The 62,776-nt window shown below is 44.9% G+C and overlaps 4 protein-coding genes and 1 pseudogene across 5 annotated transcripts; 4 read left to right on the top strand and 1 right to left on the bottom strand.

The window, feature by feature from the left end:
- Positions 1 to 2,615: 2,615 nt before the first annotated feature.
- LOC123113013 (uncharacterized) lies at positions 2,616 to 7,487 on the top strand. 2 transcript variants are annotated; one of them, XM_044534115.1, is made up of 14 exons: positions 2,616 to 2,708; positions 2,871 to 2,968; positions 3,075 to 3,272; positions 3,362 to 3,492; positions 3,584 to 3,871; positions 4,035 to 4,171; positions 4,693 to 4,772; positions 5,436 to 5,609; positions 5,692 to 5,819; positions 5,904 to 6,179; positions 6,278 to 6,408; positions 6,769 to 6,816; positions 6,898 to 6,960; positions 7,049 to 7,487. In XM_044534115.1, exons 2-14 carry the CDS (start codon positions 2,893 to 2,895, stop codon positions 7,143 to 7,145), a joined length of 1,827 nt encoding a protein of 608 aa, XP_044390050.1. In that variant the 5' UTR covers positions 2,616 to 2,708; positions 2,871 to 2,892; the 3' UTR covers positions 7,146 to 7,487. The 2 variants fall into 2 exon arrangements, with proteins under 2 accessions (XP_044390050.1, XP_044390049.1); XM_044534114.1 differs by having other exon boundaries at positions 6,892 to 6,960.
- Positions 7,488 to 12,391: 4,904 nt separating this feature from the next.
- On the top strand, positions 12,392 to 20,353 carry LOC123113012 (uncharacterized; annotated as a pseudogene).
- Positions 20,354 to 25,388: 5,035 nt separating this feature from the next.
- On the top strand, positions 25,389 to 27,963 carry LOC123116789 (uncharacterized). Its single transcript, XM_044537697.1, has 4 exons — positions 25,389 to 25,446; positions 26,017 to 26,877; positions 26,982 to 27,137; positions 27,361 to 27,963. The coding sequence occupies exons 1-4, from the start codon at positions 25,441 to 25,443 to the stop codon at positions 27,772 to 27,774; spliced, it is 1,437 nt and encodes a 478-aa protein (XP_044393632.1). The 5' UTR covers positions 25,389 to 25,440; the 3' UTR covers positions 27,775 to 27,963.
- Positions 27,964 to 38,477: 10,514 nt separating this feature from the next.
- Positions 38,478 to 39,516, top strand: LOC123113011 (50S ribosomal protein L18). The gene has a single exon (XM_044534112.1). It carries the CDS (start codon positions 38,844 to 38,846, stop codon positions 39,210 to 39,212), a length of 369 nt encoding a protein of 122 aa, XP_044390047.1. The 5' UTR covers positions 38,478 to 38,843; the 3' UTR covers positions 39,213 to 39,516.
- A 291-nt stretch (positions 39,517 to 39,807) lies between these two features.
- LOC123113010 (uncharacterized) lies at positions 39,808 to 41,442 on the bottom strand. Its single transcript, XM_044534111.1, has 4 exons — positions 41,330 to 41,442; positions 41,015 to 41,129; positions 40,798 to 40,952; positions 39,808 to 40,305 (listed from the first exon to the last, which is right to left on the bottom strand). Exons 1-4 carry the CDS (start codon positions 41,336 to 41,338, stop codon positions 39,997 to 39,999), a joined length of 588 nt encoding a protein of 195 aa, XP_044390046.1. The 5' UTR covers positions 41,339 to 41,442; the 3' UTR covers positions 39,808 to 39,996.
- Positions 41,443 to 62,776: the final 21,334 nt, after the last annotated feature.

Below are 62,776 nucleotides of genomic sequence, written 5' to 3'. Positions count from 1 at the left end.
TTATAATACATGTTTAACACATTTTTTATATTTATTGTACACAATTAACCTCTTTAAAATCCCAAATCCTAAAAAGTGGGCGGATGCTAATTTGTCTTACAGAGCAGCCGGGCTTGCGCGCCGTCCGATCCGCATCTCGCGGTCACGCGCGTTTCTAGTGGAAACAGGGGAAACCGTCGATGCGCGCGCCAAGTGTCCCCTGGTCGTGGTGTCGTGGTCGAGACCCGTTGGGTGCTCAGTGCGGTTGCGTCTCGCCTCCCCTCTCCTGTTCCTCTCGACTCCCCATTCCTCCCATTCGAAACTTCTCCCGAGCGCAGCGGATCGGATCTCGCCTTCCAATCCCCCCAACCCATCCCCCAAATCCACCAGTCGAGACTTGTAGGACGTGAGGTTTCGATGCATATGCCTGTGTATTCCCCTAACTTGGTATCACCTACGTACAGAGAAAATAAAACGACAAACTAAATAGCTGATGATTAAGAAAACATGGTAATAATATGACGAAGCATGAACAGTATAATCACCAACCATGGAATGAGGCGACCAACACAAGACTCCTACACAATCTTGAAACTACTTGCTCACTGAGTTGACCCAAGGCGCCTGGGCTGGATTGGCTCGCGCGATGCAAAGCTAGTTGATTGAAAATAAAATCATGTGAGGAACAGTTAACAGAAGCGTCAGTTTTATTATCATGAATTTGTGCTTGCAGAAAAAAAGGGGAAACAGACATGGACTCACTTGACATAGTTGCTCTTTTGTGAGGGCGTTGTTGCCCTTCATCGCCTTCGCCTCTCATCAGCGGGCGCTTGTTTTTCGTCATCGATCTTTAATTTCAAGCCAGCCTGAACCCTGAACACAAGGAATAAATTCAACAAACACTGATTGATATGGTTGACAAAAAAATGGAGACATTGGATCTGTCCATATAGGAGTACAATAGATCGGAGGAAGAAGCTACGACAAGAAAAATAAAAAACCCTAGGTACGGCGCTGGATTAATGTGGCGGAGTCGCTCTACGAAACTGCTGGGTTGGTTGAAGAACCCATACACAACCAAGATATAATGATTTTGAATACGATCTCGGACAAACCAAGCAGCCAAAATTTCCCCGTCGGTGGAGAAGGATATACCTCTGAAACAAGCTCAATGGCCGCCGCTGGGTTCGTCGACGGGTGGACCTCTGCTCCAACTAGTCCAGCCGCCTTCTAAAAAAAAAAATTGTCCTGCCCAGCCGCGAGAGGGATGGCTTTCGCCCAAAGGGGCGTTTTACGTGGACCAGCCCACTAGTTCCTGCTTCAGTTTTGGGCTTGCCTCAAAAATAAATTTCTATTCAGCGAAATCACTAATTGAGGATCACTCCCACCTCCCTAGGTTCTGACAAGTGGCGCGCTGCATTTGCGCCACTTGTCGCAACCTGTGAGTTTTCCTTTTTTCATAGATCCGTTTATTCAAAAGGTTTTATCTCTTAAACCATGCGTTCAAATCTCGAACCCTTTTCACTGTTCGATTTCTCGCGTCGAGATTTTCAAAACTAGATCACATGTTGATAAATTTTCACGAACTTTTTTCACGAAAAAACCGGTCAAAAAAACCGTATGAAAAAATTGAACCGGGAGCATGGTTTTTTCCCTTTCCGAAAGAGGTACAGCTCGTGCCTCTCACGAAAACACAACCATGCCTTTTGTGGAAGCAAAACCGTGCCTCTCGCATAAGGAAAAAGACAGAAAATGTGTTTTTTTTCCTGAGAGGCACGACCGTGCCTCTCGCGGAAGTAAAATCGTGCCTCTCGCGGAAGGAAAAAAGACAAAAAAAACATGTTTTTTTTTTCGTTTAAGAGAGCACGGCCGTGCCTCTCGTGAAAGCACAACCGTCCCTCTCGCGGAAGCAAAGTCGTGCTTCTCGCGGAAGAAAAAAAACAAAAAACGTGTTTTTTTGGTTTCCGGCCGTGCCTCTCGCGAAAGCAAAGAAGTCTATCAATTTGAAAAAAATAATTATCAAACTAGAAAAATCAAAAGCTTGAAAAAGGTTCGCCATTTCCAAAAATGGTCTCCCATTCGAAAAAGTCCACTAATTGGAAAAAAGTGCACAGAGTCCAAAACAGTCCGCAAATTAAAAAATGTTCACGAATTCAGAAAAAAGTTCCAGAATTCAAAGCAACTAATGAATTTGAGTAAAGATCATGAATTGGGAAAAATTCACAAATTAAAAAGCACACAAATTCAAAAAATTGCAAAACTTAAATTTTTTGCATTTTATGAAATTCATTAAGACAAAAATTGCGGACGAATAAAAAAATATTAACAAAATTGAAAAAGATTATGAGAATTTAAAAGTTGTTCTTGATTCTAAAAAAATGATTTTGAAAATAAGTTAATGAAATGTAAAATGAAAAAGAAAAAAACAAGGAAAAAGACAGGATGCCGGAAGAAAAACAAAAAAAAAAGAATTTTCGGCCGTTTTTTTAAGGGATAAGAATTTTCTGTCGTGTGTTTAGGTGGATGACGTTACTTGGGCCGTGAGCCCGTTGTGAACACCATCCGCTGCCACTCAAAAAAATAACCGAAGCGGCTCGGTCAAGCACTCTGGCGGACAACCCTAAAAAAAAAAGAACCATAGCGGACGCACGCACCGATCGACGAACGCACGGAGCCACGGAACCCTAACGACTTGGGCACCAGCGCGGTGTCGCCAGGAGCAAAGCAAGGTAATTTCTCCCCCAATCCCTGCTCTCCTCCCGTGCTTGCTGCTGCTGTGCGCTTCCGCTTCGCTTGCTGGCTTTGCGATCAATCAGTGTTTGTCGAAATTTTGTTCCTTCCCGCAAAAGAAATAAAATTAAAAAAAAATTGATCCTTGTTATCCTATTCAGGCTGGCTTGCAATTAAAGGTCGATGATGAAAAACAAGCGCCGTCTGATGAGAGGCGATCAAGAGCAAAAACGCCGTTACAAAAGAGCAACTAGGCCAAGTGAGTCCATGCCTGTTTCCCGTTCCCTGCAACGTGCACATTCATAATGATAAAATCGACGATTCTGTTAACTGCATGACACGTGATTCTATTTTGAATTAACTAGCTTTGGATGGTACCTCCGTAGCGACATGGGGCGGCTCGAGTGAATCCAATCCAGGCGCCTCGACTGAACTCACTGAAGCAAGCTCCTTACCGATATCCGGCAGCTCGAGTGAATCCAGTCCAGGGACCCTGAGTGAACTCAGCGAGCAAGTAGTTTCAAGATTGAGGAGGAGTGTTGTGTCGCTTGCTTCATTCGATGGTTGGTGATTATACTGTTAATAATTTCTCATATTACCTTGTTTTAAGTTCAGGTATTCAGTTCGCACGTATGACTCTCTCCCTCTCCAGGTGATACCAAATTACGCGAATGCACAGGCACATGCATCGAAAGCTCATGTCCTGATGCCACGTGTTTCCTGACATCGATAATTTTGATTCCGTATACTTGCCCTAGAAGGAAGATCACTGAAAGTTTGACGGTAACCTTTTCTTGATTATTAATTATGCTGATTTATACGCTGCACCTGTAATGATTAATTCAGTATAGCCATTGCCCTGTGCTCATTTCAGATTAAAGTGCGCCTTCCCGATGATCAGATTGTCACTGGGTGGATAGATAATCCTGAGTTATATGTTCATTTTTTCATCATCAAAATCAAGAACGTTGATGTTATTGATCCCACCCATCTATATCATCTAAGTCTTGATCGTGCCACGCAGTTTGAGCCTTATAGGAAGGTAGCAGCTGTATGGCGCTATTATGATTCAGGAGAATTAAATACCAGAAGCGGAGTAGATCTCGCCTCTGTATTTGCTCGTACCGATGAGAGGATGTTAAGCACATGCCGAATCCATGAGGTGAGCTAGCTGCTTTAGTTTGTATAGTTCAAATAAATAACTGTTTGACGGTATGAATGGCTTAATCTATATTCTATCATTGTATGCGCTGATGCATATCCTTAGTTTCACGCGTTATGAATTGCATTTTTCATGCATAACTTTATCCCCATGTTTGTGGTAGGTGGGGATTGGAGGTCCCCTTGTTGATTTTGATGGCAACTTTGTTGGGATGAACTACTCTGGTACCAAAGAACGAAAGACCCCCTATGTACGAAGGCCTTCAATTCGTGAATTCATGTGGTTTCGCGGGATGGTCAGGTATGCGCACATTCAGTATTGATGAACCACACTCTGTTTCTTCTCTCTGACTGCATCCTACAGTACATCTCCCTGCCCTATTTCTATTTGAGTTTGTGTAAGGTGTATCATTCTGTACGCCAAAGAGCAGCTTTCGAGGTTTACAAATTTATCCCCAAAACTGCTCATTAGCAATTTTGTACTTGTGTTTTTTTTTTTGACATCTCCTGTTGCTCTGCATCTTTGACCATCTCTTTTCCTGTACCCAACAAGCTGCATTTGCAATGTACTAGATTACGGTTGTTATATTAATCTGGCGCTAATAAATATTTCTGCTACACTCTAAACTTGCATTTAAACAGACCCATGGAGAATTTTTTTAAAATTTTATTAAATTTTTGATGTAAAATATATGCAACTATTTGGTGCTCCCTTTTTCTATATTTCCCTTGTTTAATACTCTAATTTTGTGCATGGTGTGTGTCTCTTGATATATTATCCTTTTGGATTTATCACAGTGAGTTTTCTACATTGTGCTGCAGTGTTAACGAAGAGGTTGACGAAGCTGCAAGTGCAAGAATTAAAATTCGTTTTGGAGACCCAGGTCTCCTCGTGGCAGCAGGTGAGCAAATTTATTGATATTGGCTGTAAGCCAGAATGAGAGCCCTGGACCCAAGAGGTGTGGCTGTCCCGTTGAACCACAGGGAGGAATTAAGTGGAGACGGGAAGTTAGATTGTGTTCCTCATACTGGGTCCATGGTCATTTGTGAGGCTGAATGGGAGATTATGGGATCCTATCCATTAATTTGGTGTGTGGTCATATACTGTTAGTACATAGAAAAAACATACTGACTAAACAGTACTGGCATTATGTCTTCACAATTTTATTTATTTGATAAACCAGGTGAATGCCTGCGTGTTGCTATGGAAATCATAAAAATATATTGAATCATGCATGTGGCACATCAGTCTGCAAATCCGCGGTCACAGAAACTGACCTGTAGATAGGAAAACAAGATGATATAGAAACATCAAAACTCTGAGGAATACTCATATGACATAATTGGCAAACCCTTAAACAAGATGTCGAAATGGTGCGGTGGAAGAAGGAAGATGGATCATCACCATCACACTCCAATTTTCTTGGATTACATATTGAAACTACAATGGCCAGGGTGACCCCTTGGCAGCCAGTCCATTTTTACTTACTTTGTTGAGTACCTTATGTTGCATGCGCACACTCTGAAAACTTTATGAAACACTTTTAACTTGTGTATCATGCTAGGCGGGCAATACATAAATCTTCTCGATGATATGTTCAAGAAGGATATCTTGAGGAAACCATTGGGAGGTTTTGGTTTAGAAATGGATCGGAGTGCCTACTCACTTGCTTCAGAATCAAGCAAACGTCTTGCTTCAGAAATGGATCGTAGTGTTGTCTCACTTGCCTCATTCAATGGTGATGACTCTGTAATACAGTCCTTACTTTTCCATTTTTTTAATTGTTCAATGATTGATAACTGACATGACTATCTCTGTAGGATTTGCAAAGAAGTTTTCTTGCACAGGTGTATTTGTAAAGGGCAAAAAATGCTCTGCAACAATTCTGACTTCAGCAAGTTTGGTTAGAGTTCCTGGCAGTGCACACATGATTGATGATAACTTATGGGTTGTTACTGCTAATTGCTAGTATCATTCTTTTTTTGCATTTTCATTTCAGATACTGGTTATTAACATAACCTTATTATTGCAGATTGAAGTTTGCCTTCCAGGCGGATTTCGAGTTGTAGGGATATTGAACTGTTATAATTTACACTACAATGTTGCTCTTGTTGACATCATGGGATTCTGGCGTCCTCGCACAATAAAAATCCATGGGCATCCAGTTACCTCATCTATGGACGTAATAGCTATGGGTAGTCTTTTTGCGCGTCGCAAACTAATGGCTGTTGAGGGGAAGGTGTTGATTGGCAAACAAAGCAAACTTGATTGCAAAGAACTTTGTGTTTCCACCTGTGTAATCACCAAGGTATTTCTTGTGGACCTCCCCAGTTCCTCTAACATGCCAAAAAGTTATTAGCGTTCCTTTTGTTGAACTCTTGTATGTTGTTCCTTTTATCTTGCTAGGCTGGGATTGGGGGGCCTCTTATTGACAATGACGGGAATTTTGTTGGAATGAACTTTTATGATGAGGAAGAAACTCCGTTCCTGCCGAGGGATGTTATTCACCGCCTCTTATTGAACTTCAATAAAACACGGTATGTCTTAAAAAAGAAGCTTGTAGGTTTTAGGGTTGTTGTCCTATCTGTATATTCATCTCTAGTTTTCACATCATTCAATCATTTTCACTTAAACATAATTTTGGCTCAATTATTTTGGGCTGATATGACAACTTGTGTGTGCCCCGAAGCATAATACTGTGCACTGATGTAGTGATGTAATGGTACATGATTCCAATAACTTAATTCATCAGTGTGTTCTGTTGTTATCTACCATTATCATACTCTGCACCCTCTCATCGTGCTCTTATCCTTTTCTATTTTTTAATGCATTAAGATGGTATGTCATTGGTTTAAACTTAACTTGTTTCCTCGTGGTAAAATTGATTTTGGGTGTAGTTTCACGGCTAGTGCAGATGATACTACTGTCGAGGGTGTTGAAACCAGGTATTCTTTCTTAAGTACGGAATTGTTTGAAATAATTTATTCAGTAACTCTTATGCCTTTTGAAATGACTTTCAGCAACAGATGGATGTTTCCTGGTGGGACACACGGAAACACTGAATCTATTGCAGCAACTGATGGAAACAAGTATTCTTTCTTAGACATGTTAATATCTATCTATAACATCGTTTAGAATAGATCTCTTCATTGACTTGTACTTTCTTGCTCATGACAGATGGCCGTTGCCTGAGCCACGCTACGTCGGTCGTAGGGACATCCATTTGCCACTTCAGAAATGGCCTCTGGGTCGCCGAAGGCCTCTGCCTGTGTGATGTCACGTTGGTTGTAGAGCTGACGATCGCTGCAAGTATTGACGATGTTTTCTTGTCCATTGGTGCTGGGACCTCCATCCTCAGCTGCTCGAGTACTAGTAGTATTAATATTGCTTCCTCTATAACGTGCTCCTAATACTAGTAGTAGTATGATCTATAGTGTTTTGTTGGTGGTTGGCTATCAGTCCTGCATTCTGAACCGTTCGCTTTGTGTCGCTAGAGTTCTGTTATCATCGGAACCAATTAATGTTATGGTGTTCTGTATGTGTAGATGGGTAAACCCTGTCACAAGACCATGTGGTCTAAACATAGTGGTATCCATTGATTTATGTTTTTGACTCGTCTCCTGGGTAGGAATAGCAGTAGCAAGAGGCATCTTCAGGAGCCATCGGTAACGCTAGAATCTAATGAGCTTGCCATCGCTTATACGTATGAATGATTGCGTGCAGAGGCGTTGAAAATGCTTTCAGTTGCCGCATCGGCAACAAGGAGGTGAAGGCCGTGCCATGGCCTTTCTGCCTCCATCCAGTGCTGCCACCGCAAGCGAAGCTTTAGTGTGTCGATCTCTGCTTTGATGCAACAGATTGCAAGCCCACACAATTCTTCGGATATCCATTAATTGCACAAGGCACTTAGAGCAACTCCAATGCGCCTACCCAAACTGTCCGTGTGTGCCTATTTGGGTTAAAACGGACACAAAATTCGGCCCAATGCGCCGATGCAAATGGACCAGCGTCCGTCTTTGTTCGTGTGTGACCCATTTCAGGCCCAAATTTGGGACACGTTTGCGTCGGTATGGACACGCAATGGACGAGCTCCACACCCGCCCTTGTCCTCCCCTTGGCCCGCTAGTCGGTGATACATTGGACATCCCCTCTTCCTCCCATCGACACATAGCACACTCGGCAGCCCCACCCGGGTGCCCAGGCCGGCCGCCCGCACCCACTTACCCCCCCCCCCACCCCACCCAGCAGCATGTCACCTCCCGACGGCCACATACTCTGGCGTTTGGTAGACCGTTTTCAACGCCGACGCTACCACCTCCTCGCCTCCCTCTGCCGGCAGCACACAAGCGTGGCTACCTCGCTCGCCGGACGCCGCCACGTACGCCTCCACGCCGACATACCTTCTACCTGGTCTTGGAGCGGCCCGAGGCTCTTCAACGGCAGGCTTCCTCCACGATACCCGCAAGGTGTTCGACGGTTTGTCCACAAGGTACAAGTGGACTCTAACTACGAGTATTGTTTCCACAATTTCATTTGCGATTCAAATGATTCTTCATCCGATGATGAGGAGATTGTGGTTGCTGCTTTGGTCGTCCATGACCACATAAGTAGGTAGCGGCCGATGTTCAGGGGCTTGATCCCGGAGATTACTTTGGTGTTGAATCGGAACCAAGAGAGCCGCCATTGCCGACTCTGGTAAGACTACTTCAAGTCCCCTAACCTGCTCTTCAAACACCATCTATTCCGACGTCGTTTCCGGATGGCTAGACATGTGTTCAACCTTATCCGGGAGAGGGGGTGGCGTACTATAACTATTTCGAGTGCAAGGAGGATGCCCTGGGAAAGATTGGCTTCTCCTCTTATCAGAAATACACTGCAGCTATTCAGATACTTGCTTACGGAGTACCCGGTGATCTCATTGATGAGTATGTCCGAATGAGCGAGTCCACATGCCTAGACTCCATGTATAAGTTTTGCAAGGCTGTGGTATCAGTGTTTGGGCCGGAGTACTTGAGAGAGCCAACCGATGCAGATATAGCCCGACTGGCGATCAATGCAAGTAGGAGCTTTTCGGGGATGCTTGGTAGTATAGATTGTATGCACTGGCAGTGGAAGAACCACCCTTCTGCTTGGCAGTGGCAGTATATGGGCCATATCAAAATTTGCAATGTCATACTTGAGGCCATGGCTTCACCAGATCTCTGGGTTTGGCACTCTTTCTTCAGCATGGCTGGATCTTACAACGACATCAACGTGCTTTAGATCTCTCCGTCGTTTGCAATGCTTGTAGAAGGCAACTGCCCGGAGGTCAATGTTGAGATCAATGGTCACCACTACGACAAAGGATACTATCTAGCTGACGGTATCTATCCTCAATGGACTACTCTTTTAAAGACAATCCCCAACCCTGTACAAGAGAAGAGGAAGAGATTTGACCAAGAACAAGAGAGTGCTAGGAAGGATGTGGGGCGTGCCTTTGGTGTTCTTCAATCACGACGGGGCATCGTTTGGTATCCTGTTAGAACTTGGAGAACCAAGAAATTGTGGGAGGTGATTACTGCTTGTGTGATCATGCACAACATGATCATAGAACATGAGCTTCCGGATGATATCTACGACCAAGGGTTTGTATTTCAGGGTGATAATGTTGTGTCTGAGCATGAAGGAGTGGCAACGTTTGCACGCTTCACCGAATTTCATCATCAAATGCGTGATTGGAAAACTCACATTCAACTGCAAATTGATTTGGTTGAGCATATGTGGGCTCACATTGACAATCAATAGATGTGTCAGCTATTTTTTCTTTCAAATGTATTTGAGGAAATTTAAATTTTATTTGGCTTGTAAACTATGAGATATTTATATTTTGTTTGAATTATGTGAATTTTGACCAATTTTGTGCAACAAAAAACCACCAGAAATTATGGTATATACTGAAAAAACTGGAGAACTGACAGAAAATGAGATCCGAACTACCACAATAAAAACATCAGATATTATCTACTGCATACCCAGCCAAACATCAGATATCATCTAGTGCATACCCAACCAAACATCATACTCACACAGTGATCCAGATGACACATACAGGTCCACAAAAAGGAGTTTCATAATAGTCATTGCGGGCAGGAGTTGGGCCTGTTGCTTTATTATTGACGGGAGGAAATAAACGGAATAAGTCAGACGAAGGCTCCTGAAAGCAATCATTGATAGTACCAAAACAGAGCGAAGACTGATTTCTTTGTCATGTAAAAGGCGAACACAAATCACAACAAGCATTAAAAGGGAAACCAACCAAGGTATTCTATGAACAATCACAGGGATTTGGATCATTTGGCCCACTTTACATGGGGTTTGATGATTTAACCCAGGGTTATGTCAATGCCTAGTGGTCCCGGCCCCACCCGATTGGGGGGGCAAATTATCAAAGTTAGAAAGTAAACTGGGGCAAAAGATCCAATTTCTCGAACAATCAATTATCACTGTATCAGAAAGCCTGTCATCCACTGCCCCATTACGAGCTCTACATAAAAAAGTGTAATAGGGCTGTTAGTACATTAAACGTAAAATATTTCTTGTTTAACCCTACAGTATGATTGCTGTATATAAAATATTGGGATCCTACAATATCGATTCCCCGTTCTCCGAGATCCCCAATTCATCCACCAAACCCTACTTCGACTATTGGGACGTGACAACATCCTCCTCAACTATATAGCTTAATGTTTCAGTCTGACCAGAAGTGTTGATACACAACAGCTATTGACCAGTAAGCAGTGATGGTGGCATCCCAATCCGATGTGGACAACTTATATGTCAAGTCTCAACTACTAGAATTCAAAGAATGTTTGCATTATCCAATCATCTGCTGCCGCGATCGAACATTCGTGGATGCTGCTTAGTCAAGTCAAATTAAGCACCTCTTGCTTGTAGACCAAGGACTGGTATAATCATGTACTTACTCCTAGCTTTTTGTTTTACGGGAAGTACGTAATTACTCCCAATTAGCCTAACTAGTTAGCTACTCATAGTGTTTGCTAGTCCCGAGTGCATGATACCGGCTAACAGTGGCGGAGCTAGACAAAATTATCTGGGGGGGCGAAAGGTAAATATGAGTGCTTGGGGGGGCCAAAAGCAAAAAAATTCTCATCTAAGTCCTCATAATAATTTTTTCTTCACAAGTTGCTTCAATATTGAGGGGCCACAGCCCCCCAGGAAGCTACATAGCTCCGCCACTGCCGGCTAAGATACCATCACTATGGGCAGCCTTTGTTCGACCTTAGTTAGTACTCGGATCTAACCCTGGTCGACTCATGGATTGGCCGGCTCTCACCAGCTACACCACGGTCATGATCATCTTCTCCCTGCCACTAAGTGCTTCCCAAGACCGGCTTGTCCCCGGCACCATCGTCTCCAATGATGGTGGATTCGCCCTGGGCTTCTTCAACCCCTCCAACTCCACTCCGGCCAGCCTGTACCTAGGCATATGGTATAATGACATTCCTGAGCTCACTGTTGTGTGGGTCGCCAATCGAGATGCCCCGGCCACCAACACAACTTCCTCAACACCGAAGCTCTCCCTCACCAAGAACTCTAATCTGGTTCTCTCCGACGATGGTCGCGGGAGCCGTGTCATTTGGGCAACAACCAACGTGTGACCACTGGTCTGGTCTCGTCTACCCCAACGGCGGTGCTTCTGAACACCGGTAATCTTGTAGTTCGATCGTCAAACGGCACCATGTTGTGGCAGAGCTTCGACCACCGCACAGACATATGTTCCTTCCTAGCATGAAGCTCGGCATAAACTACAAGCCGCATACCACCACCATGCCTTCTCCCTTCACTGACTTGATGCCGGCTTATAACTTGTCCCTAACCTTCATGTCTTTATTTGAGTAGTTGTACTATTTCTTGAGGATATGGTTGAACCCTACATGATTTTTGAGTTCGAGGAAACAGGAAAAATGAAAGCAAAAAAAACTGACCGGAAGCTTCCACGAACCGCCCAAAACCGAATGGAAGGTTCTAAAACAGGAGCTAGTGGGCCGGCCCAGATAAAACGCTCCTTCGGCCAGAGATCAATCCCTCTCGCGGCTGGACTAAGTTGGACAAGAGGTCGCCTAAAAAAAAGGTCGGCTCAAAAAACAAAAGTTGGAGCAGAGGTCCTTCCGTCGACGAATCCAGCGGCGGCCGGTGAGCTTGTTTCGAAGGTATCCCTTCTCCACCTCCGGTCGAATTTTGGTTGCTTGGATTGTCCGAGATCTAATTCAAAATCTCTCTTTCTTTCTTGGTTGTATACAGATACTTCAACTAACCCACCCAGTTTCTTAGAGCGATTCCACCACAGTAATCTGGCGCAGTTTCTATGATATTTTTGACCTAGTTTCCAACTCCGATCTATTTGTGTACGGATAGCCAATTTGTCTGGCAACCATACCCAATTCTAGTTGTGTAATCAGATCAACCTGTGTTAGTTGAATTTCATTCGTTGCTGCTCAGGCTGGATTTGAGAAGATCGATGATGAAAAACAAGCGGCGGCTGGTGAGAGGCGATGAAGAGCAACGCCCTTACAAAAGGGTAGCTAGGCCAAGTGAGTCCATGCTGTTTCCCTTCTCCTGCAAGTACATATTCACAATAAGTAGTAAAATTGACGCTTCTGTTAACTGTATCACACATGATTTTATTTTCAGTTAACTAGCTTTGTGTGGTAGGTACCTTCGTAGTGAGATTGGACAGCTCGAGTGAATCCAGTCCAGGCGCCCTGAGTGAACTCAGTGAGCAAGTAGTTTCAAGATTGCGTAGGAGTGTCGTGTCGCTTGCTTCGTTCGATGGTTAGTGATTATACTTGCTGTTAATACTTTCTCATATTGCCTGTTTTTAGTGACCAGTTATTTTGTCTGCACGCTTGACTTTCTCTCTGTGCGTAGGTGATACCAAGTTACGTGAATGCACAGGCATATGCATTGAAACCTCATGTTCTGATTCTGAAGCTACAATCCTGACATCGAGACGGTTGATTCCACCTACTCACCCAGCTGCAAGTTTGAATGTAACTTTTTTCTCTATTCTTTTCCTTGGTTATTAGTTATGCTTATATATATGTTGCACCTGTAATCATTAATTCACCTTGCGCTCATTTCAGATTAAAGTACGCCTTCCGAATGATCGGATTGTCACTGGGCGGATAGAGGATCCTAAGATATATGTTGATTTTTTCATTGTCAACATCAAGAACGTGTCTGGTGTTGATGCCGCAAGTCTGCCGTGACATGCAGTTTGAGCCTCATACGAAGGTAGCAGCTGTATGCCGCTGTTTCAGTTCAGGATTTTTAACTGCCACAAGTGGACTAAATCTCGCCTCTCCAACCAATGAGACAATCGTAAGCACGTGCCGGATCCACAAGGTGAGCTGCTTTTATACAGTTTCAGCCATTATGAATTGCATGCATTTTCTCTGTGTAACTTCATGGTCACTTCTGTGCTAGGCGGGGATTGGAGGCCCCCTTGTCGATTTTGATGGCAACTTTGTCGGGATGAACTCCTCTCGTACCAAAATGGAGAAGACTGCCTACGTGCGAAGGGAGGGAATTTTCCGATTCTTGGTGCTTCACGGGAAGGTCAGGTATGTACACTGTCAGTATTGATGAACTGCCCTTCCTTCTTTGGCTTACTCATGCTTCTCTCTTACTGCATCCTATTGTACATATCCCTTCTATTTTTATTTGAGTTTGTGTGCAAGGTGTGTCATTCAAAGCCAAACAGCAGGTTCGAAGGTTTACGAGTTAATATCCCAAAAACTGTACCATTAGCTATTTTTCTACTCATGTGTTTCTTTTCTTAAATTGTTTAGATCTGCACTGCACTAGATTAAGGTTGTTATTTCAATGCCGGCGCTAATACATATTTCTGTTGCACTTGAACTTACATTTAACAAGAAGACCCATGGGGAAATTGTTTAAGATTTTCTTACATTTCTCTGCTGTGAAATATCTGTAACTATTTGGCTCCCTTGTTCTAAATTTCCCTTGTTTAATACTTGCTCATTTTTTGTATGTGGTTGCGATACATTGCCTTCGTGGATTTATCACTTTGAGTTTTCTGCGTTACGCTGCAGTGTTAGAGTTAAGGAAGGGTTTGATGATGCTTCAAGGGCAAGAATGAACAGTGAGATGAAAGCAATTAGGCCAAGTGAGTCCATTTCTGCTTCCTTTTCCTGACTATTCATGGTAGATTGTTCTGTTAACTGTATCACACATGATTTTATTTCAATTAACTAGGTTTGAGTGCTAAGTCCGTAGAGAAATTGAGTAAATCCAGAAAAGGTGCCTTGAGTAAGCAAGTACTTTCCAGATTAAGCATGAGCATTGTGGCGCTGGCCTCATTCGATGGTTGGTGATTATACTGTTAATAATTTCTCATGTTACCTTGTTTTTTTATGATCAGCTATTGAGTTTGCATGTATGACTCTCCCTCTCCAGGTGATACCCAATTACACGAATGCACGGGCACATGCATCGAAAGCTCATGTCCTGATGCTACGTGTTTCCTGACATCGATAAATTTGATTCCTTATACTTGGTGGTTAGGGAAGATCACTGAAAGTTTGACGGTAACCTTTTCTGGATTATTAGTTATGCTAATATATTTGCTGCACCTGTAATGATTAATACAGTACATCCATTGCCATGTGCTCATTTCAGATTAAAGTACGCCTTCCTGATGATCAGATTGTCACTGGGTGGATAGAGAATCCTGAGATATATGTTGATTTTTTTATCGTCAAAATCAAGAACGACGATGTTATTGATCCCCTCCATCTATGTCATCTAAGTCTTGATCGTGCCACGCAGTTTGAGCCTTATAGGAAGGTAGCAGCTGTATGGCGGCATTATGATTCAGGAGAATTAAAGGCCACAAGTGGAGTAGATCTTGCCTCTGTATGCGCTCTTACAGATGAGGAGATGTTAAGCACATGCCGTATCCATGAGGTGAGCTAGCTGCTTTAGTTTGTACAGTTCAAACATATAACTGCTGCATGATGGTATGAATGGCTTATATCATTGTATGTGCTGATGCATATCCTTAGTTTCAGGAATTATTAATTGCATTTTTCATGCATAACTTCATCCTCATGTTTGTGCTAGGTGGGGATTGGAGGTCCCCTTGTTGATTTTGATGGCAACTTTGTTGGGATGAACTGCTCTGGTACCAAACAAAGAAAGACCCCCTACGTACAAAGGCCTTCAATTCGTGAATTCATGTAGTTTCGCGGGATGGTCAGGTATGCACACTTTCAGTATTGATGAACAAACACTCTGTTTGGCTTACCCATACTTCTCTCTCACTGCATCCTACACTACTCCTCCCTGCCCTATTTCTATTTGAGTTTGTGTAAGAGCAGCTTCCGAGATTTACAAATTTATCCCCAAAACTACCTCATTAGCTATTTTGTACTTGTGTTTTTTTACTTTTTTTACATCTCCTGTTGCTCTGCATCTGTGACCATCTCTTCCTGTAGCCCAACAAGCTGCATTCTGTCCCAACATAAGTGTCGCTGATTTAGTGCAACATTAGTACAAAGTTGTACTAAGTCTGCGGCACTTATTTTGGGACGGAGGGAGTACATTACGATTGTTAAATTGATCTGGCGGTAATGCATATTTCTGCTACACTCTAAACTTGCATTTAAACAGACCCATGGAGAAATTGTTTTATATTTTTTTAAAATTATCTGCTGTAAAGTATATGCAACTATTTGGTATATTTCCCTTGTTTAATACTCTCATTTTGTGCATGGTATGTGTCTCTTGATATCTTCTTTTTTTGGATTTATCACGGTGAGTTTCCTACATTGTGCTGCAGTGTTAAGGAAGAGGTTGATGAAGCTGTAACTGCAAGATTTAAAAGTCGTTATGGAGATTCAGCTTTCCTCAGGGCAGGAGGTGAGCAAATTTATTTCATAGGATATTGGCTGTTTAGGCCAGAATGAGACAGCCCTGGACCCAAGAGGCGCGGCTGTCCTTTGACAGCCGTTGAACCACAGGGAGGAAGATGAGACGGGAAGTTAGATTGTGTTCCCCATAATGGGTCCATGGTCAAGCTGAATGGTAGCCTCCCCATTTTTATGTGATAAATGACCTAACTGGAGATTATGGGGATCCTATCCACTCACTTGGTGTGTGGTCATATACTATTAGTACATAGCAAAAACATACAGACTGATTAGTACTAGCATTATGTCTTCACAATTTTATTTATTTGATAATCTAGGTGAATGCCTGCTTGTTGCTATGGAAATCATAAAAATAAATTTAGTCATGCATGTGGCACATCAGTCTGCAAATCCATGGGCACAGAAACTGACTTGGAGTTAGGAAAACAAGATAACATAGAAATATCAAAACTGTGAGGCATACTCATATGACATACTCCTCCCGTCCCATAATACAAGAGCGTTTTTGACACCACTAGTTTAAAAAATGCTCTTATATTATGGGACGGAGGGAGTATTTGGCAAACCCTTAAACAAGATGTGGAAATGGTGCGATGGAAGAAGGAAGATGGCACAACCCCACCTTTTTTCTTGGAATACATATTTTTTTTCGAGAAAACGCAAAAAGGCTTTTGCGTTTCATTATATTGAAAAGAGAGGGATAGTTTGTTACATCCTCCTAGGAGGCACCATTACAGGTGAGAAACACAAAATAACTTTAGTGGACATCCCAGGTCTGTGGGAGGATGACACGCAGGCCTCGAGCACCCGCGGTCGCCCAGAGCGCAGCTTCTTCTTTTATCTTTGCAACTAGGACGCTAGTCGAAGGGGTGGCTGCATTGAAGACACAATCGTTGCGATGCTTCCAGGTCATCCAAGGGATCAGCAGCGCCGCGGATGTAAGTCCTTTGCGCATCAGCTTGGGTGTGGTCTGCCGCGCCGTGTGCCACCAGGTCGACAGGGAGGTTTCACCGTTAGGCGCGTTGCAAGGGAGGCGCAGCCAAGACAGGATGTCGTGCCAAATCTGCTTGGTAAAGGGGCAGTCCATGATCAGGTGGTTCATCGATTCCGGCATCTGATCACATAGCGGGCAGCGAGGAGGGTGCGGCAGTCCACGGCGAGCGAGACGATCAGTTGTCCAGCAGCGTCCCAAGCTAGCGAGCCAGTGGAAGAACTTCACTCGCGGGGGGGGGGGGGGGGGGGGGGGGGGGGCAGCCTTTCCAGTTATGTTTCCATGCCGGGCAGGAAGTAGAGCCATGGAAGGTGGCGAGGTACGCAGACTGGGCGGTGTATGTGCCAGCAGCATTCCACTTCCAATGGAGCTGGTCTGGATCACCAGAGAGAGTGATATTCTCAATGGCCCTCCATGTTAGCAAGTATTGGCCAATCTCTTGAATGCCAAGGGTGCCATGGATGTCTGATGCCCATGTGTGCGCCTGAAGGCCATCTGCCACTGTTCTTAATTTGCGGCGGCGCTTGGGGATGAGGGCATATAGCTGGGGGGCGATCTCAGAGATGGATTGCCCGTTGATCCATCGGTCTTCCCAGAACAATGCTCGCCGACGATCGCCGAGGACCATGGAGGTGGACGCAAAGAAGAATGCACGTTCCTCACTGGAGAACTGCAGATCGAGGCCAGCCCAGGCCCTATTTCCGTCTGTGCGTGCGAACCAGAGCCATCTGGTGCGCAAGGCGAGGCCCATGCGCTCCAGGTCATGAATGCCGAGGCCGCCAAGGCGTGTGGGGCGGCAGACGCGGCGCCAGTTCACGTGGCAGTTGCCGTTTTGAGCCTCGGTGCGGCCAGCCCAGAGGAAGCCTCTCTGGATCTTCTCAAGGAGTTTGAGGACTTTCTTCGGCGGCGCGAGCACAAGGAGTTGATGCAGGGGAATTGCACATAGCACGGATTTGACAAAGGCGAGGCGTCCAGCCTTGTTCATGAGGTGGGCCTTCCAAGTGGGCAGCTTCCCGGCAGTCTTGTCGACGACGGGCTGCAGTTGGGCAGCAGTCGGGCGTCACAAGGTGAGGGGGATGCCCAGGTAGGTGATGGGGAACTGCGCGATGGGGCATCCCAGCGTCGCGATGGCCGGAGCGACCTCCTCGGCCGCGCAACGAATCATCGTGGCCGTGCTCTTCTGGAAGTTTACCCGCAGGCCTGAAGCTCTGCCAAAAAGCTGCAGGATCTCTCTGACCGCCAACGTGTCGCTAGGTGAGGGGTGGCAGAAGAGGATGACGTCGTCGGCATAAAGCGAGATGCTCTTCTTGGAATACATATTGAAACTACAATGGCCTATGTTGAACCCTTGGCAGCCAATACATTTTAACTTATTTTGCTGAGTACATTATGTTGCACACGCACACTTTAAAAACTTTATGAAACACTTTTAACTGGTGTATCATGCTAGGTGGGCAATACATAAATCTTCTCGATGATACGTTCAAGAAGGATATCTTGAGGAAACCATTGGGAGGTTTTGGATTAGAAATGGATCGAAGTGCCTACTCACTTGCTTCAGAATCAAGCAAACTTCTTGCTTCAAAAATGAATCGAAGTGTTGTCTCACTTGCTTCATTCAATGGTGATGACTCTGTTATACAGTACTTACTTGTCCATGTTTTAATTGATCAATGATTGATAACTGAATGATTATCTCTGTAGGATTTGCAAAAAAGTTTTCTTGCTCAGGTGTATTTATAAAGGGCGAAGCATGCTCTGCAACAATTCTGACTTCAGCAAGTTTGTTCAGAGTTCCTGGCAGTTCACACATGATCGATGATAACTTGAGGGTTGTTACTGCTAACTGCTATCAATTTTTTTTCTTTTCATTTCAGATACTGGTTAACATAACGTTATCATTGCAGATTGAAGTTTGCCTTCCAAACCAATATCGAGTTGTAGGGATATTGAACTGTTATAATTTACAGTACAATGTTGCTCTTGTTGACATCATGGGATTCTGGCGTCCTCGTACAATAAAAATCCATGGGCATCCAGTTACCTCATCTATGGACGTAATAGCTGTGGGTAGTCTTTTTGCGTGTCGCAAACTAATAGCTGTTGAGGGGAAGGTGTTGATTGGCAAACAAAGCAAACTTGATTGCAAAGAACTTTGTGTCTCCACCTGTAAAATCACCAAGGTATTTCTTGTGGACTTCCCCAGTACCTCTAACATGCCAAAAAGTTATTAGCGTTGGAATACTAACAGAAGCTATCACTACATCTATCAAACGGTATCTGTGTGTAACTCTTGTATGTTGTTCCTTTTGTTTTGCTAGGCTGGGATTGGGGGGCCTCTTATTGACAATGATGGGAATTTTGTTGGAATGAACTTTTATGATGAGGAAGAAACTCCGTTCCTGCCGAGGGATGTTATTCACCACCTCTTGTTGAACTTCAATAAAAAAGGGTATGTCTTAAAAAAAAAAGAAGCTTTGTAGGTTTTAGGGATGTTGTCCTATCTGTATATTCATCTCTAGTTTTCACATCGTTCAATCATTTTCACTTAAATATAATTTTGGCCCAATTGGTTTGGGCTGATATGACAACTTGTGTGTGCCCCAAAGTGTAGTACGTAGTGATGTAATGGTACATGATTCCGACAACTTAATTCATTGGTGTGTTCTGTTGTTATCTACCACTATCATACTTGATACCGTACTTACCTGTACCCTCGCATTGTGCTCTTATCCTTTTCTATTTTTTTAATGCATTAAGCTGGTATGTCATTGATTTAAACTAACTCGTTTCCTTGTGGTAAAATTGATTTTGGATGTACTTGCAGGACTAGTGCAGATGGTACTATTGTCGAGGATGTTGAAAACAGGTATTCTTTCTTAAGTACGGTATATCTACATATTGTTTGAAATAATTTGTTCAGTAACTCTTATGCTTTTTGAAATATGGCTGATCAACCACACAGATGGTTGTTGCCTGGCGGGACACACAGAAACACTGAAACTGTTGCACCGATTGATGGAAACAAGTATTCTTTCTTACACATGTTAATACTATCTATCTGTGACATTGTTTAGAATAGATCTCTTCATTGACTTGTACTTTCTTGCTCATGACAGATGGCCGTTGCCTGAGCCACGCTTCGTTGGTCGTAGAGCCAACCCTTTGCCACGTCAAAAATGGCCTCTGCCTCGTGGCCGAAAGCCTCTGCCTGTGTGAGGTCACGTTTGTTGTAGAGCCGACGATCGCTGCTAGTATTGATAATGGTTTCTTGTCCGTTGGTGCTGGGACCTCCATTCTGAGCTGCTCGAGTACTAGTACTAATATTGCTTTCTCCATGACAGACTCCTGCGTATCTATAATTTCTGTTGGTAGTTGGCTGTCAGTCCTCCATTCTGAACTGTTTGCTCTGTGTTGCTAGAGTTCTGTTACCATCAAAACCAATTAATGTCATGGTATTCTGTATGTGTAAGTGGGTAAACCATGTCACAAGCCCATGTGCTCTAAGCATAGTGGTGTCCAGTGATTTATGTTCTTGACTCGTCTCCCCGGTATCAACCAGCACCTGTTTGTTGATCTTCTTGTGGTTATATTACGACTATGGATTGGTGCATGAAAAGCTTTACAATAGCCCTTGTCTGTCTTGACCTGTTGTAAGGGGGAGGAAACATGTTACATGTTGCATTTCATTGATGTAGAGGAGTAGAAACATGTTGCACTCATTGATGTAAATGAGAGGAAAGAACAGTCCAAACCATAGTTACAGGATTCACTTGGAGTGGCCTCGAATTCCGATCTAGAATGGGGTTCGAATTCTCTCGGTTCGATCCGAAATCACTGCCCGATTTGCCGAACCACAATCCACAATCTCTAGAACCGTGTGTCTAAACTGAACATAAAAAAATGGTATCAATGCACCACCTATTACGGGCTAGACGCTGCTGCAGCTCCCCTGTCCAGGTGACGACGGCCGTGGGGACATGGCTGCCGGCCTATCGCAGCTCCTCCTGTGCAGCCACGATACATGCCTGGAGGCTCCTCTCCTTCAACCACCGAAAAAGGAGCGCCATGGAAGAGAGAGTTGGAGACGAACTAGGATTAGAACAGAGGAAAGATGTGCTTGAAGCGAGGTAAAAGATGATATGTGCGTGTGTGGCGGCATGGTATCCGCGGCTGACCATTCTCTGTCCATCGCCATGGTATCCGCGGCTCCAGCTGCAGGCTCACAGAACTAATCTTATGCCACACATTTGTGTATTCCTATAGGGCAAGCTGAGTGAGGTCATGCTTCAGGAATCTCATCCAGGCATCTCCAGCGAGAGAACGAGCCACATAAAACTCGGGACTGCAACTAAAAACCACCTGAAACTATTGAAAAAACTGGAGAACTGACAGAAAATTAGACCCAAACTACCATGACATAAACATATGATATTATCTAGTGCATACTCAGCCAAACATCATATATAAACATGAGATATTATCAAGTGCATACCCAGCCAAACATCATACCCACACAGTGATCCATATGACACATACATGTCCACAAAAAGGAGTTTAGGAATAGTCATTGCGGGCATAAAAAGGAGTTGGGCCTGTTGCTTCATTATTGACGGGAGGAGACAAAAGGAATCGACAGACGTAGGCTCTTGAAAAACAATCATATGATAGTATCAAAACAGAGGGAAGACATATTTCTTTATCATGTAAAAGGTGAACACAGATCACAACAAGCATTAAAAGGGAAACCAACCAAGGTATTCTATGAACAATCAGTTATCACTATAGCAGAAAGGCTGTCATCCACTGCCTCATTACAAGCTCTATAAAAAGAATATGTAGTAAGGCTGTCAGTATATTAAACGCAAAATATTTCGTGTTTTACCCTACAGTGTGATTACAGTATATAAAATATTTTTCAACTATAATACCAATACACCTTGAATCAATTTAACAAATGTGAAAAGATTACAAATCGATGCCGCAACTCATAGTACTATTTAATGCTTTAAACTATTTAACATGCTGCTGCTTTCTTCAGATTTTTTGTTAGTCAGATTACTACTATTTTGCCAATGGAGAGTTCCAATATTTTCATAAACAAAATTCATTGGTGTCATCCACGCAGGTATTGGAGATATCCACTGGTGGTCAAAACAACTAGGCCAGTGAATGGTAGATTTGAGCATGTTGTTTTTTCCTGCAACGCCATGATGGATCATGCTATTATTTGGATCGAGCGGGAAGGCCAGAAAGTCTTGGATGTAACTATGTAAGTCTTGTGATTGTGCATAAAACAAGTTATGTTTTGTCATTTTTCATAAAGGAAAACATAATAAAATCATGTTATCTCAAATTGTAGTTTTCATGTTCCGCAACTTACAACTATGCAATCTAACACTTGCTCTTTTAGACAGTGCATGCCATCTAGAGTAGAACACCTCATGTTGTGAAGCATGAATTGGATTCAAGTTGTGCACAAACTAGAGTATTGAGTGTAGATATGACAAGTGCCTAGATGCTTCAACTAGAGTTTTAGTAGAGTAGAGTGTAGATACATCAACAAGTACATATTCTCAAAATTCTTCTTTGGGTAGTCCTAATTCCTTGTTTCTGGAAAAAGTTAATCATCAATCCCATTTTAGCAGATATGACTTGCTGTTCAGATTCTTATCCTTTTTTACAGCATATGCTTATTACTAGTTAGTATCTCCCCCCTTTCAGGTTGACAGTAGTACGTCGAATTAGAAGTACACATTGGCAGCTGTATATGGGTGATTGACCGTCTGGGCAGAAGGCCTCAGAGTGCTGCGTCCGCTTACAACTTGTACTAGGTTTTCTGCAAAAATATCAGACAACGTGGTAATTTGATCAGCCACATCCTGTCTCCAATAAGCTCTTCAATTCAATCAACTTCGAGTACCTAACTGTGAAGGGTATGCAAGGATAGACATCATGCGAACTTTTTAAGCAACTGCCTTTGTTAGTTTATTTCTTCTCTTGTGTTAGTTATTGCTCTGTGCTTTGGTAAAGTGACTTGAGGATTAAGGTCTGCGTGTTACAACACCATGGCAGCCCCGAAGCCGTTCAGGTCTGTGGACCAAGAGGCAGAGGTCTTGAGGGAAGAACAGAATAACAGGCGGTGGGCAGTAGACCTTTGATATGCTTCGTTTGATATCTCATTTTGTCCCTTTAAATCATGGCAGTTGTTATTATCTTTAGATTACACTGAAATTGCCCCCTTTTATTCCTACTTGTATTTGTTTGATTGCACCTCTTACTTTGTCTGTCATTTTTGTTACTGTCTGTGCTTTTTTTGGCATTTCTTCTAATGCAAAATGTGCGTTCGAGTAAAAAAAAAGAGGTGTGTTGCTGTTTGTAGGTTGATAATGGATCCAGTGCTTTGACGGAAAAGGAGAGGGGTGACAGCTAAACAAGCTCTGCAGGTCGGCTCTCTGAATCCCTAAAGAGGAAGCTCTGCATCTAGAAGACCCAAGACGCAACCTTGGAGCATTGTACATTCAAGGTAATCACGCTCACATTGTTGGAAATATGAGCAATTTATCGAATAATTTTATTAACAAAAATACTAGATAAAGCATGACTAGTATAGCAGTGATAAAACAAGTCATGCGATTTGATAAAGAGAAGGTAAATAACATCTGCATATGTAATCTAGAACCGATCATCTCTAGAGCAGACAGTAGATCAAGATGCATAAGAGAGAAGGTAAACATCGTCTGCATATATGAGTTTGAAGTAAACACATCTAGAACAGACACTAGATGAAGTTGCTTATACGACATAGATCCTAACATACGTAGGACAGAAACTAGAGCCAAGAACTGTAGTAGGACTTGTAACAGAAAAGAGAAGAACACGTACGGTACAGCAGCAGCAGAAGCGCTGGACTTGGGGTCGGTGTCCTCGCCTGCCATGTCGTCGAGGAGGTCGTGGACGTCGGGGAAGAAGTCGTCGTCCGGGAAGTAGTCGTCGGCGACCGGATCGTCCGTGATGAAGCAGTCAGTAGTCGCGCAGAGCGCTCCCCAAAAACCTTATCACCCTTCTCCCGTACAGGACTCAAAGAGTGCGGTTCCGGAGGCCTACTGTCCCGACTCGCGGTGCACGCCGCAAGCCGGGATGAGGAAAACAACAGCAGCGCAGAGAATGGAACTTGTGTGGCGAGAGGAAGAGGACCTTCTGATGTGTCTTTCTGGAGAGGAGTGACCTCTCTTATATAGGCACAAGAGATGGATGCGAACAGGCTGCGATGGGAGGCGAAGCAACGGAGGGAGGCGAAGTGAACAGGCGGCACGCGAAGGGTGCGCCGTTCATATTAATTGTCCACTACCGCAAAACTTTCCAGCTCCCAAGTGACCTTTCGTATACCCGTAGTGCGTGGCAAAAATTAGACATCGGCTCGGCTCATTCCCGCAACCCGCGGCGCGGCGGGCGGCGGAGGAGGAGCGCGCGTGGATGTCCCTCTTGTTCTCATGCTCGTACAAGTAGGGAAAGAACCTCCCTTATAAGGAGGTCCAACTCCCACTAGACTAGCAATGTGGGACTAAACTTTAGTAGTATCCCTTGTCTTGCACAAATGGGCTAAGTGGGCCTCTAGGATTTATTAGGAATTTCTGAAATAGTTATTGGGCTGCCCCAATATAGACTAAATTCCAGCACACATTTGTGTCCAAGTAGTAAGTACTCTCGGACAAAATGTACTCCCTCTGTAAGAAATATATGTGTTAAGACCACTAAAGTAGTGATGATCTAAACGCTCCTGTATTTTATTACGGAGGGAGTATCTGTTTAAACAAGATGATTAAGATTTTAACTCTTGAAACAAAATGTCTGCAGATGAGTGTAGAATAGCTTATTCTACACCCCTAGTAACGCTATGTACAAAATCTAGAAAAACACTATATAAAATATACTAATTCTGAAATATATTTTTTACTATCCAAGTTTTTGATTTAGTACATTGTCAAAAAATTACTATATCTATCCCGCAAAAAAAATTACTATATTTTATATGCTACGTTACTATATTTTTGTATAGAGCGTTATTAGGGGTGTAGAATAATCTATTCTACACTCACGCTTAATTTAGCGTTACTATATACAGTAGTGCGCAGCAGAAGGCTGACACAATGGCAGTCCCGGCAGGCAGGGCACACCCCACCTTCGGCTCCAACGGTTCTTGAGTGTAGTAGGCAACTACTCCCTCCGTTCGGGAATACTTGTCAGATGACAAGTATTCCCGAACGGAGGGAGTACTAACGAAAGAACTAGCTCTGGTTCTAAATTCTTTAACAATAGCCTCATAATTGCCTCCTACTTGAAGCCTTTAGCGTCTAATACGAGGCCCAAAGGGATGTTGGTGGTCCTGGCCCAACGACGCGCACCACCGAGGCCCGAAAGGAGGAGAAGCAATCAAGATCTTTTGGGTCTCTTCTTAGACTAGAAGAATAAGATCGACTACATCTCTCTCTTTTGGGTCTTCCAGGCCGAACCCAAACCGCGGACGCCCCGGCAGTCATCAGATCTCGACGCAGAACCGCAACTCCCGAGCCATCAGCTGCATCTTCTTCTCGGGCCAGCCTCGGCAGACCTAGACGGGAGCCATGGACGTGAGTTCCTTGTCATCTCCTTCCTCTGAATATATTTCTTTGTTAAGACACTTCTTCCTCTAAAACCACGGATCAAAATCCAATCTTTCACGCCAAATCAAAATTTCTTCTTCCAGCATACCAAAAAATTACTTTCGATGCAGTAAAATAAAATAGAACCATGCATGCACGTATATCTTTTAACCTATTCAAAGCTGCATCTTTGCTTCCTTAAAAAAAAAAAGCTGCTCAAACTTGAATTATCTTAGGGGAGCCATGGAAGTGAGTTCATTGTCCTCTCGTTGCATCTAGCTAGGCCCATTCGTAGTTGCTTCATTAAAACTTGAATTTTTTTAGGGGAAAGTTATATATCAAGTTTGTGTCTTCTTGACTACATTAATTAAAATGGCATCTTGGAGACTGAACCAAAATAGCTTCTTTCACGATTACAAATATTTTGTGGAAAAAGTATATATTTCAAGTTTGTATCTCTTGGTTACTACATAAAAATTCCATCCATGAGAATATCAAAAGTGCGTTTTTGCGACTGGTGCTAAAATCAACTCTGATTTGTTCCCGTGACAAATGCAGAAAGTCAACGCAGATGATAGAATCAGCACCTTGCCCAGCGACATTCTGGTCAACATTCTTGACCGACTCGATGTCCGTGAAGCTGCGAGAATCAGCACCCTTTCCAGACGGTGGAGTCAGCTCTCTTGCAAGCTCCCTCGACTTATCATAAAGCCCCAGCCTGATGGTGACTTGGTTCGGGTCAATGCAGCTGCTGTTGAAGCGACAAAGAGCTTACTGACCCGCAGATGTCCAGGGGAAGACACCATCCGCCTCCTGTCTACCACCTTCTACTTGAGAGGTGATGTCCCCGTATCCATTGGACATGCTGTTGGCAGCGCCATGACGACACACAAGATTGAGAACGCCGAATTCACAGTTTTGACAGTCAAGAAACGCCGACAGTGCACTCTTGATGATGTGTTGAACTACGGGGCACAGTTTGTGTCATTTTTTAACGAGTGTCTGAATGCATTTACTGGTTTGACGCGCCTCTACATGGAGAATTTGAGATTTGTTGAATCTGACTTCGTCTCCAACATCTTCGTCACTTGCAAGCGATTAAACTACTTAGGTTTTCTCAATTGCGACACACAGAAGCGTTTAACACTCCAGGTTGAACACGCTCAGCTCAGTGAGCTCAGTATGGTCAACTGCCGTTTTTACAAAGTCGAACTCAAGTGGCTCCCAAGACTCACCCGGACAACGTTCACATGTTGGATGGATTTCGAAGAACTACCACTGTCATTTGGTCATGTCCCACTGCTCGAGTTTTTGAACCTCACAAATGTTGGTCTTAGTCGGCACAAAATGGTCATGTTAAGTACATTACTTTGTGAGACACACATACAAGAACTGCGGTTGGGGTTTAAATGCGAAAAGGTAAGTCGGGATGATTGCATTGTACCGGCTTCACTTGTTCTCTACTCATCCTATTATGAGCTCTCCTTTTTAAAGAACATCATATTATGTGTTTGTTGTTGCAGATTTGGGTTCAACCAGAGTGTCTGAGCGAAAGGCTGGCATCTGCGTTCCACAGACTAAGGATTGTCAGTCTAGTTTGCATTCCTGAAGGGTCTGATCTCAAGTGGACAAATTTCATTCTGGAAGCTGCGCCATCACTTGAAGAGTTGTACATGTCGGTATGTTCTTACCTAAATCCACTTGTTCTTTTTGTATGGGTTACTCTGCTACATGACGTCACCTAGAGCTTGTTCTCTTTTCTTTTTAGTTTGAGGAGTTGCTCTATTATTATTATTACCCTTGCATGGTTGCACACACCTGTGGAGTACAGATGTCCTATGAGTGGCAAAACAAAACTAACATGTTTCTTTTACATACGTCCTATATATGGTTGGAATGCAGGTAATTGATCATCCGTGTGAAATGATAATTGATCCGAAAATGAGGATGGAACTCTCGCTTAGCGAGAACAAGGGCGTCGAGTGGGAATCACCTAGACCACATTTCAAGCACCGCCGCCTTGCCAAGCTCGTCATCTTTTGCTTTGTAAATTACATGGTGAGTTATGTCAGGCGTGTCATGATAGCAGCGGTGAATCTGAAGGATGTGTACCTGTATGATAGACTGGCATGTAGCAAGTGCAAACACATGGCCGTTTTTAAGCCTGGTAGGCTTCCACGGGCAAAGAAGAAGTTGAAAGCGATGAAGAAGCTGTTGGCCCAGGGCATCGAGTCAGCTCCCAGAATTCACTTGCAGACCCATTCTGAAATGGACGCTGACCATGCTGCAAGGATTAAAGACTACTTATGTTCATGAAGATAGCTGAAGGCTTTCAGGAAGTTCATGTAATAAAGGTCGGTTGGAGTAACTCTATGACTTGTCTGGCTCTTGTTTGATCTGCTTTTCTTTACTCAGAAGTCAGAACCACTTGGATGTAGAAAAATAAGAATTACTCAATCCTGTTGTAGGTAAGTAAATTTTAGGACCAGGTTTGAATTGGATTTTGATGCTATGATGTGTTATTGTTTATATATGATTGTCTTGGTGATGAGCGCATCAGTTGATACGGTCCTATGAGATCTGGAGGCTGAACTATACATGTGGTCAGCAAATGGAACCTGAAGCATTTGCATGAAGGCTCCAGGCTAAGTAATGCGGATTTCTGTCGGTGTTTTTATAATATTGAAATGAAGTTTTGTCCTGGCTTCTTATCATTCTCATTTGTGTCTGGAGGCAGGCAACTACTCTTCGCTATTTTTGCTAACATATATAAGTAGCGGAAATGCGGTTTGGCTCCCGAAGTCATGTGCACATGAAATATGCGACACAATCTTCGAAGGTCCTGTTACCGAGCCATGAGTCGACGAGCCAAGCCAACCCTCCTCCACCACATGCTTCGCCTGCGCATACGACCCAGGTACATGTTTTGGAGCTTTTTGGGTCTGGATCCTTCACAGTGGATCAAGCGTGGCCGTAATTAAGCTGTCAAACTGTTGCTTAGTAGCCAAATACATGACGGACAAGATTAGAATTTAGAAGCACGATACTGTGTGATACGACTAAATTGACTCTGATACCTTCACTCTGTGACAACACCTCCACCGCCAAGGACACATAAACCACACAGTTAAGGTATGACTATGTATGTGAAACGTGGTTCTTTACTCTATGACACATCTCCGCCGCCAAGGACACATAAACCACACAAATAAGTTATCTGACTATGTATGTGAATCGTAATTCTTCTTGCCTCTCAGCTCTGAAACTTCTATTGGAGACAAGGAAAACAGATTGAAATTAAAATGTAAGCATAACGGATAGCCGGGTTTCAATCGCATGTTCCCCAACCACTAGTAATAATGCGCCTAAAAGTCTGGAGTAAGAAGCCATATGTCGTCATACCAAGTGCCCACATAGTACCCTATTCTGCCCACACCATCTTCGACATTTTGGTCTTCCTTGCAATACATATCACTGTACTTGCCATTGTGTATGTCTGATACTACCGAGTAAATCTCGTCTCCCGATAGCGGTTTGTACTCCTTATACCATGGTGCGTACATAGTGGAATAGTAGATGTGGTTTCTCTCCATTCCATGTCGTCTGGCACCCACCGGCACATGCACAGCCTTAGAGCACTTCCTTCCCAAAAACAAGGCGTAGTCACCGAAGCTTGTCATCTCTACCCACTTATAGTCACAAACCTCAGTAGCCATGGTGTTAACGAGCTTGAAGACCCTGAAGAAAGGATGGCAATTGGGTAGCCAAGAGGCCATCACCGCCATTGACGGCTTGCCATGCAGCTCGAAGATATACCTGGCTTGCGATGGAGGGTTGTTGGCTCTAGAGGGGCTTTGGATCGCGAGCTGGTGGGCTGCCGTTATCATCGGCGTGTCGTCTTCTTTCATTCCTATTTCAAATTTAATCAGTGACTCGTTGGGTTCCGTAAGGCCATAGAGCTCGCCATTGCAGAAGACGATGTCCAAGATCTTCTCCCCGTGCCACCGGTATGTGCTCAACTCGCCTTTCATGCTGCCAACTCTGCACAACGTGATATGGGACTGATCTTTCTTGATGCCGGCAAGGATGCATCCATTCGAGGAGGTGGGGTCTTGAGAGAAGATGATTTTCTCTAAGTTGTTCTCCCGTTCTTCCAGTGTTGGCCAGGGATACCTTCTTGAGAAGATCGTTTTCTGCTTGGGGGAGAGCGGCAGCTCGTCTCCGGAGAAGAGGTTCACGATAGTGAGCTCATTGAAGTCCGTCGCCGCGACCCAGCCGCCGTCGTGGGAGCCAAGAAACCACTTCTTAGCCGCCTTGGGTGGAACCTGGAAAACCGAACTGCCGTCGGGGCCGCATAGGTGCTTCTTCCACTTCCGGCCTGCCCATGGCAAGAGGAGCAGCAGCGGCGTGGCGGGAGGCGCCGGTTGCTGCGACGCGGCAGCGCGCCACGACTTGCAGACGGCGGCGATGCGCACGCGGTCGTGCAGGGAGGTGACCCTGAGGATGACCATCCCGAGGAGGTCGTCGGGGAGGTCAGACCACCGCGCGGCTGACCGGTTGATGCTGCCGACGCCGGCGGCCGTCTGCGTCGACATCCCGGTCCGTGCGCTATAAAGACCTCCCTGTGTTTGGAAACCGATACAGATACACGGCAATTGTCTCGTGACTTGCCATGCATAGATGCATGCATCCAATAGTATAACGTTTTCTGCACGTAGCAGAACCATAGCGCCGTGTCCGGCTAGTAAAAGAAGAACTTTTCAGGCAAGTCCGGCCGTCCGGCCGGGTGCAGTTCTGTTATGGCTGCAGGCTTGATCTAGCCAGTTAAAACCAACGGCTTCTGTTACGCGTGACCGATCCAAACACACATAGATGTCGACGACGACGCAGCCGGCTGCGGGCGACAGCGGCATCGACCCGTCGGCGGCGCGGTGGTCCGACCTCCCACACGACCTCCTTGGCCTGGTTCGCCTCAGGATATGCTCCCCACGCGACCGCGCGGGCTTCTCCGCCGTCTGCAAGTCGTGGCGTGCCGCTGCCGCCGCGTCGCGGCAGCCAGCGCGTCCCGCCCTCCCCCTTTTGCTCCTCTCCCCATGGAAAAACAGGGGAAAGGGCCACCTGTGCGGCCCCGACTACAGTTGGGCCTTCCGTGCCCCGAGCAAGGTGATCAACAAGCTGTACCTCGGCTCCTACGACGGCGGCTGGGTCGCGGCGTTCGGCTGCCACGTGCTCATGGTCGTGAACCTCTTCTCTGGCGTTGAGGTGAAGCTCTCCCCCAAGCAGAGTATGGTTTCGATGATTTCCACGTCCTCGATATGCTCTCCCAAAGATGACTGCATTTTCGAGAAAATCATCTTCTCTCAAGACCCTACTTCATCGGATGGTTGCATCCTCGCCGCCATCTTAAAAGATCGGTATGGCGTTGCCTTATGCAAAGTTGGCTGCCCGGACGGCGAGTGGACCACACATCATTGGCATAAGGCACCGGTCACTGACATTGGCTTCTGCGGTGCTGAGCTCTATGCCCTTGGTGAGCTTTGGCATGAGGAATCGATCATTGATAATGCCTTCTGTAATGGCGAGCTCTTTGCCCTTGGTGACCTCTGTGTCTGGACGGGTCCGCTCAAGGGAGACAATGACGTATTGATTCAATATGAAATCGGAATGAAAGAAGATGGCATGCCGGTGATCACGGCAACCCATCTGCTTACCATTGAAAAGTCCACCAGCTCCTACAATAGGTCAACACTCGACAGGTACATCTTCGAGTTGCATGGAAAACCGTCGATGGCGGTGGCGACTGAAAGGATGCTCGACTATGAGCCTTTCTTTAGGGTCTTCGGGCTTGTTGACACCAACACCGACGATGTCAACAAGTACAAAGTGGGCAGAGGTGACAAGCTTCGACGACCACGTCTTGTTCTTGGGGCCAATGTGTTCTAAGGCGGTGCATATGCCGATGGATGTGGGGCCTCATTATTCGGAGGAAAACCACGTCAACTACTCCACTGCTAACTCAACTCAACTCATCGAAGATAATGGTGTGTTCATTGCTATGTTCTACATGGAAGAGCAAAATACCGAAGATGGTGTGAACAAAATAATTTATTATAACAGAGGATGGAATAATGCCATATGGCTTCATCCTCAAGACTTGTAGAGAACTAATATTTACTACTCCCTCCGTTTCTAAATATTTGTCTTTTTAGAGATTTTAACAAATGACTACATACGAAGCAAAACGAGTGAATCTACACTTTAAAATATGTCGATAGACATCCGAATGTGGTAGTCATTTAAAATCTCTAAAAAGATAAATATTTAGGAATGGAGGGAGTACATCTGAAAACACATAAGGAGCCCCATCGCGTGGCAAGGAGCACCACCGATTGACATTTTTTAGAATTGTTATTTGTGAGGTTTGTTTGTGTGTCCTTGGCAACTTGGAATATATCCAAGTTAAATTTAAATTCAATATAAATTTGGTTTATTTTGTTATGAAAAAGTTAGTAAATTTTGGTTGGACGTGATAATTTTTTTACATAATAATGTTACTTGAATTTTAGTCCTTCCTACATCCAGTCTACCACGCCCGCTACCCCGACAAGCACTTGTGTCCCCTCACCCTCTCCTACGTGGTCGGCGCCACCCTGCCGGTCGACGTCTCCCCGCCCACCCCACCTCTTTTCTCCTTCTTCAACATCGACCCCCCTCCAGCCAAGCGCACCTGCGGCCCTCCCAGCCCAACTTCGTAGTTGTCTTCCCTCCACACTTTCACACGGCTAGACCCAACGCAGCTAGCTGCTCGTCGAAATGACACCGAAGTGTTCGACCGCCTCCACACTTACTAGGCACGTCCTCAGCTCTCTTGTGGAAGTGGAGGCAGAAACAACATCCATGGCGCAGGACAAGCAGTACACGATGCGGCTCTTCATCTCGCTCAAGTACGTGATGACTAACATGGTAAACAAACAAACATACTGTATTAGATGGATCACAATTATGTCGGGCAGCTTATGTGACCTTTTCATTGAGAAGCAAGGGAGAGAGAACCATCTGGGGAGCCGCCGCTCCGGCTTCCACACCGGCCCCGAGAACACACACTTGCCTAGCCGACGCCAAACTACAAGACAAACACGAGGCACTGCCACCAGACAAAAGACTGGACCTCAAAGGCGACGCCCCCAAGGGGGAAGCGACATACACGTCGTCGACGGCTGCTCCGGCCAAAGCCTCAACTCCGGTTTTCACCCGGAGAACTTGAGACCCAAAAGAAGAGAGGTGAAGGGGCTCCTCGACGACGCTTCCAAGAAGGGAAACGATGTCCCAGGACATTGTCGTCGCCGCCACCAACAAAAGTCAATGCGAGGCTTTCACCTGGAGATCACCAAGTCCTAGAACAATGCATCTCATCCAGCCATCCATCGAGCCACAAAAACCGTGTGTCGTCGACAAGTCACCGCCACCAACACCAGAGCAGAAACGTCGAGCAAAGGACAGGACAGCAGGACCAATGCAGCGCCTTCAACAAGGGGAACGTCGCTGTTGGCGACACCATTGCAGCCTCCGACCAGAGTCGGAGAAGGATTTCTCCCGTCATACAGCACACTCCATCCTCCCAGCATCCGCAAGCTCACTGCTACCACCGGCCATCGATCGACGTCACACCACCACGACGCCAGAGTAGCAGATTAATTCAGTGAACGGCGAGCTTTAATCGCAAATATGCAACTCTGTGTATATGTTTCAACATGTCCACCACCAAGGGTATATAAACCCAGAAAGAATAAAAGTATTTTATAGCACGTACCGTCACATGAGAATCATATATTTCTTGTTGCCTCTCGGGCCTGAAACCGCTACTGCAGACAAGTGAAACCAGTTGATCCTGAAATGTAAACTTCGCTAGCAATTTTGTTCGGTCTCGTGTTTCCTTCCCCAACAGACAAAGTAATACGTCGATCAACTACAAGTCTGGAGGAAGAAGCCACACTGCATCATTCCGAGCACTCACATAGTATCCTATTTTGTCGACACCGTCTTCGATATTTTGATCTTTCTTGCAACACATCTCAATATACGTGCCATGGTTTGATGTTACCGAGTACACCTCATCTCCCGATGACTTGTTTTCTGGTGAGTAGGTAGAGTAATAGATGTGGTTTCTCTCCGGACTGTGGTGCCCGGCACCCACTGGCACGTGCACTGCCTTAGACCACCGTGGCCCCAAGAACAAGGCGTGGTCGTCGAAGCTCGTCACCTCTGCCTCGCAAACCTCATCAGTGCCGGCATCAACAAGCTTGAAGACCCTGAAGAAAGGCTCACGGTTGGGCAACCATCGAGTCATTACCGCCATCCATGGCTTGCCATGCAGTTCAAAGATGTACCTGGCGTACGGTGAACAATTGTTGGTGCTAGTGGGCCTTTGGATAGGGAGCTCGTGGTTTGTTATGATCACAGGTGTGCCGTCTTTTTTTGCTCCGATTTCAAATCTAACCAGTAGCTCGCTGTCGCTCTCACCCTCCTCGCCCATGAGGCCATAGAGCTCGCCATTGCAGAAGGCAATGTCAAAGATCACCTTTCTGCGCCAGCCAGTGGTCCACTCGCGCCGGCCATATGTGGTCCACTCGCCTTCTGGGCAGCCAAGTCTGCACAACGCAATATGGGACCAATTTTTCACGATGGCGGCGAGGATGCAGCCGTTGGAGGAGGTAGGGTGTTGAGAGAAGATGATCTTCTGCATGTTCTCCATGAATAAGGCCGGCCGGGATTGTTTGGGGGAGAGCGCCACCTCGACTCCAGAGAAGAGGTTCACAACGGTGAGCACATGGGAGTCGGACACCACGACCCATCCACCGTCATGGGAGCCTAGGAATCGCTTACCGTCTGCCTTGCTTGGGACGCGGAAGACCCAACTGCCGTCGGGGCCGCACATGTGCTTCTTCTCCAAGCCTGCCCACAGCGAGAGGAGCAGCACCGGAGCGGCAGGAGGCGCCGGTTGCCGCGACGCGGCGGCCCGCCACGACTTGCATACGGCGATTAAGCGCACGCGGTCGCCTAGTGAGGCGATCCTGGAGCGGACCATGCCGACGAGTTCGTCGGGCAGGTCGGACCACCGCCCCGCTGATCGCTCCGTCGTCGACATTCGTGCGTTTGGATTAGTCTTATTAAGGCTTTTCCCTTTTCGTAATATTTCATTTTATTTTATTAGTCTTATTAATTTTTATTTTCCTAATATTTTTCTATTTTTCTTTTCCTAATAATTTTACTTTTCGTTTACTGGTATTTGTTTATTATTGTTCTTTTCCCATTTTTTCTTTTTTATTTCAATATTTTGCAGGTTGTGCAATAGTTGAACATGTACAGTCTAATATTAAAACTAAAAATAAACAAAGGTTTTTTCCTTTTCCTAATATTTTCCTTTTCTTTTATTTGTCTTCTTATTTTTGTTTTCATAATATTTTCCTTTTTTAATTTTCCTAATATTTTTGACTTTTCTTTTACTAGACTTTTTTATTCTTCTTTTGCCAATATTTTTTTAATGAAAAAACGCGATAGAGAAATGTAAAACAAATGGAAACCAAAGAAAATTGTAATAGATTGAAAAAACAATGAACAGAAGAAAACCGTATAAAAAACACACACACAAATGAAAACCGTAAAACACAAAAAAGGTAGAAAGAAAAAACTGATCCAAACCAAAGCAGTGTAATTAATAGGCAAAAAGAAGAAAAACACTAAACTCTACAACGAGCGAAAGAAAGAAGAAAGAACGAAACACGAGCAAGCAGCGATTGGAAAAAAAAAAGTCCAACTAAATGGACCGGCCTAACAACTGCGTGATGAGAAAAGCTTCACATGAGCATGTCGTACATCTTGCTGAATAGTGAGATATAGTCCTGGCGCTGAGGCACGACCGAGCTTATCGAGAGACACTCAGCCGCCACACCGCCCCAGGCTAACCTTCTTAGCTAGAGTATTTGTAGTTGCTACAGTGACAAAAATAGCTATGGTATACAAAGGTTTTTACAGCCATGGCCCCTATTGCCTGGGGTCTGGCTACGCCTCTGCACACAAGCATGTAATTTGTGAACTCACTTTATCCAATATTGAAGCAACGCCAGACTCCAATGGTGCAACAGCCATATCGGTTAGTTGTATAGTTGCACTCGTGCTTTTCTGTGGTGCAGCACTAGATTCCAAGCCCTCCTCATGAATTGGTGATGGTCACTGAGTTGAACGAGGTTGGCTTCTGATGTAAAAAATAGTCGAGATGAAACAGAGTAATGTTGTTTTCTATGAAACTTCTTTATAAGTATCACTACATTTTGTAGAAAACTAATTCTGGAAGTAGTTCATTCCCATGCACATCTGGACTAAAGAAACCTGTACAATTTGAAGGACCTTGGCATTATTATTTCATTAATAGACAAACATTAGGAACCATGCAGTTGCATGAATAATAGCTTCGGTTGTAGGAACTACTAACCAACCTTAGTATGTTTCTTTGTTAGACTTGTTATCTTTGTTAGACTTGCCTTACGAGACCATGATAAGACCTACAACTCAGAATCAGCCTTGGCGCAACGACCAGTCATAATTGAGAGACAGAGAGAGTTGATAATACTTTTTCACAAACAACATTCAGAAAGTAAGGCATAGCTCAAAACCAAAGTTTTAAATCGCGGGCGAAACTCGAGCGATCGCGGCGCAATCGCTGGTTGGGAGCCTCCCCGCGACGCTATCATTGAAAAAACGCGATCTGCGGTAATCACGCAATCGCTGCGCGAAACGGCGCTAAATCCCTTCGCTGTCGCTGCAAGTTAGCTGGGACAGGCCGAAAGTGAGGCCCAAAAGGGCTCGGCCCAAATTTTGCCCCGATAAGCCAGAGGAGCTCTTCCAGAAACCTAGCATCGTCTCCCTCTCTTCCCGTTCCCTTCCTTCCCTCCACCGAAAACATTGTGGCGGCTGCGCGGTAACTCACATGTGCGCTCGGCAGGCCGGCCGTTGCTTGGCCGGAACCAGTGATGGCAAGGCGACGCCCAAGACTCCGGGCAGTTTCTGCAACAGTGGGATGCGACCACGTTCCGCCCCATAGCTTCACACCACGGTCAGGAAGGCTGCGACTGGCGACGAAGGACCTCTGCAGAACGACGTCTATGAGTCCTCCAATCCTCTCTGTCCTTCATTCATTTGTTGATTGAGTACAGGAAGAATATGTTTGCTGCCTTCACTCGTTTGCCATTTGGTTCAGTAGCAGAACAGCTAGTAGATCTAGACTGCAGCCAATTTGTGAACACTTGTTTTCTGAATTTATACCTGTTTTCTACTGAAAATCCCCTGTTTTTTAGTGAAAATCCTCTGTTTTCTGAGACAAATATGCACATGTACTACTTGAGCTTCAGAATGACAAGCACATGCACTGTTCCCGCGAAAGTGCTTAGCGGCCGCTATTGCGGGCTATAGCGGCTGTAGCGGCTGGCCGAGCCAGCCGCGAAATGACTTTGCCCGCGATTTGAAACTTTGCTCAAAACCCACCTTACCAACATTGTCTTCTTTATATTTTGGTAGATCGTTGATCTCTTTGAATCTAGACCCCAACCACCATGAACATGTCGCTGACCTAGAAAACAATGACTTGAGATCTCAACATGCATTTCACCCTATGAACAAGGGCACAATATTCTACCAACTAAGAAGAAATCAAAAGATAAAATGAGCAAAGCTAGAGGATTAACATACATCTCCAGTGACGAGAATAATTCTATAAAGCAAAAGAAAAGTAGAGCAAGGTATCAAAAGACTCAGCCTGATGCCACCTTAAATTCACTTGTTCAATCCTCACCCGGAACAATCTTGAAACTAATTTCTTGTTGCACAAATATGAATAGAAGGAATCAAACAAATAAAAGAATTATTGGCAATTAAGAGTCTACGACTGACACATAATCTTGGTGCTGATAGCAGACTGGCCTTTCTTTTTAAAGAATTTTAGTACCAAAGTTATCAAATGGAAACTTCTAACTTCTGAGAGAACAATACTTGTTTTTTCATAATGCTCAAGTATGTTTGCCTTCTCATCTAGGAAACGAAAAAGAAACAAATGAAAGTGAACTTTTCTGGTCACTGAAATCATTTACATTGTAAACAAAAAATATAGTCTTCATACAACTATCTTATCTAAAAAAAATTATATATTTAATTGAAGGTGTGTCTAGAAGACGATTAATTAAGCCGGACTAATCGATAATATTTTTACCAACTAAGTGAACTCCGGGCCACTAGCCTCCACCTCCGCAAATACTTCCATTGTCCTGCTAACGTCATCGTCTGTCCGATCTCAACTTATGCGCCCGCATAGGTTCCGACGCGTCCGCTCTGTGAATGGCTGAATGGAACCCTCTCAATTGATCCGAAGAAACTGCTGATAATTTTGTACACCTTGTCAAAATTCACATTATTCTGCCTCGGGGGCTTCACGAGATCCTTCGTGTAAACACTAATGCACTGTTGAGATTACTATTGTACTTTCTCACCCATTGTTAGTGACATTGAATGGGGGGGGGGGGGGGGATCTGGTACTCCCATCCTTGGGGTACTCTCGGTGCTCCAAGTTTAAAAATAAATCTTAAATGTTTTAAAAAATTCTGGAAAAAAAAGAATATTCGCAAGGGATGTGACTACAACCCCCGAAATTTCAGGTCCAAACTCAAAATGCACATTGAGAAACAGAAATGTGAAATCCAGATGTGAATAATGTCAATGTTGATTTTGTCTTTTTGTTTACACTATTCATGCCAGATTTCACATTTTTGTTTCTTAATGTGCATTTCGAGTTTGGACCTGAATTTTTTAGGGGTTGTAGCTACATTCCTTGCGAACATTCACATTGTTTTTCGAAATTTTTTGAAACATTTATGAATGTTTTTTTTTAACTTGGAGCATCGGGAGTACCCCAAGAATGGGAGTCCTGATACTTTCCCATGGAATGGGTGTGGTTCTCACGATGCTACGTGATAAACCACCCACTGTCTTCTGACCTTGACAATCGGATAGTAGCCGGACTCTCGCACTGCAGGACTGCCCCGCTCAGAAATTGCTTCGCCTTCTCCTGTGCGGACGGCTACACCGCGCCGGTCGACGCCGCTCCGCCCCGCCCCCGCCCGGCTCTCCCTCCTCCTCCTTCAGCGTCGATACTCATCCGGCCTCGCCGGCGGTCCTCCCGGCCCTGTCTCGCCGTCCTTCCGCGTCCCGCTACAGTCTCATTCGGCCGGTCGCGCCGGGCGCCCCCAAGGTGCTCGTCGAAACGCCGCAGAGGCGCTCGGCCTCCCCCACGCGTGCTAGGCGCGTCCTCGGCTGCTCTCGCGGCGGCGGACCGGGTCCTCATGGCGCAGGCTAAGCGGTACGTGCTGCGCCTCTTCATCTCGCTCAAGTACGTGACGGCCAACGTGGTGGACCGGCAGAGCGGTCGCGTCGTGCTCACCGCCTCCACCGTCGAGAAGCCCCTCCAGGATGGGCTGGAGAGCGGCCGCGCCTGCAACGCCAAGGCAGCCGCCGCCGTTGGCGAGGTGCTCGCCATGCGCCTCCGGGTCGACGGCCTGGCCCGCGAGCCAATCCACGCCGACGCCTCCAAGGAGGTCGAGAAGAAGGGCTTCAAGAACCGCACCAAGGTCTGGGCCATCCTCAACGCGCTCCGCAGCCACGGCGTCAACCTCCACGTAGACGACGACGGCGACCATAGGCGGCACATCTGATGAGCATCAGTGCGTCCCTCCAACTCTCTGCCCTCACGCTGCTTCTAAACGTAAGATGCTACAAATAAGGTGCAGGTGTTTGAGTGCTTTCAGTGCTTTGAATTCAACAGTGATATTTGATGTTGCTTCACTGTTGTAGTTCTCTGCTCCCAGCTAGTCTAATATCCATTTTTCAAGTATAAACCTCTAATACTTTGCCTTGTTGCAAGGTCACTACTGAAACTTGACTTCTGTCTAAACAGAGGTAACTCTGCAGTGTTCCTGAATCAGATTTCAGTAAAATGAAATGAAATGTGGTAACAGATGTACCAAAGGATCAAGTAGGGTAACTGCTGTTGTGGCATGGAAATTTACACTCCATGACTTGTTGACACTTCAAACAAACAATACATCAGTTTGCTTCGTTGCAAGGTCACTGCTGAAACTAAACTTGTATCTAAACAGAGACAACTCTGCTGCGTTTCTGAATCAGGTTTCAGTAACATTTAAATGAAACAGAGATAACTCTGCAGTGTTTCTGAATCAGATTTCAGTACGCTTTAAATGAAATGCACTTACAGATATACCAAAACATCAAGCAGGATAACAGCTGTAATGGCAGGAAATTTACACCCCATATGGCTTGTTGACAGTTGTAACAACAATGCAATAACATTAGGCTTCAGAGATGCATAAAAACCTCAAGAAAGTTTTGTTTTGCAGACTAGGCAGCAACAAGTTTTACACCGGCGGACCATTCTCATGCTATAGAGTACAATAATGGCGAAAAGCGTGGTCAGCTCACTCATATAGTGAGCCGACTGAGTGATTCTAGTTTCTTGTACGCGTGGAGCTGGATCAGAGCACCATCTAGGAGAGCCTTCTTGCCATTGCTGATCGCTTCTCTTGACTGTTTGAGCTCACACCTGGTAGCAGTCAGCTCATTCTTCAGGTTCCTCATCTTCAACGTATCCCTGGCCTTGTCGAGGTCCCTGATCTTCTTCTCAATCAGATGCAGATCCTTGTGGTCAGAGTGAACTCTTGACGTCGGTAGAGCCCTGGACAAGTGTTGCGGTAACGGTGGAGCTGAAGGCGGCGTGTCCCTGCTTCTTTTCTGCAAACAAGTAAGTAGCAGTTTAGTCCTAGTTGTGGAAGTAATTGTTGAAATAGGAAACAATTCACTCCCTTAAGTGGTGAAAACTGGCAGCGGTTCAAGTTAAGTGTTTGGACATGTAGAGCTTCATCTTGTTTTTTCTTTTTCCCCTGTTTCAAAACGGTTTATCCCAATACCTCTTTTTCTGGTTTCTGTTTCATGCAAGGTGTTTGTATCATCATTCTGGCAAGAACAGAACAGAGTACACACGATCCTTGTCGCCGTTTGGAGAGGATACCAAAGTACAATACATATCACAGCTCCTCATTTGGATACTCCCTCCGTCCGGAAATACTTGTCATCAAAATGAATAGAAGGGGATGTATCTAGATGTATTTTAGTTCTACATACATCATTTTTTGTCCATTTTGATGACAAGTATTTTCGGACGGAGGGAGTACTACACAAAGCTTCCTTCATTCTGCAGTACAAGTAGAAAAGAGGGATGCATACCTGCTTATTGCGATTGTCAGACGGTCGACGAGGGCGGACGATCTTGACGTCCTTCCTCGTCTTCCTCTTGAGCCACTGGCAGAGCTCGGCCGGGTCCACCTTCCCCGCCACGGCCACGACCCCAGTCCCGACGTCTCCCACCGACGTTTCAACCCCTGTCAGACCAAAAAGTCAAGCAGAAAACAGGTAAACCAAGCAAGATGGGTCAGGCGCGTACCTGTGAAGGTTCGGATGGCGGCCATGGCCTTGTCGATCTTGTCGATGCAGCCCATGCACCGGCACTGCATGTCGACCTGGAGCCTGAACCTGATGTGCGTGTGCTTGGCTCCCTCCTGCCAAGAGCCAGAGCCAGATCAAAGGTGGTTTAGGCGGATTTTGACTTGCAAGATTTTTCTTATTTTTAATTTGCGGGAACTTGCAAGGAATTTAATCCCCCTCAATCCCCGCCAAAACCGAGTAAGATGGGGGACAGCAGAATCCATGGAAGGAGGAGGAGCAGGAGGAGGAGGAGGAGGTGAGAGTAGTTCCTTACCGTGCCCATGGTGGCCGGCTGGGTACACAGCTTGTCTCGGTGGTCACAGATTGTGTGTGGTTTGGTGGAGGCCGATGGTGAGTGGTTTAAGTAGGCGTGCCAGCCCAATCCGAAGGATGGTTCTCGGTGGCTAATTAAGCGCTCGGATTGGATGGGCGGTGCCGTGAAGGTGCGATCGTTTGTGACCTTTGGACAAGATCGTCAAACTTGATCACTGCTGGTCTTTCTTGTGGCTATATTAGTCAGTGCTGTGTAGTAATCGTCAAACTTGATCTTTGGACAAGACAAATGGTGTTCTAGTTCTCCTTCCTCACTGATTTCTCCACATCCCTCTTGACTAATGCCTTCCTTTTGCATGACGATATGTCATGGACAAAAAAGGTGGGAATATATGATGGGCTGAACGCCATGGCCACAAGACCTCCTAAGCAGGGCCTTAAGCGCCGGCATTCCCTATTTGACGCTTCAGGCGCCCGTTTCTATTGTTTTTGCAAATGGGCGCTCACACGCGCGTCTAGTTGGGCCAGCCATCTATCTTTTTTTTTCCTTTTTCTTTTAACGCGCAAACAACCTGCGTTCATGGGTGTGATTCGAACCGGGACTTCCTGGTTATATGCACGCTGCTCTAACCAACCCAGCCACCTCACATTTGTGTTTACTTACAGCATTTCATTTGTTTTCTTCCTTTTTCTTTTTCTCTTCTTTCTTGGAACGATTCTGTTTGATTTATTTCTTTTTTTCTGTTTTCCTGGGACGGTATTGTTCGGTTTTATTTTTTATTTTAGTAAATGCGTGAACTATTTTCAAAAATTGATAAAAAATTTCAGAATAAATGAACTTTTTTCGGACTGATTGAACTTTTTCCAGATCCGATGAATTTTTTTCAAATTCGATAAACTTTTTTCAAAATCTTGAAGTTTTTTAAAAATTCAAGAAACTTTTTTTAAAGATCGATGAACTTATTTACAAATTTGAAGAACTTTTTTCAAATGGATGAAGTTTTTTGAAATTCAATGAACTTTTTATCAAATTTGATGATCTTTTTTCAAGATTGATGAACCTTTTTTCAAGATTGATGTACTTTTTCCTCAAATTAGATGGACTTCTTTTTTAAAATCCGATGAACTTTTTTAAATTCGATGATTTTTTTCAAATTCACAATTTTTTTTCCAAAGTTGATGATTTTTTTTCAAATGGATGAAATTTTTTCAAAAACATTGATTTGTCTCAAATTTGTTAACATTTTTTGAAGTGTGTGATTTTTTTGAAATCCATGAACAATTTTTAGTTCCTGAATATTGTGTGATTTGAACGTCTGAAGGAAGATCTGATTGGGCATCAGTGGGCTGTTAACAAGGAAAACAATGTTCGGATGTAATATTTGAACTTCTCTAAATTTGAGCTACTGCTGCATGTGGCTATTTGAACGTTTGTACCCTTTCTATGCTGCTATTTGATCGTGCAAACTTGAAAAAATGAGGAAGGCTGGATGTATGCGCCTACGGTTGGATGGCGACCTCCCGTATCCATGTCCGCGGACTGCCCCACCCCTCCCCTCCCCCTCGGGTCTGTAGACGGATGCGGGAGGAAATTTGCGGGTTACCGTTGGAGATGCCCTTAATCTCGTAATCTTTCAGATACTCGACAAAACACCTACGTGGCGACTATGGCGTGCAAGTCCGTAGATTGAAGTCGCATGTCATCCCTCCAAGGGCTCACATGACATCCTATTTTGGGCAGACCATCTTCGATACTTTTCTCTACCTTGCAATACATAGCGATTTTTTTGCGGGTTGCAATACATAGAGATGACCTCATTGTCATCCCATCACACTGAATACACCCCGTCTTTAGGAAACCTGTTACACTATTAAATTATATGTGCTTCGCACGTTAGGAAATATATAATAGCAGGGGAAATGCATTCTCGACATTTTACTTCCTTCCTACGAATCATATTAGACAGGACCCAACTCTATAGAATCTGGATTGTTCCATTGCTTTTTTATTAGAGAATCAGATTCTTGGCATGGGAAAAAGATACTTCCAAAATAATATGAGATGATAGTGGGGTCTCAATTAAAAGACCACATGGAAGAATCTTGTGAGATGAAAACTTTATCCAATGGATGCTATTATTCGGATTTGTCGTCTCTCAACCGTTGGATGGAGCATATCCAACGGTTGATATTAAAAGTTATTGTGACACTATATAGTGGTATAGAAAAATTGGGTGGGCACTGTAGTAGTAGGTGTGGTTTCTCTCCACGCCATGTCACCCAGCACACATCATCATGTGCATCCACCCCCTTTGAGCAGTTCCACCCCAAGAACAAGGCATAGTCGTTGAAGCTTGCCATCTCTGCCCACTTGGTGTCAGTGTCAATGAGCTTGAAGGCCCTGAAGAAAGGCTCACGGTTGGGTTACTAGGAGGTCATTACCGCCATCGACGGATTGCCTTAGGAACTCAGAGATATACCTGGCTTGTGACCAAGATCCAACAATGAATACAACAAGGGTTTTACGACCAAGATCCAACTCATACAACATAAGCGAATAAACCTTAGGCAAGTAAGAACAACAATTGCCTTAAGAAGGCTCGAAGTAATAGAAATGACATCGATAACCCTACCAAGACCACTATTTGTAGGATAACCGACTAACGTCGTCCATCACCATAGGTGCATGGTGATTGCAAGTTGGTCTCTGTAAGTGTTTGTTATAGCAAGTTGAGTACATGGTGTACTACGCAAGTCTTATTACCATGGGTTCTCACACTAACAATAAATTAGGTATGAAAGGGATAAATGGTGAAGCTGCAAGCATCTAAGCATCACACTACAACTTACACCTAATAGAACTTGATGACCCGTTGTGCCATTGGGACGCAGACCGACTGCAACCCCAAAGTAAATTGAGCTATTTAAATGAAAGTTAAGTGAACTATCTGAAGCATAAAAGTTAAGAGATCTGTCCAAAACATAAAATGGAAGTTAAGTGTACTATTTGAAGAGACCAACTACAGCCATCGTCGTAAAAACCAATTGCACTCAAGCAGCAAAACAACTAATACAACCAAATATTTAGAACTATTTGAAGGATGTTTCTCGTGAATGACCTGCAAGTAATTATGTTCATATTGTGTTTGTATATGTCTTGTATATTTACCAACGACAAACATTGTTGCACATGTCCTTCTTTGGCCGTCTAGGGCAACCCAACAATCGGGTCGATAGAAAGGTCGACCGCACCCCCCACGGTACATAACCTGAACCATCGAAATCATAGACTTCTACTCGAATCAGCTGAGGTGACCCAATACCATCCGGGCAGACCACAAAGTCCAAATAATGGGCAGACATATGAGAGCACGACATTTTTCCAAGGGGGGACACAATGGCAAGTGGCGGTGGCGCAACCCAACAACTACCTAGCAAGAACAAAATAGCCTGGCAGGATGCGACCGACTCGCACGTTGTTCCAGGAGATCGCGCATGCCCGACATGTGTTTGGGATGTGAGCTCGGTCTTTCAACGCTGCGATCTAGCCAGATTGGTTGTTTTGGGATATCTTCCCAGACTTTCAAAACCAATTTTGTGAAGTCAGTTATACTGATGAGCCAGAGATGAAATATTCTCTTCCTCCATTAGTTCATTGTTTTACTAACGTGGCACATGGAGTCTTAATGGAGAGGGATAATTAAAAGCGGCCTACATCATTCTATTAGTTACATAAGATAATGGTAGTAGATGTCAAAGATATATTACACCCTTGATACTCAATAGGCCACTCTTGCTATTAGTTTAGCCACAAAGGTGTGAATGAGTATACAAATGGATTGACGTAAAGGTGCCTTATATAAACCAAAAATTCGGGTGAAATATTTGAAGGATGTTTCTTGTAAATGGTCAGCGAGTGATTATGCTTGTATTACGTTTGTATATGCCTGCACATTTACCAACAATAGACAACGACGACCGTTGCCCATGCTCTTTTGTGGCCAGCATAGGCAACCCAACAGCCGAATCGACCGAAAGGCCGACCGCACCCCCACGGTACATGACCAAAACCATAGAAACTGGGGACTCCTCCTTGGAACAATTGAGGTGACTCGGGACCATTCAGGCAGACCATAGAGTCCAAATACTATAGAAAAGCACGACATCTGACAAAGGGGACGCAATAGCAAGAGGTCGTGCCACAACCCGACAACCACCTTGTAGGAAAAAAATAGACCGGCATGATGTGACTAGCACGCACACCGAGCCAGGTAGGCGTGCACGCATGCCCAGCGTGTCTTGGGATGTGAGCCCGGTCTTTCAGCGCTTCGGTCTGACCAAACAAATTGTTTTGGGATGTCTCCTCGGACTTCCAGAACTAATTTTTTGAAGTATTCAATACGGAAGAGACAGAGATGAAACCTGCTCCGCTTCCATTAGCTCATTGCTTTACTAACATGGTGCGTGGAGACTTACTAGGGAAGGGAACTCCATCAACCTACACACTAAATGAAGCCCTTGATCCCGTCATCCCCCAATCGGTGCTCGTCTGAACTGTATATTTAGGGAAACCGAACCTAATATTGTACTGACAGATGCACTTTCATGATGTACAATATTATAAAGCATTGGATACTGTAGAGCTAGAGGCATCTCCCTCAGCTAAGTATCCTTCCAGAATCTAGGAGCACACCCGTTCCCAATAATAAATTTGCCCCCGTTAAAAAATGCAACCTTAGTTCTCATCAACCCCTTCCAAAAGGGTGAATCATTCGGTTGTGTTGTTACTTGTGCTAGAGTTTTGGAGTTTAGATATTTGTTACGCAATAATTGTAACCACACTCTCCCTCCTCCTTAGAGGATAATCAATATAACCATTTGCTAATTAGGCACTTATTCTTCACCTTCAGATTTTCAGTCCCAAACCCCCTTGGTCTTTTGACCTACATAAAATATCTCACTTAGTTACTATGTATTTATGTTATTCTAATTCCCTTGCCAAAAGAATCGTGATCTATGTAAGTCCAATCTTTTCCATTACACTACGGGTATTTCAAAGAAAGATAGCATGAATATCGGCATGCTCATGAGCATAGAATTAATCAGAATCAGCCTACCCTGTTAAGACATAAGCTTTCCCTTCCAACAACTTAAGTTATTCTCAGATCGATCTTTAATACACTTGCATTCTTTGCTAGTTAGGTTTATACGTGAATTGGAACCCAAGATAAATAAAAGGGTGGGATCCAATCTCACAACCAAACAACTCCCGATAGTTCTCATGTTCCTCCTTGGCGCGTCCAAAGGAGAACAATTTACTTTTATGGAATCTTATTTTCAGCACATATAGTTGTTCAAAGAGACATAAAACCAGCTTCATATTTCTCGCTTTGGCCATATCATGCTCCATAAAAATGATAGTATCATCCGTGTACTATAGAATGGAGACACCCCCATCCACGAGATGTGGGATGAACCCTTCTAACCGGACGTCCTCCTTGGCTCTACCAATGAGGATCGCCAGTATGTCTGCAGCAATATTTAACATGATAGGAGACTTTAGATCTCCCTAGCGCGGTCCCTTCTGGGTCTGGCCGAACCGAAACCCTTCATACGTAGAGTCTGTTGCAGAAATTGTCACTTAACCTTATCATAAGCCTTCTCAAATCCACTTTAAAGAAAACTCCATCAAGTTTCTTCAAATGAATTTCGTGCAAGGTTTCATGTAGGACCACAACACCCTCTACAATGTGTCGCCCAAACATGAAAGCTGCCTGAGTCAGCTGAACTACAGTATGCACAATATGTGTGAGATGATTAGTCCCTACTTTGGTAAAAATCTTAAAGCTTATATTGAACAAAAAAATTGGTCTAAATTGCTCAATGCAAACTGTCTCTTCCTTCTTATGCAGCAGAGTAACTATCCCAAAGTTAAGATTGAATAACTGAACTTGGCCACCGAAAAGATCCTGGAACATGGGCATTAAGTCACCCTTAATAATCCCCCAACACTTTCGATAGAATTCCGCTGGAAACCCATCCGAACCAGGTGCCTTATTATTTTTTATTTGTGTGATAGCCACGAACTCCTCCTCCGTAAAAGGAGCATTGAGCACCGCATTCTCTTCCATGCAAAGCTGTGGGATAACTCCCACCATATACTCATCCAAGGACACATAATTCTCTAATAGCGCCCCAAAGAGGTATTTATAAAACTTCTAGATGTACAATTTAAGGTTCTCATGACCTACTGTCGTACCCTCATCATGTTCAAGTTGGACATTTTTTTCCCGTGTTTCTCATTCGCAATCAGGTGGAAAAACTAAGTATTACTATCCCCTTGAACAACCTCTCGCACCTTAGCTCTTAGTGTCCATTTTATCTCCTCTTTTCTGCGAAGCTTAGCAAGCTTCTCCTCAACATCTCTTTTAGCCATGCTGATGGACGTGTTGTAACTTGCATCGAAATAAAATTGCACCCCTCAAGACATAGTACGTGTACCAACATTCTCCGGCTATTTCACAAACGTGTACCAACATTCTCTCTCTTCTCCACAGTAGAACTTTCCATTTGGTAAATGAACTTTTGGTGCAATAGGCTTCGGGGCTCTCAGTGTGGTGTGGTACTAAATTATCATCTGCTGCAAGTAGCAAATATCATCTACTCCCTCCGTTAACTGTTATAAGATGTTCTACATATTTCAACATGGGATTAGATAGAAATGAAAATGAGCGAACACAAACACAAGAAACCGTCTATATACATCTGATTTGAAAAAAGATTATGTGTAAAACATCTTATAGCAGTGAACAGAGAGACTAGTTAGTTCATATGTAAGACTAAACAAACTGATAATATAAATCGTAGCCGTATGCTACTCAAGCCATGCCCTGTTTGCTTTCGGGAAATACAATTTTGGTATGGTTGGGCATGTTTACACTATGTATGCTCGTGCATGCATCTAAAGTATATTGTACTATCTGTTAAAGCCTCGGAGGGTGAAGCCACGTGGCATAATGCTTGAAACCCATCAGATGATATCCTGTCGTTTCCACACCATAGGTGATACTTTGGTCTTCCTTCCGATAAATATGTTCGCCATTATCCAATGCCACCGAGTACGTTTCGTCTCCCGGCGAGTTTCTCTCCATGAGGCGGGCATCAAAGTAGTAGATGTGGTTTCTCTCTAGGCCATGGTGCTCGGCACCCACTGGCACATGCACCGCCTTACAACAGGTCAGGTCTAAGAATAAGGCACAGTCACCAAAGCTCGTCACCTCTTCCCATCTACAATACTGGTCATTATCAATGTCAACAAGTTTGAAGACCCTGAAGGTAGGCCCGCTGTTGGGCAACCGCCGGGTCCTTACCACCATGGACAGCTTGCCATGCAGCTCGAAGATGTTGCAGCCGCGAACGGGGATGTTGCGGCTTTGGATGGTGAGCCGGTGGGTCGCAGTGATCACCGGCGTGCCATCTCCTTTCGTTCCAGTTTCAAACTTAAGAAGTGTATTGTCGAACCTTAGACCATAGAGCACGCCATTGGAGAAGGCGATATCCAAGACCGCCTCCCGATGGTTACACGTGGTCCACTCGCCCTCCGGGCAGCCAACTCTGCACAGCCCAATGCGGAACCGCCCTCTGATGATGGCGGCCAGCATACAGCCGTTGGAGGAGGTGGGGTCGTCGGAGAAGATGATCTTGGAGAACGTGGGTGGACTAGGAAGTGTTGTCGAGGAAGTCGTCAGAGCGGTGATCATACTCTGCTTCGGAGAGAGGCCCACCTCGGCGCCGGTGAAGAGGTTGACGATCACGAGCAGTCTGTCATCGCACGCCGCAACCCAGCCGCCGTCGTGAGATCCGACGAACCACTTGTTGGCCGCGCTGTCATGGACGCGGAAGGCCCAGCCGTCGTCAGGGCCGCACAGGTGCTTCTTCGCGCGGCGGCGGCTCTGCGAGAGGAGCAGCAGGGGGGCTGCGGGAGCCGCGGTCGGCTGCCGCGACGAGGTGTCGTGCCAGGACCTGCAGACCGCGGCGAAGCGCACGCGCACGACTGTGGAGGCGAGCCTGGAGCACACCGCGCTGAGGAGGTCTTCGGGGAGGTCGCACCATCGGGCGTCGCCGGCGGCTGTCGTCGTCTGTGTCGACATCTATCTCACAGGAAACGAGTTTTCAACTAAAATACACCGGCATCCATGTATATATAGGGCAGAAACCATGTCCGGCTTGTAAACGAAGAGTTCTTCAGGCAGGTCCGGGTCCTACTCCTGTCAGGTTTTCTCTTCTCCTTCCGTTTCGTTCCGTGTCGGATTACGAACTCGTGATCGATCCGAACACACAGAGATGCCGATGACGCAGATGGCTGCAGGCGGCGGTCGGCCACGCGGTGGTCCGATCCCCCCGACGACCTCCTTGGGCTGGTCCGCATCAGGATAGCCTCCCCGCGCGACCGCGTGCGCTTCTCCGTCGTCTGCAGGTCGTGGTGTGCCGCTGCGTCGCGGCAGCCGGCCAACCCCCTTTTGCTCCTCTCGCCGTGGTTCCACCTGTGGAGCCCCGTCCACGCCCCGAGCAAGGCCGTCGACAAGGCGTTCCTCGGCTCCCACGACGGAGGCTGGGTTGCGGCCATCGACGACCACGTGCTCATGGTCGTCAACCTCTTCTCTGGTGTGGAGGTGAAGCTTTCCCCCAAGCGGAGTATGATTGCCAAGCCCTCACTAGGCTCTGAAACGCCTCTTACAGAAAATCATCTTCTCTCAAGCCCCTACATCCTCGGATGGTTGCAGACTTGACGTCTCAGATGGCGAGTGGACCAGATGTCTTTGGCACGACATTCCCTTGTGCAACGGTGAGCTCTATGCCCTCATGGGTCACGACAAGCTACTGCTTAAAATTGAAATCGGAACGAAAGAAGACGGCATGCCGGTGATCACAGCAACCCATCCACTCGCCACTCAAAGATCCATAAGGGGGAATCAATAGTTTAACAGACGGAAAGTACATCTTCGAGTTGCATGGAAAGCAGGCGATGGCGTTCATGGCCCAATGGTTGCCCAACCGTAAGCGTTTCTTCAACCTTCAACGCTTGTTGGCACCAACACCGACAAGGTTTACAAGTACAAGTGGGCAGACGTGATAAGCATCAACGACTACATCTTGTTTTTGGGGCCGATGTGTTCCAAGGCAGTGCACATGCGGCTGGGTGCAGGGCGCCGCTATCGTCCGGAGGGAAACCACGTCAACTACTCCACTACCAAGACAGCCCGAAACATGGAAGAAAACGGTACTATGTATTGCAAGGAAGATCAAAACAGCCAAGATGGTACGGAAAGAATAAGATACTATGTGAGTGGATTATAATAATGCCATAGCTTCACCCTCCAGACTTGTAGACAATATATTTTCACGGTTTGTGGAAACACGCAAGGAACCTCATCTTAAGAGTGAAGTTCACATTTCAATTTCCACTTGTTTCCCTTGTCTTCCCTAGCAATTTCACAACCGAGGAAACAAGAACGACATATCGACGTGTATTTGGATACCTTGGCATGACCCGGAAACTGATATGCAGGCTGACACCACTCTTACAGGGGGCGCCTACTAAACTAGTGAGGACGAAACCACTTGGTTCAAGAAGAGCACCCGTCAGCGACAAGCCCTTTTGACCCGCTAGCACTAAACCATTCTATAGTAGTGTCACTTCGTCCTCGTTCAATTTGTGTAAGTGTTTTGGAGCCTCGGAACAAGGTTCTTGGCACATGTCTTTCTCATTGAGAAGCGCCAAGAGCCACTTACATAGTAGGTTCCTATCATTTAACCCCGGGTTTTGGATTCCTATACCAACAAGTTGTTTCTGACGTCAGAGTCCTTCTGACATCAGACGGATCATCAGTGTCCAACTCCAACTGAAATTCCCAACAGATCGCATTTCTAAAAGGTGCCCCCATTCTACTACTAGTGCCGGACTCATACCATGTTAGCCTTTTTTGCTCTTCTCTTAGACTTCCATACTGGCACTGTATTTTATTGCCTCACATTATCACACACTAGATCATGGTTGGCACGCGTTGCTGTGCCCGTTTATTTTTCCAATAGAATGATTGTAATTTTAACAAAATTTTAGACATGAAAGAGCTGAATTCCTATTTCTAGTGAAAGAACTTTTGCACCATCATGCACGCAAACGAAATATTTATCATTCTACCAAATTGTCATCTTCTATAATTTTCAGGTCATATTGACCATCCTCTTACCTTCTTGTCTACCAAGATCTGAGTCCGGACCAGGACTAATATCTTTACAGTATGCACTTGCTGTGTTGTACTGATTTCATGATGTTTGTGATGACTGGTAGGGATATTATTTTGCATTCTGCACACACCAGTTTATTCAATCCAAATATGCAGGAGAGAGCATATTTTTCATGCTCACTATGTGAAAGAGAAAGAGCGAAACTCTTGAACAATGAGGAGCTGAGTCACATGAAATATATGCACTCATGGACTATCGCAGTTACATATCTCAAAGAAGTTCTTTTTACCAATATCAGAGGGCAATAAGGACAAAGAGTACACCAGAATTTGACCTCATTGTGAAATAATAAAAAGCATGGATAATATTTCCTGTAATATAATTTAGAACACAGTATCCCACTACAATTGCAGACCTGGATAGCAAGCCATCCTTAATCTCTCGGACAACAGTTCCATTTGTAACAAATTCCAGGAATTACACAGCAAGTTAGCTAGATGCAAAAAATTGAAAAGGGAAGACCATCAAACCTAAATTCATGTAACAACAGAAGATGTAACTTTCCAAGGATGGTAATATAGAGTTACAGTACCAGTAATTAAAATAATCAAATGAGTCATATATACCCTCCACCACATTCGAGGATGAAGGTGGCATGCACTGACCTTCTGAAATACAGAGGGCTATATGACCTAGTGGATGCTACTATAGAGGGCCATGGGCCAGATTCCAGGTGAGTTTTGTCATCAGACATTACTGTGAACATGTGGAAGGAATACACATACCTAAGAATACAGTAGGATAGCCAACTTGTCCACACTTATGTGCACAACAATTGCAGTCAAATGTGGCTGTCAGCAAATTCAGAGAGGCAATTAGCAATATGTAACAAATCATTAGTGATGCCTTATAGGCAAGTGTATTATTCGTGATGCCTACATTTTGTCGTTGCTACGGTGCTGGTGGTAAAATAAGATGGTATTCCAGTGAGTGTGGAGTGTAGGAACACAAAGCAGGTTACCATGATGATTGACTACCATGATCCTTGCAGGTCAATGAGCCAACCTACTTTTCCATAATAGAAGACCAAGCATAAATATATAATAAGCAATTGTATGGATAATTGCTTTGCAGAATACTCCCTCCGTCCCATAATGTAAGACGTTTTTTGATATTAGTGTAGTATCAAAAAACGCCTTACATTATGGGACGGAGGGAGTAGAATACTGCATAAATATATAATAAGCAATAGTACGTGCAGAGGTATTAGCTTCTCTACTACTTATACAAAAATAATATGGCCTGGAATAGAGAATAGCAATGTCTTCTAAATGGCTATGAGATCATCTAACCTGCTATGCTCATATAACCTAAATTGCAACATACAGATGACCATATAATATATGTGAATTTATGCTCAAAGTTATCCTGCTCAAAGCTATCCTGAATTTGGGGACCATATGGTTTGATATTTCAGACGCCTTTAGACCTTTAAGATTTTAGCTTGGTGTAGAAAGTCAAAACGATCTACAATGTCAGACCAGCACTGAAACTTGATCTGAACATCATCAAGCTAAGCACCATGAATCTACAAATAAACTTCAAAACCTTACCTATATATATATAGAGAGAGGGAGATCTGAGAAAAATAAAATAAAGGCTAGCTCTCTTCTTAGTATAACCCTGATACTACAATAGTCAGGTTTACCTGAGAAATGAAGCATCAACCATTGATCTGGTGGTCTGAAGGGATGAAAGCAACAGTAACACTTAACACTTGCTGGATAATAGAGAGAGAAATAAAAATACATCAAGATGACAAAATATGGGATTTCTAATTTTCCATGCTCCTAGATATTTGAAGGTGTGAATGATACACATACATTCTGCACCGTAATATCTAAGCAATAGCCATGCCAAATTATAAGGTAAAGAGTTCCTGAACAAAATATCAGAACCACAGCCTCCAAGAATTTCCCAAAGAAATGAACAAAAATCAGGATAAAAATTGTGTTCATCCTAAATAGAGGGATGCATGAGTACTAAAGTATGTGTGGCTGTCTACCTGAGATGATAGAACTTGTATGTTTCAATTTTTCTCTGGGCAACTTCAAATTCGATCAGCAATTGGAGCAGAGAGGCGTTGAGGACGATCTCGCAGTTGGGCAGCAGAACTGATCCGGCGCAACGGCGGCCTGGAGGCAAGGAATTAGGCGCACACAACTGTTAAGCAAAAAAAAAATCCAGTGCCAAGCTCCAAAATTAAATCAATCGAGCACAGCTAACATGAACATCAACTGTATGCATAATTTTCGGTATGAGAGGATATCTAATTGCTTCCTGCAAAAATGATCACATATGAATTTAAAAGAAATACATGTGCTGCCGGTGTAGAGAGAATGAGCAAAGAGTGTCAGGGGGGGAGAATATATAGACGTACCTCTCGATAGTGGAAGGATTAGCACATCAATCGCCATGAATGCACGCTTACAAACTGAAGTTTGATTGTGGGCAGTTTCCCAGGAGATGAGGCGCCGGCCATTATCACACGCCTCCCCCAGCTCTGGATCGGCCGGCCCCTGATTCATACGCATCCGGAGCGTCCGCTGGATTCCCACGTCGGCTAGATCGGCTTCCCTTGCAACCTCGATGTCATGCATTCAGATCCTTGAAAGCCTGACAGTGGAGAATCGGTGTAACCGATTCAGTCCCTGCGGATACAGAGGAGAGACGGGCGTGAGTGGGTGTTGCGTATCGGGCCTGTGTGCCAGTGGGTTGGGGATTGTAGGGCCCATCTGTAAGAGGGTGTGGAGCTGTCTATTAATATGCAGACTATGGTTGTACTATTCAGAAAAGAAAATGAATATTGTCTGAGCTCTTCCCATCCTTATCCTCTGAACCTCCGCCCCTGTTCGTTCCCTTCTCACCCCTTTTCCTAATTGTGATTCCTTTCTAAGAGAGGGACATCACAAACTGGTAATCAGAGCTTTGTTCCGATCCGTCGCGCGCTTCGTATTCCCGAGATTTTAGCGGTAACATCGACTAACTGGTTGGAGTTCATCCTCCGGATCGAACTCCTGTAAATCCGAAGTTAGCGTTCGCTTGATCCAGGGGAGGCCGCAACGGCTCCGGCTCATAGCAAACCGAGTGCCCAGACTAGATTCGTGCTTCAAAGCATGGAGGAGATGAGGAAGGCGCTTGAGGAGTTGATCCAGAAATCAGTGGGGAACATCACCACGAAATTTGAGGAGCACTCAGCGGAATTGAAGAAAGAGGTCTCCGCCTTGTCCAAACAGGTGGAAGATTTTGGGGGCGACTTCGACACCGTCAAGCGTCAACACGCCGAGACCCTGCGCGTCTCGCCTCCCCTACGTACTCCGTTGCAGGCCGACAAGGGAGTCCCCCGTCTCGCCAACAACGGGCCACCCCTTCTCCCAGGGCACGCGCGGCCACTAGCAGCCGACGAGCAGTCCGACCGTGGGGCGGATGCTGCAGCACCGGACCACGGGGATTGTCGCGCGAAGCCGCCCAAGCACAATTTTCCGGTCTTCAACGGCGACCACCCCTTGTTGTGGGTGGATCTCTGCTACATCTACTTCGACATGTATCGTGTCCCAGCGCACCACTGGGTCAGCACTGCCTCACTGTATTTTGAGGGCCACGCGGCGCTCTGGCTGCAGGCATACAAGCGTCAGCATCGCTTGTTGCGTTGGGACTCATTCATCGCTGCTGTCGCTGACGAGTTTGGCGCCGATGAATTTGATGGCCAGATGTCCACACTGCTGCAACTCAAGCAGACCGGCTCCGTCGTCGAGTATAAGCAAGCCTTCAAAACCCGCATGTATCATCTTCTCTCAGTGGATTCCACGCTGAGCCCCCGTTGGTTTGTGTCGCAGTTTACCTTTGGTCTCAGTGATGAGGTGCGTGCTGCAGTGCGGCTCCAGAAGCCGACCAGTGTCACACGAGCTGTTTCTCTTGCTCGCATCCAGGAGGAGGAGAATCTGCACAATCGTCCTCGAGGGCGTCCTCCAGCACCCACGAAACACCCGCCGGCACTACCTGCGGCTCCATCCATTTCTGCCACCCCTCGAGTGGATGTGCCTCCACGCCGCTCTGGCGATGACTTTGCGCGTGAGCGACAACTGCGTGACTTTCGCCGTGCCAATGGGTTGTGTTATAAGTGTGGTGACAAATATGCCAAAGACCATCAATGCAAGAAGCCGGGACAAATTCTGATGATTGAAGTGGGTGATTTTGGTGAGGTTCTCTCCGAGGATACTATACATGCTTTGAATCTGCTTGAAAAAATGCCTGAGGCTCAATGTTGTCAATTATCTGTTCATGCTTTGGCTGGGACGGAGGATGTTGAAACACTCCGCCTCCGGGCTATGGTTGGGTCCCAAGTCATGTTGTTATTGGTTGATTCTGGGAGTTCTCATAGTTTTGTCAATTCTGCATTTGTTTCTCGTGCGGGTTGTGACATTACTCCGGTGAATCCAGTGCGTGTTCGGGTAGCAAATGGTCAGTTTATGAGTTGTACCTCTGCTGTTAAGAATCTCTCATGGTGGTATAATGGCACCACTTTTTCTGACGAAATGCGCATTCTGGACTTGGGAGGTTATGATGCAGTGTTGGGCATGGATTGGTTGAAGAAATTCAGTCCTATGGTCTCTGATTGGGCAAACAAGCGACTGATAGTACCCAAAGATGGACAATGGATTACTCTGCAGGGTATGCAACTTGGGGTTCAGTCTGAATTGTTGGAGATCAGTCCTGAACAATTGGACAAGTGCATCTCAGGCAATGATGTATGGGCTCTTGCAATACTAGAATCAGTGATGCCACTTGATGTTGTTTCTAAGCCAACGGCCATTGCTCCTGATCTACAAGCATTACTATCTGAATATGATGATATCTTTCAAGAGCTGAAGAACTTACCTCCACACCGCACATTGGATCATGCTATCACTCTTGAGCAAGGTATACCCCCAGTCAATGCTCGTCCCTATCGCTATTCGCCTTTGCACAAGGACGAGATTGAGCGCTAGGTCGCTGAAATGTTATCATCTGGAGTTGTTGTGCCCAGCATGAGCCCATATGCGTCTCCCGTCCTGTTAGTCAAGAAAAAGGATGGCCAATGGCGTTTCTGTGTAGATTATCGCAGATTGAACAGCATCACCATAAAGAATAAATTTCCTTTACCAATTGTGGATGAATTGTTGGATGAACTTGCTGGCACTAAGTTCTTCTCTAAGCTCGATCTGCGGGCAGGTTATCATCAGATTCGAATGAGAGAGGATGATGAACCCAAGACGGCCTTCAAAACACATCATGGGCATTTTCAGTTTCGAGTAATGCCCTTTGGCCTTACCAATGCACCGGCCACATTCCAGTGTGTGATGAATTCGGTATTTTCTCAGTACCTTCGCAAATTTGTGATTGTCTTCTTAGATGATATCCTCGTGTACAGTGCTTCCTGGGAAGAGCATCTTCAACACCTTCGGCAAGTCCTGGAGCTTTTGTGACACAATCAGTTTTTTGCCAAGCTCTCTAAGTGCTCTTTTGGTCAAACAAGCATCAATTACTTGGGCCATATTATTTCGGACATGGGTGTCGCCACCGACCCCGAAAAGACAAGTGCTATGGAGAAATGGCCTGTGCCAACAAATGTTTCTGAACTGCGAGGTTTTCTGGGACTCACAGGCTACTACAGAAAATTTGTACCAAGGTATAGTTGGATCACTAAATCTCTTACACAGTTACTTACCAAGAAGGGTTTTTATTGGAATGAGCAGGCACAGCAAGCTTTTGACACTCTGAAACAGGCCATGGTTAACACACCTGTGTTGGCCTTGCCGGATTTTCAAGTTCCCTTTGTTGTCGAAACGGACGCTTGTGCTACTGGGATCGGTGCAGTCCTCATGCAACAAGGGCATCCGATAGCATATTTGAGCAAAGCTCTTGGTGTCCAAAATAGCAAGTTATCTATCTACGAGAAAGAATTTCTTGCAGTCATTATGGCCATTGATCACTGGCGCACCTATTTGCAGCGAGGGCCTTTTATTATTTTCACTGACCATAAATCCTTGTGTGCGTTGGGTGATCAACAGCTGGGTACTGAGTTACAGCGCAAAGCGATGTCGAAACTAGTGGGCTTACAATTTGAATTTCGCTACAAGCGGGGTGTGGATAATAGTGCTGCGGATTCCTTGTCCAGGGTTGGCCATCTTCTTAACTGTCAAGCCCTTACTTTGTGTCAACCTGATTGGCTGATAGAGGTCCTGCATACTTATGATATGGATAGTACTGCTCAGAATCTTCTCCGTCACTTGGCTATTCTATCACCCGATAACAAGGGCTATGCTTTGGACAATGGTCTCATTAAGTACAAGGGTCGATTGTACATTGGTGCCAGCTTAGCTTTGCAAACCAAGCTCATTGATGCTTTACACAACAGTCCTGTGGGAGGCCATTCAGGCATGCAGGCTACTTATCAACGCTTGCGCAAGTTGTACTACTGGCCAGGAATGAAGACAGCAGTGGACAATTTTGTGCGCCAGTGTCAAATTTGCCAGCAAGCTAAACCTATACACACCAAACCAGCCGGGTTACTTCAGCCGCTGCCAATACCCGAACGACTCTGGGAGGATTTGACCATGGATTTTATAGAGTCTTTACCAAGGTCGGAGGGTTATGACACTATTCTGGTAGTGGTGGATCGCTTTACCAAATATGCCCATTTTATACCTCTTCGACATCCATTCACTGCCAGTTCTGTGGCCAAAGTTTTCTTGGATTCCATCATTAAATTACATGGTGTTCCACGTTCCATTGTGACCAATCGTGACAAGATATTTACAAGTGCCATGTGGCGTGATATATTCACAGCTTTGGGCTCCAAATTGTCCTACAGCACTGCTTACCATCCTCATACGGATGGACAAAGTGAGCGTGTTAATCAATGTGTTGAGCAATATCTTCGTTGTGCTGTGTATGACAAACCTGGCAAATGGCGTTCATGGCTTCCCATGGCAGAATTTTGGTATAATTCAAGTTATCATACCTCTGCTGGTTGTTCCCCATTTCAAGCTTTGTATGGCAGAGTGCCTAACTTTGGTGCAATGCCAAATGTCACCATGGCGGATGACTCTCAGGCCAAGGATTTCCCTATACCAGATAGTGTCCATTTGGAGCAGCTTCGCGGTCATCTCACTTAAGCTCAAGCTCGAATCAAGAAACAGGCGGATAAAAATAGAGTGGATAAAATGTTTCAAGTTGGGGATTCCGTGTTGCTCAAACTTCAACCTTATGCTCAGTCTACAGTCGTGAATCGTCCTTGTCCCAAATTATCCTTCAAGTTTTTTGGCCCTTTCAAAATTCTGGCCCAAATTGGTGCTGTGGCGTATAGATTGGAGCTTCCCGATGGATGTCAAGTTCATCCTGTTTTTCATGTTTCTCAACTCAAAGCATTCAATCCCAGTTATGCTCCTACTTTTCAAGCCATGCCACCTCCTCAAGCTCTGCTGGACTCTGCTTCACGACCTTTGGCAATTCTACAGCGCCGGATGGTTCAACAAGGTAATGCAGCAGCTCCACAAGTGCTCATTCAGTGGTCTAGTTTGCCTGAAGACTGTGCAACCTGGGAAGATTATTATGTGCTGCGCCAGCGTTTCCCTGACGCTGCCATTTGGGAAGGCGATCGAGCTCAAGAGGGGAAAGATGTCATGCATTCAGATCCTTGAAAGCCTGACAGTGGAGAATCGGTGTAACCGATTCAGTCCCTGCGGATACAGAGGAGAGACGGGCGTGAGTGGGTGTTGCGTATCGGGCCTGTGTGCCAGTGGGTTGGGGACTGTAGGGCCCATCTGTAAGAGGGTGTGGAGCTGTCTATTAATATGCAGACTATGGTTGTACTATTCAGAAAAGAAAATGAATATTGTCTGAGCTCTTCCCATCCTTATCCTCTGAAACCCACCCCTGTTCGTCCCCTTCTCACCCCTTTTCCTAATTGTGATTCCTTTCTAAGAGAGGGACATCACACTCGACTGAACGGCTTCGCGGTTCGCGCTCGATCCTCGCGCGCCTCGGCTTGGCTGGGGTCCTGGCGCTCGATCCCCTCGCTAGACTGGGCTGCCTCGACCGCCTCCTCTGTTCAGTCCCAGCGTCAGCGAAGAGGCTGGATTGACCGAGCGCGTCCTCTCTTCGAGCGCTGGATCGACCCAGCATAGCGCGAGCCGGCGATCGGAGTCGGACCTTGGCCGGTTAAATGGGCTGTCTCAAGGCCCAATTAACCACAGGCCTTCGTTTTTTCCTTCGGAGTAGGAGCCCCTTAGGACAGTTAGGCCCCGAAGCTACACAAGTTGGGCCAGATCGCTACAGCATGCCCCAATGAAGCAAATCTGACGGCTGGAGACAATTCAAACACGGAATCCGACGGCCAAAATCGTTGAGGGGGTGAGAGAGCTCGCTTTAGGCTTGGTTATACTGTCCTAAAAATCTCTATTGTAGTTCAAGCATTGGTTGTGCTACATGTGAGATAATCTAGTTATTTATGGACCAGGTGTAAGTTAGACTTCATTGCTTCACCAAACTTCATATGTCAGATCCAACCTTTTTATTATATTTTCTGCGAGCTTAGTATTTTATGGGGACATAGAGTATAGTTGTTGTGAAGGAACCAACATCGAGTAAGGTGCATTAGGGCATCTTCAAATTATGTAGCCCGAGGCTTGGCGCCACCTGGGTTGTGAAAACGATCGTGCTGTAAAAATACAGTCATGGCCTTAAAAGCAAAATTATCATGTCCCCAAGTATTTATTTGTCTGTCTATTGCTTCCCCTCTCTTTCTCATGTACATGTTCCTTCTTCCTTCAATGCACTAAAGATCATGTAGTCACCAAGTAGTGTTGCAAACCATTTCCAAATACAGGCCCCGAAAGCTTTTTCAGTTGAATCCACCCAATGTCTCCAAAAGTCCTATGAAATGCAGATACTTGAAGGGAACAAAACCCATTTTGATGTAACGTATAATAAAATGCAGATATCTATGGACATTTAGTTACATATGTTTGGAAAATCAACAACACATGAAGTGTAGGTAATCTCAAGGATGAAAACCTTCACCTGGTTGTTGGTCTCTGATTTTTATTTTGTTTTGTTGAGAAAACATGCATCCTCGTTGATTTTCATTAAAGAAAAACGCCAATAGTTTACAATATAGAGAAAAGTTAGGAACAAAGAAAATGTCGATCTTCGATTATACTTTGAAAGTTCAAGATGCTCAAATTATGTATCACACTCGCTCTACCTTTAATTGTGTTGCACAATGCCATGGTTTGCAACCCTTGCCGCTCGAGGAAGAGATTCTCCTTTCTACGTAACATTCTTAACCGGGCAGGGCATAAAAACATGACATACAAAAAAAATCTGAGTCCTACCCATGTTTCTCCTGCATCCTCCAAAATGATCGGACCACTGATGTCGTAGTGCCGGTTGGCTGGTTTGCTATTGTGTATCAAAATATCTTTAAATGCCATTTGCACTGGCAAGTTTATCGGTTCATGTTTTCATGTTGTATCGGAAGGTTCTTTATCTTTTGTTTCGGTGATGATTTTCCATATTTTAGTAAATCATCAGGCTAATATTTAGAAACTAAAAAGATTGTGCATGCCATTTGTCCTTGATTGTTGACCAATCTCAAGCTCCATAATGATCTATAATCCGCAAGTTGCAGGCTTCTCCATGTGTGTTTCTCTATCTATGAGGAAGTTCATATTTATGAACTTGCTTTTTTCTGCATGTGTATCTTATGAGTATGACCTAACTCGTGAAATTATTCTTTTGATCTGTTTAGTACAATGTGAAATACCTATTTAAATTATCAAAAAATTATGTGTGCTAATACATTCCCACATAGGGGTGTGTTTTGTGTCATAGCTAAACCTTTGAAGTGAGACCACATGGAGGTCCAGTTACTATTAAGTGGCACGCAACCGAACCTTCAAATCACTACGCCTAAAATTCTTGCTTCCCAAATTTGCTGGAGAAAATATCTGAATTTGCTTGCACATTGATTCTAGATTCCCTAGCAATGCACACCATGGCTTCACATTGTATATGACGCTGTACATTCTAGCTACCTTTAACTCCATCAGGAATTTCCAATGCATCCCATTTCTAAAAGATGTCCAATTCAAGTAAGGCCACCTCACTCATCGTAATGGATATTTTTTTGCTGTCCTCTACATATTGCCTTCATGTGTGATTGCCTCACACCGTCACACACATCAACCACAGCTCTAATGTAGCTACCTCAAAGAAAAACACCTCAACCGTGGTTTTGAGCATTGCTGGGCTACATAAGGAAGGTAGTTATTTATAGGCTTTATTTTGCGAATTTAGTGATTTATAGGTTGGGTGCAAGTGCAGACTTCATTACTTCATCAAACTCCACATGTCTGCTGACACCCGTTGTCTATATTATGAGTGTAATTGTTGTTTTATTTTTGCTGCTGCTTTCTTTCTTACTAGATAATGGATGGCGCGCGTTGCCGCACCCATCCATTTTGACAATAAAATGATTGGAATTTTCACAGATATGTGTATATGTCTATTTTTTCAAGGGATTGGGCATGCTCCGCTGCGTGATTGGTGTTGTTGGGATTTCATAAAAAGAAATTATTTGCTGCATGAAGTGTGCTTCTTTTTTTATAATGTGGTATTTAGATGGTCTTTTTTTGGGCTTATAATTATGTATTATCCGTAAATTAAACCACACAAAGTTTCTTGCTGCGGTGACCACATGTATTATATTAATGCTACAATGTCACATGTTGGCATTTATTTTTTATTAGGTGACAAAAAGGTGCGAGACTAATGTATTTTTATAAGCTGATCGTCGTCGATTGATTTGTGAAACCATTGACCAGTCAAAATTATGAACCAAATTCAAAATTGAACACCTCATTTGAATGAGAGAGCTTCTTGAGAAATTGCTGACCCAGTCAGAATTTGAGAACTTGATCCAAAATTACTCTGGTGCTATGGTGTTGGATGTTGGCATTTATTTATTTGTTTGTTAGGTGATGAGAGCATGTGTGAGACTGATATACTTTTATGAACTGGTTGATGACGATTGACCAGTCAAAACTGCGTCGGCGGCGGCACCAACCACAACCAGTCGGCCGCGCGGTGGTCCGAT

The sequence above is a fragment of the Triticum aestivum genome, chromosome 5B (genome assembly GCF_018294505.1).
Source record: "Triticum aestivum cultivar Chinese Spring chromosome 5B, IWGSC CS RefSeq v2.1, whole genome shotgun sequence".
NCBI classification, from domain to species: domain Eukaryota; kingdom Viridiplantae; phylum Streptophyta; class Magnoliopsida; order Poales; family Poaceae; genus Triticum; species Triticum aestivum.
Note: the sequence above shows the minus strand (reverse complement) of the source record. Positions and strands in the feature narration are given on the sequence as shown.

Excerpts from the sequence above, each read along its gene's own strand:
- LOC123113013 (XM_044534114.1), top strand. The coding sequence starts at position 2,893 with ATGATGAAAAACAAGCGCCGTCTGATGAGAGGCGATCAAGAGCAAAAA. Across the intron at positions 4,172-4,692 it reads TGGTTTCGCGGGATGGTCAG|TGTTAACGAAGAGGTTGACG; the intron begins GTATGCGCACAT and ends ATTGTGCTGCAG. Across the intron at positions 6,961-7,048 it reads GCAGCAACTGATGGAAACAA|ATGGCCGTTGCCTGAGCCAC; the intron begins GTATTCTTTCTT and ends TGCTCATGACAG.
- LOC123116789 (XM_044537697.1), top strand. Across the intron at positions 26,878-26,981 it reads TGGGGTTTAAATGCGAAAAG|ATTTGGGTTCAACCAGAGTG; the intron begins GTAAGTCGGGAT and ends TTGTTGTTGCAG. Across the intron at positions 27,138-27,360 it reads TTGAAGAGTTGTACATGTCG|GTAATTGATCATCCGTGTGA; the intron begins GTATGTTCTTAC and ends GTTGGAATGCAG.
- LOC123113011 (XM_044534112.1), top strand. The coding sequence starts at position 38,844 with ATGGCGCAGGCTAAGCGGTACGTGCTGCGCCTCTTCATCTCGCTCAAG.
- LOC123113010 (XM_044534111.1), bottom strand. Across the intron at positions 40,953-41,014 it reads CGCCATCCGAACCTTCACAG|GGGTTGAAACGTCGGTGGGA; the intron begins GTACGCGCCTGA and ends TTGGTCTGACAG. Across the intron at positions 40,306-40,797 it reads CTGACAATCGCAATAAGCAG|AAAAGAAGCAGGGACACGCC; the intron begins GTATGCATCCCT and ends ACTTGTTTGCAG.